General features: G+C 38.0%; 3 protein-coding genes across 3 annotated transcripts; all 3 read right to left on the bottom strand.

Moving 5' to 3' along the window:
• Nucleotides 1-4,778: 4,778 nt before the first annotated feature.
• LOC139118165 (adenosine receptor A1-like) lies at nt 4,779-5,894 on the bottom strand. The gene has a single exon (XM_070681459.1). It carries the CDS (start codon nt 5,892-5,894, stop codon nt 4,779-4,781), a length of 1,116 nt encoding a protein of 371 aa, XP_070537560.1.
• Nucleotides 5,895-24,226: 18,332 nt separating this feature from the next.
• On the bottom strand, nt 24,227-24,883 carry LOC139118164 (alpha-1D adrenergic receptor-like). Its single transcript, XM_070681458.1, has one exon. The coding sequence runs from the start codon at nt 24,881-24,883 to the stop codon at nt 24,227-24,229; it is 657 nt and encodes a 218-aa protein (XP_070537559.1).
• A 26,712-nt stretch (nt 24,884-51,595) lies between these two features.
• On the bottom strand, nt 51,596-52,651 carry LOC139118163 (adenosine receptor A1-like). Its single transcript, XM_070681456.1, has one exon. It carries the CDS (start codon nt 52,649-52,651, stop codon nt 51,596-51,598), a length of 1,056 nt encoding a protein of 351 aa, XP_070537557.1.
• Nucleotides 52,652-65,320: the final 12,669 nt, after the last annotated feature.

Here is a 65,320-nt window from a genome sequence, read left to right as displayed (position 1 = left end):
GCGATATCCAAAACTTTCATTTGGGACAAAGTTTGAAATCCTTTTTTATATAAATGTTAGAGTTGAAAGGTCCATGCGTATGATAGAATTAGCATCAGCCTTCGTGATAGACTACAAAAGGATTATAATGTTAAGATCCATCTGGGAACACGAGATATAGAAATTACACGATATTAAAATAGTATATGGTAAGGAACAAGTCTAATATATCTCTAAGTTGAGAATAGTTGACATAATCTTCAGGAGTTCAATAACCCGGAGGGCATTTGAAAAGATGTTCTATTCAGAAAGTGAAGATGTAGACGATATTTTGGGTCCTGTATAAAGATCGTAATCACGCGTGCTGGGGAAAGCGCAGAGTTGCTATGAAAATATAAACATAAAAGAAAATTGGTTTTAAGAGTTGCAAAATTCAACATGGAAGACTGAGTGACCTCGAAGGCGCACTTATCTTTCGAGTTTTTTGAGATACGACAATGGTGTAGAAAAATCGCCTTTGGGCAGATTTTGGAGAACAGCGTATACCTTGTTATTCGCGATTCAATTTGCTCTATGTGACTATACCTTTATCCGATTACAATTTTCTGTTTCCATATAACACACTTTAAAAAATACATAAAATCGCGTGACAAAAGTACCAACGGCGTGATTCCGAAGACTAAGATCAACGCCGTTTCTGCTAGTAGTGTTGAATGTCATATGTGAAAGTGATTACGAACAGAATGGAGGTTTTAGAAATGTGTCGTACAGGGAACGGTCGACGGAAAGTCCCTTGTCACGCGACGGTTGTATTGGACAGGAAACATTCACAATGTCAGGTTCTTTGAATTCGCAGTGTGGTAACTCGCTGATGGCACATCATCAAGGGCGTCAGTACCAACAGAAAGGCTTTGGATATACGTTGCATTTCCGAATTGGAAATACAGTAACAGGAAAGCGAAATTTCTGAAAGATTATTGAAAGGCAACACGCTTTGAGAACGTGAAAAGTAATCTTAAGGTAAAATGCGCCTTTGGGACAATTACTCGAGCTCTCTAATTTTTTCAGTATTTTTCCGATCTACCACTTATTGGGGTTCATTTTAAAGCTCTTTAAATAAGAAAAACTTTCACCATCTTAGTTTTTCGGAAATCGAAAATTTCATTTTTTCTCCATAGAGTTAACAAAAGGATGACAGCCAAGTTGGATTTCAAATGACGGTAAACGTTGTAACTTTGCACGTTGACCCCAGATTTTTATTCTTGATTTGGTAAGAGAATGTCAGATTGAACGTTTCATTGATGAAAGTGTGAACAAGAGATTAAGTCTTTCAGTTTCGAGGCGCATACTGCCTTAAATGTAACGCAAACAACAGTGGATGAGCCCTGTGGTTGAAGATAATAATTCGGGAAGTCAGCAAATTATTCAACACTCTCGCCTTGTTAATGTTAAATATAATAGCTGTAGTTGTGTTGTAATATTTCTGTGAACACCCATTGATATGATATACTTTCTTCACTGTTGACACTCCAGGAGAAAATTGCCGATGGAAAAGACAGCCCACCGCGATGACAAATAACTGCACTTATTGTTTGTCTCAAATCTAAGCTGGTTCAGTACACCCATTATTTGTAACCATAGCTACTGTGCAGTTCAAAAGAATGTGTGGGTGACAAGAGGAATGTGGAAGTCTCTTAAATATGCTAAATATACAGCATGGCAAATGGTTTATTGTCAGAATACAAGAATTTCACACTACAAGAAAGCAAAATGAATCAACATATAGAACGTTCTTTGAAAGTTGCTACCTATGACAAAAATACTGGAAAATATGTCTACAAAAGGAGTAAAGGTTTGTTGTTGCTAGGCGTATACTACACACGTGAGCTTTTTGGAAGTTGCCAATGTATAGGAAACGGTCTGTAGGAACCAGATGATATGTGTTTTCTTCCATCAATGGGGACAGGGGGTCGTCGGAACAAAGCAATGGAAAATACAAGAAAATAATCTAAATATAACACAAATTTTGAAATAAATCAACATTTGTGATTTGTTTGTAGAAACCGTCTTGTTTGGCTGCAAGCAGAGTCAACTTGAAGATTGTGTGCAGTTGATCAGCATTTCGCATGTTTCTAGAAGTTAAACAACACGATTGCTTTTAACTCAAACAAAATTCATGAAAAAATGCTTAAAAACAACTTTTTCCTTTCAAAACAAACACACATCAACATCGATTTCACTGCTGTTCTCATCGTAGTACATTGGTGTTATTGGACGTAAAGGTCCTGGACTCTTAAATGTTTTTTAAAGCCCCATTAGCTGTATCTTTTTGCAGTTTACATAGCATACCATCCAATCTTCGGACAGATCCTTTTGATTCCTGTAATCAAGCCATATTGTCTTTACAAATGCCTCTATTTTAATCCTTAGTGCTGGATTTGGTCCGTCGAATTCAGACGCTTACGCATGTTTGCCGCGACCATATTTGAGTTTCAACTCGGAAATTTATTATTTGTGAAAATCTGAGTAGTGCGTACGTCACAATGTTTGAATAAAAAAAACCCTTCTGTGGTCACACTTTGGTAACCACTTTCACATAAGTTGCATCTGATTTCAAACTACCCCATCGAAAAAAGATACAGTTAATGGTTCTTTAAAGTCTTTATATAGTTACATATAGACAGGCGGGGTACCATATGACAGAGCAGTCTTGTAGAGACTTTAGCATTTAAACAATTTCTTCAGCCGATTACAGTTCACACAAAAGTTAAGGTAGTATGCGCCTCGAAAGTCAAAGACTTAAACTTTTGCTTAAGTTCCTCGATGAAAATGTCAATAATTCTATTACCATATCAGAAGAAAATCAAGGGTAACCGTGCATAGTTTAGTGCTAGAGAAACAAATTACCTAGTAACATTTATCGATATTTGAAATTCAAAACGGCCACCATTCCTGTGTTAAATCTATGAGGGAAAATGAAATTATAGATTTTCAAAAAGACTAAGACGGCGAAATGTTTTGCTTCTCCGAGAGCTCAAAAATGAGCCTCCACAAGTGTAGACCAGCAAAGAATTTTAAAATTTTGAGAGTCCGAATATTTGTGCCCGAGGCGCCTTCAACCGTAACTCTGTGCATTTTTACGTGTCGTTTTACATTTTGTTCTCAACAGATGTGCGTACATTAAAAACAGTCAAAATCTCTGTCCAAGGCATAAAGTCTCATAAATGATGAAAAACGTACAATTCTAAATAAAGAAATTGTACTAAGTTTCTGTCTTACTTTAACTCTTGAGTAACTTTCTTCACAAATAAGGTTACAAATAAAGGGGAACAATTCGACATACTGATAGAAAATACATTAAGTATCAAGTACAGGTATGTACATTGCCAAGCATTCAAGCTTGCAAATCGGCGCGGCTTACACAGAACAAACAATAAGACAGCGGAACAAGATCTGTAAGAGATAAATATACAGTTTTTTTGCCGTAACACCGAAATACATAAATTGTTTCGAATGAAGATGGCACATCTTGGCTGCATACGACTGCTCTCTGTTGTTCACAACGATTCTCCCGCTAAATAAGTATTATACTTAAGATATCATAAAGTATACATATATCTAAATATGTAACTAAATGTAAAATTTGTGCCCTTTATCATTAACAATTTCAGTTAGTGAGAAAATTGGAATACTTTTATTTTCTGTGGTAAGCAAGAGACGCGGAGATGGATTGTATGGGGAATCTTATCATCATAACAGCGTGTCAGTTGTGCCAATGCGTCGTTCTGATTGATTGAGATATCCTGCCGGCGATTGCGAAAAATCGTTTTACCATAGCTAAAACTGATCCCACAAATAGCGTAATTAATGCAGAGACAGAAAGCGAAAAGATAAATGAAAATCACCATGAGGAGAAATTAAATGATAATGGGAATAATTACAAGAGTATAGGTTAAAAGTTTAGCATATTGCTTTTAGAACTGCTTTCTTAGAGCATCTAGCCTGCGTTTCGCCAAATCAGAGTTGTCACTTTTTGTCGTCTGCTTCGCTTCAAAGTTTCTCCACCAAATTTTAGCGGAGGAACTGTGTAGCTGTCACTGCCATGGTCTACTATGCACAGGAGCTACATGTTTCCGTCAACAATATTCACTCCCGAAAGCTGCATTTCCATTCGACAACGATCGCACAATATTCGATTCTGTTTTCTCCTCTTAAGGGTGCTAATACTAGGGAGACAAGAAACTCTAAACGCCATAAACACTCATGTCATCATAATGCAATAGCAATAATCCCCTTCGCAGGCGATAAACACTCGATTTGCGAACAATCCGCAATACTCGCCTAGCGGCTCGTACTATATTTTGCACATTGTACTCAAATCTTGTTTATATCCGCCTTCGGTCGGGGTTTTGCTTGAGCATAGGAGTTATTTGTTCAACTCTGATTTTTTAAAGCAGCTTCCCCTCGGAATAACATAATCACTGGAAAAGCCAAAGGATGATTTTTTTCGTACATGATCAAGATTATTCATTTCTATCTTTCACCACTTGTCGGAAGAATTGTGTGATTTCCAAGCATAACGCCTGATACACAATGTCACTCTCGTAGACAACTGTGTAGCAGATATCTGCAAGCCGAAAAGCGATATTTTGTTATGTTAACTAAACATGGGTCCGGACTTAAAACAGGGGGGAAAGCTTACTTATTTGACCATTCATTGCCAAGTAGAATAAGAAATTGAAGTTGTATGCAACGCCTTGGTATAATACCTGTAAAGGTTAAATTAACGTTGAGTATGCTTATACTCTTTGACACTTGATAATTTTCTTCAAGGTCTTTCTCAGAGGAACGTCTCTAAGAGCATATAATATCGGATTGATCGTCGAGTTTAACATGCTAAATGAAAATGCAACGTCGTTCAGGGTGCTGTCATAAAAACCAGGTAGCATATATTCGACGATTAACATGAATGCAAATGGTATCCAACTTAGGGTGAATGCTCCTAGGATCATAAGCAGCGTCTTCGTTGTCCTCATCTCTCTCTTGAATATCTTCAAACGACTCTGTTGCGATTGCGAGGACAGGGCGACACCGCTCTCGCTACTCTGGTTCCCGGATGCAGGGGTGTGAATCGGTTGAGCGTTCCCACTGACGGCCATGGGCACTTCAACAGCTGCTGGGGCGTTCAGATTGACGTGAAGGGCTTGAATCTTCCTTCGCTGTTGGACGGCAACGTGGGCCAGTCGTCCGTACAGTACGCACATGACGAACAGAGGCAAGAAAAACACGCCAAAGCAGACAAACATGAGATACTCTCCGGTCATGACAAATGAGGGTCCATCACAATTAATCACGGCTGGCAAGGGGGGTCGCCAACCCATTAGCGGTAGGAGACCAACAAATATACCTCCCAACCAGGCGCCGGCTATGAGGCAGGCACATCGAAACCGCGTCATGATTGTCTCATAGGTAAACGGCTTGGTGATCACCAAGTAGCGGTCGATGGCGATGAGAACCATGTGGAATATGCTGATGGCCCAGAACCCAAACAGAAAGCAGTAAATTGTAAAGCAGTGCATCGGATGTTCATTCAGCAGTCCCGGGGAGCTGTTGTAAACGGCACCCGATACGATGAAGAAGCCGGTCAGTTTGTCGACCGTTGCCATACTCGTAATGAAAGCGTATCTCGTTTCTCTGAGATCCCTGTTCAATAATACTGACAAAATGACCAAAACGTTGCCAAATATGGTCAAGGCGCCGATGATGGCAATACGTGCAGCGGACCCGTAGTCAGTTGCCCTGCCCGATTCGGTAGCCGTGTCGTTTCGAAACGAGAACGTATCATTACAGTACCTTGTGATGTTACATAAATAAGGTGTGGTGACAGGAGCAGGCGACAGATCTTCCTCATCCATGTTTGAATATCACAACTCCAGTTCCCTATCAACTGCCGTGTAACGATTGTTACTCTTTACCAAGCGTTCCTGACCTATTTGCGAGACTGATTTTGTGTTTTCAGGTTATGGCAGCTCAGTATCTCTGCAGTTCTTTTAAAGTTCGAAGAAAGTCTTCGCAAAGCTCCCGGAAGGCGACAGCTTAACATACGAGTACAAGCTCAGGTGACGAACGACTGTAGATACTGACAAGACGGCAAGTTGATCGGAATGTTTTACCTGAAATGCACAACTCTAAGCAGCTTAGGAAATTGACATGTTGTCCTTCAGTCATCTTATGTATTTGCCTTTCCGCATCCTGATTGGTTGAGAAGTCCATCCCGAAAAGGATCTTTATAATACAGGTAACCTATATTTCATGATTTCGATGTATGACTCGTGGAAATGAAATATTAAAATGAAGTAGTTATGTGATTGGCTATTTTTAAGATGGAAATGCCCGGAATCGAAATTTAAGGTACTATGCGTTTCGAAAGTGACCACAAGGACAGTGGTATCTCAAAGAACTCGGGATCTTACAAACAGACGTAACGATAAAGTTTATGCAACTACACCACCAACGGCAGATTTTGCAGTCCCAGCATTATTCTTTGAAGCTGACAGACCTATTTTTCAGTATCTTGATCGATGTCACGGTAAGAACTGTAAATAGTTGTCACTTAGCGCCTGGAAATTGAAAGACTTAAACTTTTGTTCAAAATTTCCTAAAGGAAACTTTCAACCTATCTCTTTCATAACCAAGAATAAGACTCTGAGCCACTGTGCGAATTTCGGTACAGTAACTATGGAAACAAATTACCTTAAACTTACCCATATTTGAAATTCAAAATACCGCCATTCCTGCCTTACCCCCCTGGGGTACTCCCAATATTTTCAGGCGGGGAATATTGTGCCGCCCAAGTTGAAAATATCTACCTGACTATTCCAAAATACAAATATGGGTCATTGTTAAGGATTTCCTCGGCGAATTAGGGGGTGAGGTACCATTATTCTACTTCATGTTAAGGTTTTCCTGAAGTATGCGGATATTTCCTTCTTTTCTGATCATATGCAATGTTTTTATGAAAAGTGACCCTTGTTTAGGGACTTATTTGGTGAAGGAAAATGACCCTTTCGGGCGGCACATACCATAGGCTTGAATCTTTCTATGGGAGTACCCCGAGGTCCAAACTCACAGTGCCTACCCAAAGGACCTTGATTAACTCAGTGGGAAAAAATAAGTTTTCGTCTTTTACAAAACTGAGGTGGTGAAACGTATTCAAAGAGCTTCAAAATGAGCCCAAACAAACGGTAAAACAAATATAATTATTCGAAAATTTTCAGAGTCCCGCATACTTCTTTCCCCTGGCCGAGGTGCATTCTACCATAAGCAAGCGGGGTACTACACCTGTTTTAGAGAGTACGGAGGGTACGGTGGAGTTTTCTGTTCTGTAGACGATCTGTGTACCATGTAAAATCTCACAGTATTGTGTGCCAAGTGACCATCCTGAAGAGGTGACCACTCGCTAAGAAGTGACCATGAAAACAAGCTTCATTTATTGTTATTTCTACAAAAATACCTAAATTAGACCTTTTAGACAATCTTACCCACTACATCTCCCTATACCAATATTTCCATGTTCCGAATTGCAATCTATATTTGGTATGGTATAAACACACGAAGCATACCGTGACAGTTTAATGCTACTGGAACGTAAAATTAGCCATCTACACTTGGCAATGGTTACTAGTAAATGGCATATGTATAGAAGAAAGGGCTTGTTCTCGCTTCTACTGTCTATGGTTATACACTTGCTGGTGCATTCGCTGTTGATTTGGTCAAAGTTAATCCGGTGATGATCTGGTGACAGTGGATCTGGCTTTGGGACATTTAATAGGCGATCAAACACATCAGATAATAGACCAAACACAGTGATGAAACTTCGCGTAAGATTGTCAAAGGACAAACCTTTCTGTGTGCAAATACATAACAAAGTGAAGGAGCAAAATAAATCTTTACAAAACCAGTACTGAGATAAGACGAAGTATAAATCTTGATTGGCAACATCTATTATAGTCAAATGTATTAAAAAAATAAACAATAGCAACAAGAAACCTGTGCTGAAACCAAGGCACCCCTACCCCTACCTCCGCCGCCGGGGCGACAGGTACGCTTTTCCCTATGTATGAACTTCAAACATTTTTTGTGCAAGGGAATTCGCTACGCACCCCTCAGTCACAGGTTTGAACTTTTGCTCATACATGTATTTTGCCCGAAACACAATGCCTTTATAGTCAAGAATAATAATTTTGGAGTCCCTTTAAAATCTTTGACAACCTCAAAGTTGCCTGTATTTAAAACTAAAATGGCTGCCATACCCTGTGGTATGGTCCTATACGTCACATTGTCAACGTGAACTTTTAAAACATGTGAAACTTAACTTCCATTTCATACTTCAAAATGTGTTCAAGTGAACTCTCAACAGAAAAAGAGTGCCCCCGAGGTGAGTTCTTCTTTAAGGTAGAATGCGCCTCGGGGACAGATATTCGCGCTCTCAAACTCTTCCAATGCTTTTCTGAGCTACCACTTGTGGGGGATAATTTTGAAGCTCTCATTGTAAGAAAACTTATAATCGTCTTAGTTTTTCGAAAATCGCTTTTTTCCCGATACAATTAACACAGGGATGGCGGCCATGTTGAATTTCAAATATCGGTAAATCTTGGGTAATTTGTTTCTCTATTACCAAAATTTGCACGGTGACCCTCGATTATCATTCTTGATTTTGAAGAGAACGGTTGAAAGATTCCTTGAGGAAAGTTTGAGCAAAAGTTTAAGTGTTTCACTTTCGAGGCGTATACTACCTTAAGAAGTGGTAGTTGATTTGTTGTCTGTCGTTACAGTTGTGACCTTGATGGAAAGAAAAGAAACGGGATAATGGAAATGAGCCATAATTTGCCTTGCTGATTCTCAATGACAAGTCTCAAGGTCTTCTGGAGGAAAGTGGTGCATTGCTAATGATCAAGGTATGGTCATTGTAAAGGTACTGGCGATGGGTAATCTTTCAAATTACACCCGGATTAAACCGTCCTCGAGAAATGAAGTTTTCTGACTCGACTGACAAGCTTAAGCAACGAAATGTTGACAAAGACATGTGCAAGGTTCGAAAGTAGAAATAGAATCATCCCTCAAAATCAGCTCTTTTGTGCAAAAACTAACAATCTGTATCAAATAGTCGTCATGGAAATTTCTTTAGGATGCCTATATTTGCCATATCCTTCCTCTTCGGGGCATATTGTGCTTTCCGTTTTACATTTCATGAAGAATGCGATTATTGAGTTTCGTGAACTTATATCGAGGCAATGCTTCATTTTCTCGAGAGAAGTCGACTCTGCGCAAAGTTGGTCATGGAAAGCGAAGCCAATTACTTTGCGAGCTCAGCGCTATTCGCCCCCTTTTCGCGTTGAATTTACCCTTTTGTCATATTCGGTATATACCTGGTATTTTCTACTTCTGAACTGTTTGTACATTGGAGGCCATCTTTTGCCGACAGCACAAGATTCCGTTTTTGATTTTTAATGTAACAATACGTAAGTCTGTCGCATCTTCGGGCATAAACATTTCATATTGAAGGAAAAAAAAGATAATATGCAGCAGTGTACGTTAGGTTTTTCACAAATTTTGAGATGGTATAAAAATTGGCTTTACTGCGAACGGTAAATTCTATCCACGCCGTCTAGTTGGTATAAGGTCATGCGAACTTTAGGTAAATGGGAAAATACTAGCGTTGTGACTGCACGGAATGCCAATCTTTTCGAACTCTGACCTACAAGATAACTTCTTCACTATTACTTTACTTGAACTTGCAAAACGCGGGAGTTTGTTATCACAAAGTGTGACATCATTATTGTAGCAAACGAGTGGTAAAATGTCACTAAATGACTTAGTGAAGGGTTATTCGGTTAGAAGATTGAGGTCATAAAAGGGACATGACATAATATACCGCGAGCCAGGCTCCTCCGTAACGGTATGGAATAAAGCGCCCTCACAATAATCACGCTTTACACTATTTTTTTCATAATCTGGTCCCCTGACCCATTTCTACCGCTGGCTGCGCTGCTAAAATAGGGTCAGATATGGGTAATATTTCAGTCAGAATTTTGATGCATATTAATGAGCACAGTCACCTGACAAGATCTTGTGATCAGCACATCTGTACAGTGGCAAGTTGGGAAATTAGATGACGAAGCATCGAAAGCTGTAGTTGTTTGCACGGCTTCACTTTTCAGTCTCCGACTCTGTTCTTCTATGATGATATTTATCGGTGAAATGATGATTATGATCCATGATCTTTTTCTCAGACGTGACCCGGTGACCATGGCGATACCTTTGTCAAGTACGGTAATGATTCAAACTAAATGATTTTTCGTTTTTCATTCAATACCGACATAGGATGCTTGGTTCGGGAAAATACATGTATGGAAGTAAAATGACTCCATGGGCAAAGGAAATCTTAATTCGAAGGTAGCTCCAAGCTGGAAATACATTTAACGCAATCACTGCATTTGTACTATTGACCAATGACAGCCGTGCTTACAATAGCCCATACCTGACCCTATTTTCATTAGCAGCGCAGCCAGCGGTAGAAATGGGCCAGGGAGCCAGACTATTTTTTCCAAAGTATGTACAATCGCACAACCTCATTCTGATTCTGGTTCACTACGTGTGTTTTCACCCGCAAACATTCCCTTCGTGAAAGACAGCGGGAGATTTGAAAATAATTTTTTCCTCGCCCCGATCGTTGTGGCGACGGTATAGCTAGCGACATCAGGTGACATTTCTATAGAAATCCACTGTGAGTGTGAATTAAGCGCGTTACTGATGACAGCTCTACGTTTTTGAAAGACGAGAAATGAAAGGAAAGAATATAATCAAATCGATGCCACATCAGCAATGCCGCCACCTGTCGTTGAGCAACTGAATATTTCCCCTCTGGCCCAAAGGCATATTTCTTTCAGCTGAACTTTTTTCTGTTGATCGGACCTCGCGGTATGTTCAATGTAATTAACGATAATTTACATCACACCGTTATTCCCCTCCGCTGTTCTTCTCAATGTCAACAACTTGCGTCATAATGCATATCAATCCGCGACAGGATGCGGCCATGGTGGCTCCGAGTCCCCCTTTTCAAATAGCGATGAATGTTTTTTACATCGCACGCACTTTTATCCGCAAAACTTTAAAGAATATTATTTTAACTACATATTTATCATTTCTTGAGACAAATAATGAACGCTTTACCGCCCTGGTACTGGTTTTGTGGACCTCGGTTGTACAGGTAAGGGCTCTAGTTGGCCTGTATGCCCACACAACCGAGGTCCGCAAGACCGATACAATGAGATCAGGGCCGTAAAGGTTATTACATTATATCATGCTACCATGCGCCATTCTGATTGGACGAGAGCTCATTCCACTGATGCTTAAATGCTGTATTAGCACTGATAGCGGTGCTAACGGGTCCCTAAACCAGCATATTAGAAAATTGCCCAGTCGGTGCGTTTGAACTTACCGATCTGAATTTAATCCAAAGTCCAAATTCCGAATTTCGATACACAGATAAAGTATTGATCTGTAACTTACCTCTTGGTGAAAATGAGTTGAGGTCGATGGTGAAAGAAATCTCCGAAGCAGCATATTTGGGTATGGTGTACACAAATCATTTCATTACTAGTGTAACAGCGCACCGTGCACTTTGCTTGATTCGGTGGAAGTCGAGACGCAACACACACTGTACATTTATAATACCGCTCTTTAAAATGAAGCTTATATCATCAGTTTCAATCTCTGTAATGATGAGTGGCTAATTAGCATGAAAGTTCTTAGAACTCCTGCCATATTCAAATTTCCCACCGTCGATTGTTTTTTGCTGATTTGCATGATCAGATATTGTCAGACAGCTTGAGTTCAGCATGTAATAATGTAAATTTTCCTCATTTACTATGGAGGTACCACAAGACTGCCCATGCAAACTTCCCATGCCCGAATCTCAACGACAAGAGACTTTGTCTAAATTTAAATAATATTTAAAGGGACAAAGTCGCCCATTTTTTATGAGTTTTGTTTGATACGAGATACTATTTATATTGTTTGACATGTTGAAAGATACGGAATAAATGGGTGACCATGCATATATTCGACCCCGGTTTTAGACACGACACATGAAATCATCGCGAGAATGAATTTGTGGTCATGACTATTAATTCATTCTCGCGATGGTTTCCTTTAATTTGCCTAAAACCGGGGTCGAATATATGCATGATCACCAATTTATTCCGTATCTTTCAACATGTCAAACAATATAAATAGCATCTCGTATCAAACAAAAGTCATGAAAAATGGGCGACTTTGTTCCTTTAAGCTTGTAAAGTCACTGAGATTCAGCCTCCTTCGTAATTAATTTTTTTCCAAAAATAATTTGACTTAAATATTATTAAACTTTTTACAATCAATATTTGTAGCAAATTTCATTAAAGTAACGTCACCATTATCATGATTGTCTTATACTTATTCAGTAATTAGTGATTGCATATACTATGGTACATTAGAGATATATATGCAAGCCGCATCGAACTCAAAATAAACAAAATTAATGGCACAGTTCCGCGTGCCTGCCTTGAACTGAATACGACGAGGTTCCTTCCCGCTTTCGGCAATCACGAGAACATTTCTTCAGCCGCACACTGGGAGAAGTGGCGACTGTATCTAGATTACCATCTGTGACACAAGCTGCCTGGAGTGAATATTTTATCGTCATTTTCGGCTACAGTGTCGCCGTTAGACAGGATGGACTAGATGAACATTCAATAGCCCCACCAATTGAGGCTAATTCCGATGTAAGTCAGAAACTTGAAATGTTCTTCGATTCATTTTTTCAACTAAAAGTTTTGTAGGTTTGCTAAGAAAAACGTTAAACTTTCAAATCCACACGTGACAAATGTATCGACAAAAGAGTTACTCAGCGTGGGTTTATCTGTAAGTGGATTGTTCACCTTTTCTTGCCAAATAATCCAGTACCAAAAGTTTTCTTCATTTTAATTCGACAGGTCTAAGCCCTGAAAGTATAGTGAACAAATTATAGGCCATTTCTGTTTTGCAAATTACATACATAGCCGGCGATCAAATTGTCGAAAATCACGCACACTGTACGTTTTCAGTAGTTTGTGCTTTCCAACCAACACATGACTCGAAGCAAATTTTTCATTTGGAACAATGCCCTTGTTGCGGTCACTGGCTCCTTACGAATCTCTTATTCGAGATCGAGGTCCTTATATGGGTCTTTTTCGCTTCAGACGATTCTCCAACTCGACACTCAAGTTCTCAAATCCCCTCCGTTTGTCGACCTCTCCCTATTTTTCAAGCGCATCCTCAAATTACATCTGCTAATACAGTTGTAGGATATCGAAGACAAATCTAGCGAACCTTAAGATAAAAATTAGAGAGGACTTACCATGTATTCGTGACGTACGCATTGCCGTGTCTCTTTATACAGGTGGGGGAAAATGTATTTGTTTTATATTTTGATCCAGTAGATATGGCAGATGCGTTCAAAGAAATCCTTCTGTCAATCCTGTTAATCTTTCTCAGATTATATACATACATACATACATACATACATACATACATACATACATACATACATACATACATACATACATACATATATATATAATTTTATTCAATATCTTAGGCCACCGGCCTTTCATACAATAGGTTGAAAAATAAATATACAGACAAGTATAGTGGGGCTTAATGTGAAAGAACTACAATGGAAATTGTACAGAGATAAACGTGAAGAAAGTCAAGTTTTCTCTAAAAGGCTACCCCTTAGTTTGAAACTATAATAAATAAACTTTGCCAGGTTTACTATGGTATGAGTATTTTCCGAGTTTAAAAGACTAGAGTATTTCGTCAGTGATGGTTGATCATAAAAGAATGGCAAGAGGAATCTCTTTCTTATTTCCTTGTAAATTGGACAAACTAAACAGAAGTGAAATTCTGTTTCAACTTGTTGCAAATCACACAACTGACATATTCTGTTTTCTCTTGGCAAACCTTCAAAACGTCCACTCTCAGTCAGTAGGTTATGATTTGAAATTCTAAATTTACAAAGAAATAATCTAAATATCTCGATATTTATACATCTCGAATACTTTTCACATGACAAATTATTTTTAAATAAACGATATGAATTAATAAATGAACAAAAGCTGAAAAGGAGCACGCTGACACTCTGGTTATTTCGTCTAGACTTAGATGTATTTCTTGCTTACAAAGTCCTTCAGCTACATCTAAAGAGAGTGATGAAATGTACAGATCTCAGTATACTTGTAAATCGAAAGACAACTGAAATTTGTTCGACTGAGCGTACACCAAGATCAGTCCCATAGCCTATTATGTACGTTCTTTTCTATATGTTAGACATTTCTTTCCGATCCAGATTGCAATGTAATGTTTTTCTGGTCAAGTCCGCTTCTTTCCTGTATCAATCACAACATTTCAAAGTCCTCTGAACAAGCAATATCATTTCAAAGTCTTCTACATAAGCGTTGTACTTTTTAAAGGTTTCAAAAACATTCATCAAACTTCTGTGTCCATCTGCCTAAAGTTCTTGGAATGTACTTGTATAGGTATCATTAGCCAACATATTTGCCATCTTCTTCTTGGCCTTGCCCTTGCCTCTGAAAGCACTTAGGCTACACTGTCAAAAGCTGAGAACACATGAAGACCAACAAGAGCTTGTGCAGTTACATTCTGTCTCCCAAGGCCAATGAGTTGTGCATTTATTTGTGTTATTTGACCTTGACTGCCTAGAAGACGATGCCAGTGATAAGTATATAGTTCATGATGTACAATCTGACGTTGGAGGGCCGTGTCGTGGTCTGCCATGGTATTCAATGATATCAGTGGCCGGAACTGGAAGCGTCCTTTGCTTTGACTCGGTGATATCGAGGAGTTGCTGTCAATGTCATCGCCAGGATTCTCTGAACTATAATTCCATTTGCGCTGTGAGTTGTTTCTTTCCCTAGAACAGACATTGTTCAAAGGATAGTAAAGATAACACCAACAGTAACATATTGCGAATTACATGAACAAAAGCAGAACTATTGTGATATTTGAGACATAAGTAATGAGCTTTACTTACTACTGAGCGTCTCTTCACCAAAATCATTATTATCCCACACCAATGTTGTAAATAGTTCTCGACAAAAGCCTGGGGGCAAGCCATCGCCATGGAGTTGCTTGGTAGCTAGTGCTGTGAGTGTGAAACGCAGTGTCCTAAACCATTCTGTAATCCTATCAGTGATGAAGATCAAGTCAGATGACGAAATGTCATACCGACAGACATATGTTTAGGGATGAGATTTCATTCTTGAAAAGACAAGCACATCATGTCCTAACAAACTGAAGGTCGAACATATTTTAAAACATCTGGATACAAACAAAGCTAGCGGGCCTGATGAATTGCCAGCCCGAATTCTCAAAGAGTGCTCACATGAATTAGCACCTTCATTGTGTTCACTATACAACAAATCGATAGAAACAGGTGCACTACCCGATGAATGGCTGTCAGCTAATGTTATTCCGGTGCACAAAAAGTCTGACAAATCAAACGTCATTAACTACAGGCCTGTTTCCTTATTGTGTATTTGTAGCAAAGTTTTCGAGAGATGTATTTTTAACTCCATTTATCCACATATTGAACCATTTCTCCATCATATGCAACATGGTTTTACTAAAAGACGTTCCACGACAAATTGTACAAATATTTCATCATGTAGGGAAAATCCTCGATCGGTCAGGGCAAGTCAATATAATATATCTCGACTTTTCAAAGGCCTTCGATTCCGTTCCACATGACCTTCTTATCCACAAAATCAAATCTTTCGGCTTTCATGGCACTTTACTGCGGTGGTTCACTGCATATTTGTCAAACAGAAAACAAAGAGTTGTTGTAGAGGGCTCAAGTTCACAGTGGTGTAATGTATCGTCCGGAGTACCCCAGGGATCAATACTGGGGCCTATGTTGTTCCTGTTATATATTACCATAGAGAAAGATAGATAGAGTGGCAACAGGTATTGTTTAAGGCGTGAAGCGGTTACGTAACCCATCCATGTTCGCCTCGCCTCAGATTGCTCTCGCCTCTCTTTTCCGAAGAGTGCCGACCATGAATCCTTCGGTAATTTTCGGATTTTCGCCAATTGTTAAGCGAAAGTATGTTCGGCAAAGTTTGTGTTGTTGTTGTCGTGTGGTGCTGAGCAGAATTGACGTGCTGGCGAAAACGGGAGTGTTTTGAGCTTCAGGAAAATGAGTTTTACCGTTTTAAAAATTCCTCTCATATTTTTATGAATATATAATGAGTGTGTTTGAACCAAATTTGAAAGTCTTTTATCGATACTGTCTGGTTTTACTCAATGGTTTACGGTCAGTCGTACCCTCTTTTACACGTGCGTCAAGGAAGGACATGTTTATGAAACTGCTGGCGTGTTATGTTTTGATTGGCGTGAAGCAGTGTTTCTGGCCTGAGAGCTCACGAAGTAACTATGGTTGCTACGCGACTGGCAGTACGATGCCATCTCGTCGTATTTTTCGCATAATCTCGTGTAATTATCAACCACAAACAAAGCCTCCAAAAAGTTTAACACCTTTGGAGCTCATTTTAATATGAAAAGCCAATAGTCTACCGAGACGACCATGGAACAAAAGGCATGCAAGTGTTGCGACTCTGTCTATATGTTACTCTGTGATATTAACGATTTACCAGACCATGTTAGTTCAAACACAATGGTTGCACTTTTGCAGACGACTCCAAATGTATCAATGAAATCAACGACATTTCTGATTGTCTAAAACTGCAAAGTGATATCAACAATTTAGTATCATGGAGTGAGAAATGGAGCATGCTTTTCAATGCTGAAAAATGCAAGCTCCTTACCATTAGTAGAAAACGCAACCCCATTACCTATACTTATTCAATGCGTGGTGTTTCCCTAGAAAAAGTTGACAGCATCCGTGATCTTGGAGTCGAAGTTTCTTCAAATATGTCTTTGGATAAGCATATCAATATATCTGTTACAAAAGCAAACCGCATGCTGGGACTGATTAAACGTACATGTGGCCACACCTGTTCCACTAAAATGAAACTCCAACTGTATTTATCCCTTGTCCGTAGTATTCTTGATTATTCATCCCAGTCATGGGCTGTCACGACTAAGCAATCAATGCTTCATCTTGAAGGTGTCCAAAGGAGAGTCACAAAATACATTCTTGGATATCCCCAGGAGATGGATTACAAAGAGCGTATGATTAAATTGAATTTGCTCCCATTGAGCTACAGGAGAGAATTAAATGACTGTGTCTTTTTAGCTAAATGTTTTACTGGTATGTATGACTTAAATTTAAGCCAGTTTGTCACATTTAAATCTCCTGATGACACTTCCATGAAGATGCCATTTTTTAAAACTGAATGTGTTTTCGTTGCTCGTTTTTTAACAGAGCTTTTTACTCGAGTAGTGTTATGCCCTTTCATGGCAAATCTTCAACAAGTGTTAGGTCATACAAGTCTATTTTATTAAAACATTACACGGGTTTGTAAACAATAATTTTTATCTGATAACACTTGTACTTGGGTGGGAAAGTGCCACTGTAAAAATTGCCGTCTCTGTTAATTTCTCTGTTTTGTTTTGTTCTGTTTTGAAATTTCTTGTATTTTTTATGACTGTTTTATTCTGCGTTTGTCTTTTCTGTTTTTAATTTTGTATGTGTAACTTGTTACATGTGTGTTTTTGTGGAGGGTTGCTTTTGTATAGGTGTTAGTCACCTGTGCGACTCATCCTGACTTTATGTCAAAGCTGAATAAATAAATAAATAAATAAATTACTGTTATCAACATCAGCTGTGGGCGTCATAACACAATAAAGTCGCGCTGTACGAGCAAAATGTTCAGCATAAAATACTCCGTTTAGCGAGCCGTCATTATTTACGGCCTGGGGGGAGGTCAGAGGAATGTAAAGGGGTCACTCAAAAATCTGAAAGCTACAAGGGAGGTTGCTCAAATGTGGAGAGAAAGAAGGGGGTTACTCAATTATTAGTGCAAAACGAATTGGAACACCTCTCAGAGTGCACCATTTCACGCGTCAATTTCTCAAAATTTTCGGTGCGGGGGGGGGGGGACACCCCTCTCTCGTGCTCTCCCCTTAGGTGTTCCAACAGTTTTACTAAGTAAAAATACAAATTGAAAACACCTCTAAGATTAAACCAGACTGCAGCATTGCACACATCAATTTCTCAACATTTTCCATGCAAGATAGGGACAGCCCCTCTGACACTTTCCCCTTCAGCTTCCCGCGTGTTCTCACCCTGTACTTTAAATTTCTGCTCTTAGTGAAAACCCTGTCATGATACCATCCAAAGTAAACAATACTTAATGGTCGGATACTTTTTATAGCATGAGCTTTTATATCTACATTTTCTTACAACTTTGAATTAAATGTTCATTTTGTTGGTTTCACCTTTTTCAACTATCATGAGATAACCGATGATAATCTAGCAGGTTACACCAGGATTTGAAAGGCAGAAAACGCAACCCTGGGTCTATGACGTCATCCAAATAAACACTGAACGTTGATTGCACCATAGGGAGCTCAGGCTCCTTGTTTGTTGCTCGCTTGTTTGTTTATGTGTGTTTGTTTATTTGTTTCTTATGATTATTTCCATATACTATAAAGAACGAATAAGAAGTTGTATTTGTCTTCAAATTAGAACGGTTTTGTTTGTTGTGTTTGTAAAACACAGGGACTCAAATTTTGGTACCATGGAAACAAATTACCCAAAATTAAGCAGTAATTGAAATTCAAAATAGCCGCCATTTCTCTCTTCACCCCCGGCGGCACTCCCACTGTTTTCATGCAGGGGGCGCTAGATTGCCGCCCAAGTTGAAAATATCTACCCGACTATTCCAAAATAAGAATATGACCCACTGTTAGGGATTTTCTCGACAGATTAGGGGGATTCTTACCGTTATTTTACTGCATGTTAAGGTTTTTCTGAAATGACTTTATGTGGATATTTCCTTTGTTATCGACCGTATGTTTTTTTCTTCCATAAAAAGTGACCCATGTATATGGACTTGTTACTTGATTATTGCAGAAAAATGACATATGTGGGTGACACATTCCCCTACACCTTTTTATTGGAGTACCCCTGGTCCTGACTCATGGTCCCTCAACAAAGGGCTGTTGGCATCTCTATGGAAAAAAAAAGTTTTCGATTTTTACAAAACTTAGGCGGTGAAAACTTATTTCAAGAGCTTTAAAATGAGCCCAAACAAGTGGTAAAACAACAACGAAAATTATTTGACAACTTTGAGAGTCCGAAATCTGTCCTGTTGGAGGTGCTACACCTGTTTTAGAGCGTATGGAGGGCACGGTTGAGATTGGTGGAGTTTATCTACTCCGTAAACAGTCTGAGTACCGTTTATATAGTTTCAAAAACTTGCCCCTGCGGTGAATTCTCCTTTATGAAGGAGTTGTTGATTTGTTGCCTGTCCTTACACATATCAATGTCAAGTTAATAAACAGCTCATTTGCATATTATATGAAATTTTGTAATTAGGGATTGAACTCCGATAGTACTGTGAGAAAATTGATGAAACCTGCTACAGATATTGATCAGACAAATATATGATTGTTCTGTGAAGCAGTAGGCAGTGTCAAGTTCATTAATGGCTCTTTGTATATTATGAACTATGTACTTCCGCAATTACAGCATCAGATTTAATGAAACTTGCTACAGATATTGACTGCTCTGTGAAGCATTTAGCAGTGTCAACTTATTTCATGTTTTTTATTTGCATATATTATAATAGTAATATACCTACGAAATTATAACACCAAAGTTGATGAAAGTTGCTACAGATATTGATCTGGTAGATGTCTGATTGTACTATGAAGCATTGAGCTGTGTCACATTGAGAAATGTCTCATTTGCATATGTCATGACTGTTTTACCAAACTCGACGGAAGCTGCTACAGATATTGATCTGACAGATATCTTACTCTTCTGTGAAGCGTTTAGCCGTGTCAATTAATGGCTTATTTGCATATTTAATGACCTTTTGTGATTAGTAATATAAGTGAAAATCACTGTACCAGATCTGATTACACTTGCTACATATATGAAGGTGACAGATATTTTGCCTATAAGCTTACCGAGAAATATTAACAAGTGTCCTGTCAATGAATTGCTAAACTACGGTGATTTTATGGGAAATTTCTGAAGATTTTTGCACCCGATTTAAAATGTGGTTAATGTGTCTGTCCTGCTTGAAATCAAAATGACAGCAGTCAAATAAATTAAGCATCTTTATTTCAGCTAATTACATATGTTTAATGACATTTGGAATTAATTTGTGGTGAATGTCGTTCATGATATTGATCATAACTCGTTCATGTTGTAAACATGTTACAAAAGTTTAACTTTACAAAAAAATGCAATATCTACTGAAACACATGAGCGTTTTAAGTTCATATCTGGTTTCAACTTACATGTGCAGTATTATAGATTTGCGAAGAAAAACATTGTTAATCTTTTCAAATCAACATGTAATAAGTATATCGGCAAAAGGCTCACTAAGCGTGGGTGTATCTGTACGTGAATTGTTTACCATTTCTTGCCAAATAATGCAGTGCCAAGATTTTCTGCAACTTATTCCGATAGATCAAAGCGCTGAAAAAATAATGAGCAATTATAGGCAATTTGTCTTTTGCCAATTAAATATTGCGGCAATAATACTGTCGAAAATCACGCTCACTGTAGGTTGTACGTTCCGAGTCTGATAGGCGTCTCAGCAAGACACGCTTTCAGTAGTGATTGTGCTTTCCAACCAACACATGACTCGAAGCAAATTTTTCATTGGGAACAATGCCCTTGTTGCGGTCACTGGCTTCTCAAGAATCACTCATTCAAAAGTCTTATATTATACATATGGGTCTTATATATGGGTCTTATATTACATTATATTATATTATATATATAATATATATAATATATATATATATATATATATATATATATATATATATATATATATATATATTTTAAATTCTTGGGGGCTACTGACAAAAACAGATGGTGGTATTTGCACAAAATCAGGGCCCTCAGTTTATGTTCGAGAAGAATTAATATTTAATTTTCACTTCAGTGAGGGGATAAGAAATCTTTCAGCGCAGTTGCCACATCCGCTAGACCAAATACATTTTCCCCCACCTGTATAAAGAGACGCGGCAATGCATCCGTCACGAATACAAGGTAAGTCCTCTCTAATCTTCATCTTTAGGTTCGTTCAATTTGTCTTCGATGTCCTACAACTGTATTAGCAGACGTAATTGGAGGATGCGCTCACAAAAAATGGGTGAGGTCGACAAACAGAAGGGATTTGACAACTAGAGTGTCGAATCGTCTGAAGCGAAGCAGACCCATTTGATCACGTGCTTTTAAATATGAATGGTTACAGAATATATTTACCTTTTTCGTAACTTTCGGTCAAAATTAGAGTGTCCTCTAATTATTTTGACCACTTTTATTTCTGTAAAATTTTGTTCGGTGATGCCGGACTCCCATGGGGTCGTCAAAGATTCTTATTCATCGTGCCAAGGAGACTTCCTCATTTTTCCACTTGGAAAATTGTTTTCACTGATTTTGTTTTCAGCCATTTTTGTTATTATCTCATGCATCAAAATGATGAATGAGCTAATATTAATATCTTGAAATGTTAAAAAATTAAACGATCACTTGAACTTTGAGAGAGAATGAAATACAGTCTTCGGTAAGTAATTTAGTAAAAGTTATGCTATGCTATAGAATAATGCGATTTTACGAGACTTGATGATCAACTCTGATGCGATACAGGTTCAAGCTTTAAAAATGAGTAGACAAAAAAATAAACAACAAACAAATAATTAAATACCTAAGCAAATAAATAAATAAGATAAATGAATAAATAAAGACATTTATACTTAGATAGATAGATAGATAGATAGATAGATAGATAGATAGATAGATAGATAGATAGATAGATAAGCGAAAATGCTATGAGAAGTGAGATACATCACAGAGAAACATAGCCAGAGTCGCAACGCTTGCATGCCTTTTGTTCCATGGTCGTCTCGGTAGACTATTGGCTTTTCATATTAAAATGAGCTTCAAAGGTGTTAAACTTTTTGGAGGCTTTGTTTGTGGTTGATAATTACACGAGATTATGCGAAAAATACGACGAGATGGCATCGTACTGCCAGTCGCGTAGCAACCATAGTTACTTTGTGAGCTCTCAGGCCAGAAACACTGCTTCACGCCAATCAAAACATAACACGCCAGCAGTTTCATAAACATGTCCTTCCTCGACGCACGTGTAAAAGACGGTATGACTGACCGTAAACCATTGAGTAAAACCAGACAGTATCGATAAAAGACTTTCAAATTTGGTTCAAAACACTCATTATATATTCATAAAAATATGAGAGGAATTTTTAAAACGGTAAAACTCACTTTCCTGAAGCTCAAAACACTCCCGTTTTCGCCAGCACGTCAATTCCGCTCAGCACCACACGACAACAACACAAACTTTGCCGAACATACTTTCGCTTAACAATTGGCGAAAATCCGAAAATTACCGAAGGATGCATGGTCGGCACTCTTCGGAAAAGAGAGGCGAGAGCAACCTGAGGCGAGGCGAACATGGATGGGTTACGTAACCGCTTCACGCCTTAAACAATACCCGTTGCCACTCTATCTATGTTTTTCTGTGGATACATCAAGTAGAAAGGACGTTGATTCACGGCAAATATAACATTGAAACTGACACCTAAATATGCGATGTACTTATTGAATGAAACTAGGTATAACGCACGCCAAATATTTGATACACGAGTTGAGAATCCCTTTGACTGCTGAAAAATTACAATCGATTTGATATTTTGTGACGAGAGGCCATTCGACTAAGTGAACTATAGAATGAATTATAATTGAAACACTAGTATAGTGGTTACTGTAAGTGAAACGACGCTTTATGGGGTGTACCGTGTTTTAATTATTTTCATACTACAGAAATTGAAAGATTTTACAAGGAAATGAATGTATGTTACAATTCCAAAAATGCATAAAACGGTTTGTCCAGCGTAAAAATTAAAACGCAAAAGGACATTCATTGTAGTTTTAGAAGAAAATTACTTGACTTAAAAAACGGTTAATCAATTATTCATTTTACCCTTATTGATAGCCCCGATCTCAATGTCGGGCTTTTCCTCGCATGGCGGGCTAATGCCCGAAAATAGTTTTAAGGGTAGTTTTTGCAAACATAATAGCAGTTCTGTCCATACAATATTTCAGTATATGACTTTAACTTTCTTTCCTCTACAAGCGTTGCTTCCACTAGCAACAAAACGTGCTTTCGACACTGCTTGACAGTAGTCTACATCGAGGAATGCAATCCCTGCAGTTCAGAAAAGACAAACTGTCCGCAGTTTGCAAAGGCGACAACTTTGTCTTCCGGATGTTGAGGGCGCTGATGCTACTCAATGATCGTATACTCGGACCAGTACCCACTTTCGGGAGAGATGCACGTGAATTTAACTGATTTTTTTATCCATGAGATATTAACATCCAATGGTAGTTCTACAATTTTCATATCGGGGGTTTCATCCAAGTCGTCAAATTTCAAGTAATGCTATGCTTATGTCAAAGCTCTCCGAGCCGGATTAGGAATTATAAGATAAATACTAAAATTTCATATTACATCTTGAATTTCAGATTTCTGAACTAAAACCAGACTTTTATGTTTCATTTTCACCCTATTAGTCGCATTTTATAATACACACATGAGAACCATAACCTAGGCCAAATCTTGTCTCTTTTGTCATTCATTTTGTATTGGCCTGAAAAATATTGAGCCCGCGTTGAGATAGCAGCGAGACTGGCGCAGCTCTAATTTCGGAATATAAGCTTATATTTTACATATGTACTTTAAATTTAACTTCCAACAATGTCAGGAAGGGTGCGTGAGTTTACAACAAAGTATCTAACGTAGGGCAGTTAAATGAGACAGTAGCTTCTAACCAGACTGTTACAAACACATGTCACTCAAAAAAATGAAAACATGAAATCTGGATTGAAAATACGACGCCCTGTGAAAACACAGTAGCTCGACAACACACCATGGCAAAGGCGACAATTATGAAATTTAGGAGTGGCGCAATTCGAGGTTTACACTTTTTGGCACTTGAGAATTTTCTTAAATGTCTTTCTTAGAGGTATGTCTCTGAGGGCATACAAAAGCGGATTGATCGTCGAGTTTAACATGCTTAAGGAAAATGCAACGTCGTTCAGCGTGCTGTTGAAAAAACCATACTGGGTGCATTCCGTTATTAACATGTAAGCAAATGGCATCCAGCATAAAGTGAAAGCACCCAGAATCATGAAGAGAGTCCGCGTTGTTCTCATCTCTCTCTTGAATATCTTCAAGCGACTCTGTTGCGATTGCGAGGACTGGGCGACACCGCTATCGCTGATCTGGTTCCCGGACGAAGAAGTTTGAATCGGCGGAGCGTCCCCACTGACGGCCATAGACACTCCAGCAACCGGTGGGGCGTTCAGATTGACGTGAAGGGCTTGTATCTTCCTGCGCTGTTGGACGGCAACGTGGGCCAGTCGTCCATACAGGACGCACATGATGAACAGAGGCAAGAAAAAGACACCAAAGCAGACAAACATGAGATACTCTCCGCTCATCAAGGACGAAATGGTGCTGCAGTCACCGACGGCTGGTGAGAGCGGTTTCCATCCCATCAGAGGCAGGACAGCGACAAGGATGCCTCCAAACCAGGCACTGGAGATGAAACAGGCGCATCGGAATCGCGTCATTATTACATCATAAGCGAAGGGCTTTGTGATTATCAAATAACGGTCGATGGCGATAAGAACCATGTGGAATACACTAATGGCCCAGAACCCAAATAGAATGCTGTAAATCGTGAAACAAGGAGAAAAATTTTTATGATTCAAGAGTTGCGGTGAGCTATTGTATACGGCACCAACCATGATATAGCAACCAGTCAGCGTGTCCACAGTCGACAAACTCATTATAAACGCGTATCTCGTTTCTCGAAGATCTCTGTTCAACGCGATCGACAAGACGACTAAAATGTTGCCTAAGATTGTCAAGGCGCCGAAGATGGCGATGCGAACTGCAGAAGCAATGTAAGTTCCGCCGCCTGGTAGGATAGCTGTGTCGTTACGAGAAAGCAGCGGGTCGGTACAGTAACTTGTGTTGTTACACCAAGTAGTCTCAGACAATGTACTTTCCTGAACCATTTTCGCGTCGCAAGTGCGGCTCAGGCAACTCCCCTTTTCTGTAACTCCTGTCAATGAATATTATTTCTTCACTTAAATCTCTTGCTGTTGTGAACGAAAGCTCTCTGAGTCTGAGTGCTAGATCGACGTAGTCTGATAGAATGGTGTGCCGTTGTTGCACAACTCGTAGCAAGGGACGAGTTTACAGGTAGGCAGCGGCTGAACAGACGGTGAATACCGCACGTTCACAAGATTTCGAATTGGGCGTGGTTTTGACAAAGCTCAAGATACTGAAATATGCAGTTTAAAGCTTAATTTCTGCCCTGCAATCTCCATCTCATTTTGACAGAAAAAACCAACTCTTTTTCTTCGCTCGTGTCACTCGCGGCGATAAAGTGCACTGCAATTTATTTTTCAAGCCCTTGGTGGCGTTCAATATAAAATACCCGGATGTTGTAGTCAGGTGGCCACAAAGTACAATACCATTTTTAGACTGCCGAATATCAAATCATACAATCACAAAATAATAATTAAGTTCATCCAACTCCAACTATAAAATAACTAATGCTCGTCCAAAGAATGAATTTCACCGTTTAATTTATTATAATTCACGCTAGCTCACTATGTTCTATTTGGAAACGAGTGATAAAAGTGATTTTTCAAGGCACGTTCGTCTTTTTGGCAACTGCATTTCCAGTTTTCATCAAATGTCAACCCAAATGTTTTGTTGTCATATGAGAGTAACCTTGCAACGTTTGATAAAAAGGTACTTCTGAAACCATTTAGCCAATTATGGATATTGCGCTGCAAAGATGTTTCTTTGAGAATTAACTTTTTTTTTTATCTTTGTTATGATCATCACAGCCTGCATGAACCAGTACATAGAAAATCACTGCCTGCATACACCAGTACATAGAAAATCGAATAGATAATGTTTCTGACATTGGAAATCAAATTTACAAAGCCTCAAACTCCTAAGGGGAACTTTTACCATGGATGAAGGTTCGACTGTGAAGACAAAATCTCTCCATGTATCAAGGAGTCACAATAATAGACAGATTAACTTGAGAGTTATGACGCACGTCACCGACTGTTTAGAAAGTTAAAGCTTGAAAAGGGCCGATCTCTACATCATCTCTCTTTAAACGATATCCAGTGGTCGTCATGGAAATGAATATCTTTAAAATCTATGATTTAACAATATAACCGCCCTTCCCCGCCCTACCTACTTTTGACAAATAACGGATATTTTGCTGTTCTGAACCCGCGGCACATGAAGAGCTCTTAAGCTTCTTTATCTTTTTCTCCCGCCGTTGAGAAGGCACGATCTTTATTGAAGTGAAGCAAGTCATACCAAATGATCAATATTTGCCATTCGATGAAATAATAATTCACTTTAATCACATTCATGTGAATAAGAATGAACTCACGACATTTGTTCCGATCAATTGCACTATTAATGTGAAGATAAGTCCCTGCTCGTGTATAAATAAAGTTTATACATAAGCCCTGAGGATTTTTGAAAAGCAGCAGATCTGTGTGCGAGTCCTTGCCCTAGTTTAGATCAAATATGGAATTCAAATATCGACGGTAGTATGGCTGCATCGATCAGATATGTAAAGTTGCGGCTGACTGGCCCAGTATGGGTTTGAAAGATGTCTTCACTGACCCAATCTCAATAAGGCGATGTCACTAGAGCGACACAGCAATCGCAGCAGTACTAGTGTGTGTGAACGGATAAAGAGATTTTAGGGGATTTAATGAAGGGTTCGCAAGGGAGAGGAAAGTGTTATATATCATTATAGACGGTGAAATCATTTTTTAGACGAAAGAAACTGATAAAAGGTGTTTAGAATATTACAACAGTGAAGCTAGTATCTATAATTTTCAAAGTTTATTACCACCACATACATGTGTGGTCATAAGCATGTATGTATTACCCTATTTGTAACAATCAACCCTATTTGTAACAAAACCTAATTTTCAAAAACACTTTGCCGTATGTGTTGAAATCTTAATGAAATATGCATATTTGTATTTTTGGGGCAATTTTCTTTTTTTCCTTGTCGAAATTCATTTTTCTGAAACTGCTTTTGTTACAAATTGGGTTGATTATTACAAATAGGGGTGACATGTCAACCCTATTTGTAACCAACAACCCTATTTGTAACAAAACCTACTTTTCAAAAAAAAAACTTTTCCGTATTTGTTGAAATCTTGATGAAATATGCATATTTGTATTTTTGGGAACGATTTTCATTTTTTTCCTTGTTGAAACTCATTTTTTCTGTAACTGCTCGTTAGATTAAATATCGTTGTGTAGGTTCCTTGGGATAATAGGTCAACTCGTAAAAGATAATCAAGTTGTGCAGATACATGCCATACGTTTGTCCCCGGGGAAATTTTAACCAATTTCGGTCAAAAATGTCAAAAAATCTTGTTTTCTGACAGAAATCATACTAACCTATATAGGGTTAACTTTTGTTACAAATAGGGTTGATTGTTACAAATAGGGTTGTCATAAAATGTCAAAAATCTTGTTTTCTGACAGAAATCATACTAACCTATATAGGGTTAACTTTTGTTACAAATAGGGTTGATTGTTACAAATAGGGTTGTCATATCACACACAACGAAATTTAATCTAACGAGCAGAAAGCGACCAATGATTTTTTCATCCCCGTGATCGTATCTTGCTGAATGAAATCGATGAAACGTTATTGATATCGCTGGCTCCCATGTTGCTTGTTTGTAGCCGGCTACAATGAATAAATTTTACTTAAGTTCTCCTGGTGTTGTATTTCCACTCAAACTTAACATGTTATTGTGATTTTCTTTTCATTTCTGCGTTTACGTAATATTGCTTTAAAAAGTTCAAGTCAGCAGGTAAAAATAAGGGTAGGTCTGGTAACCGGAACTACACGATTTTTTTTTTATCTTGACCCGATAAAAATATCAATTTCTTTAACTTTCGCACATTGTCAGAAATAATTCTGGAATTATTTCATTTTATGTTTCCGAAAACAGCAACTGCAAAACTTGCTCCACTGAAATATAGGGGAGTTAGCACATGAAGTTTGCTCGCTTGGGTAGTGAATTCATTCACAATCCGTACAATTTTTGACCATCACTCACCCCTGTCATATTAGATTAGATTAGATTAGATTAGATTAGATTAGATTATACTTTATTGTCCTTTAGCGGAAATTTTTCTTTCGCTTCACCTACATATATACGATAAGACACACAAATAAAATCACATAGAAAACACAATAAAAGCTTACAAACGTAAACGTTAAAAATTGATACAGACTTATAAAATAAAGACATCACGTAATGTGTAATCTAAAATGGGTGGAAGATTACAAATTACAGACTGGAATTAAGTATGCTTATTGCACTTGGTATAAAAGATTTCTTTAAAATTTTCTTGCGAGTTATGGGCACTCGATAGCGTCTCCCTGAAGGCAACAGATCAAACTGAGAATACAATGGATGTGAGGCATCGCTTACAATAGCCTTGGCTTTCCTATATACAGATTGTCTATACAAATTACAGAGCTGGCATTGTTTCTTGCCAATTATTTTTCCGGCCATATTCACTACTCTTTCCAACTTATTCCTGTTGATAACACTCAAGTTACCATACCACACTGTAATATTGAAAGTTATCACACTTTCTATGAGACTCTTGTATACCTTCTCTAAAACATCTTGACTGACGTTAAAACCTCGAAGCCGTCTCAGTAAAAACATGCGCTGCATGGCCTTTTTGACAATACAGTTGGTGTTTTCATTAAAATTCAGCTTCTGATCTAACAGCAAACCTAGATATTTAAAACACTTGACAATCTCAACAGATTCAATATTCAGTGTAACAGGCTCAACAGTGTCGGCACATCTATAGCTATCTATCACAAGTTCCTTGGTTTTGGCAACATTCATTTCCAGAAAACTGCGTTTACACCAGTCTTGTAAGTTTGCAACATGATCAAAATAAATGCGTTCATTCAAGCATTTTTCTTTCACCAGGAGGCCGACAAGTGCCATATCGTCGGCATATTTAAACAAACTTGCAGCTGGATTATTAATTCTCATTTCATCAGTATAAATTGAGAACAAAACTGGTGCTAAAACGCAGCCCTGTGGTGCGCCCGTGTTCAATATAAGCTCATTTGAAAAAGTTCCATTCATCCTTACTCTCTGGGGTCTATTTGAAAGAAAATCTCGAATCCAGTGAATGATATATCCGTTCACATTTAAATCAAAAAGTCGTTGTAATAGAATGTGAGTTTGCATCGTATTGAAAGCTGAACTAAAATCAATGAACAAAATGCGTGCATATGTTTTTGGATGCTGGATGTGATTCAGTATGGTATTGAGTAGGCCTAATGTAAGCATCTTCGGTTCCCCTACGTGATTTACATGCAAACTGAAAGGGATCTAAATGCTCAGCCACTGAGGCGACTAGGCGTTTGCTAATTACCCTTTCCATACATTTAGCCATCACAGAGGTGAGTGCTACAGGCCTAAAATCATTAAATAATTGCGCACCTGGTCTTTTGGGTACAGGTATGATGGTTGATTCTTTCCAAGAGTTTGGAACAATACTGTTATTCAGCAACAATTGAAACAGCGTGGTCAACACATATTTCAGCTGATTGGCGCAAGCTTTTGGGCCGACTGGCAGCGATTTCGAAGCTGTTATCCAATTGGTTGGCAGAATCGTACCGTTATAATGAAATAATACAAATAAACTCCCTAAGTTGCTGTGAATAGTGACAATCGACCAATCAGATATAACCTTGCAAACACGCTGCGAGTCAGCCGAAGCTTTTAACACCTTTCCACCTAGACCATCAGGTCCAGGTGCTTTGTTTGGCTGGACATATGTGAGGCATTTGACAACCTCATCCTCTGTCAGCTGTATAGTTTGACCCAATGAAATGTTTTCACACACCCTGTGACACTGACTACTATAATCGTGGGTATCAAACATGCCATAGAACTTATTCAAATCATTTACAAATAATACATTGTTATCTGGGTTGTCATGTTGTTTACGTTTTCCCCTCCCCATCATGACATTAAGCCCATCCCATGCCTGCTTTGCATTCCCCGTATAAAATTTCTGTTCTACTTTATCTTTGAATTCAAGTTTAGCTCTGTCCAATTTCTGTTTAAATTCCTTTCTTTTTTCCCTGAAAGCAATCAAGTCACCTTTAAGAAAAGCAAACTTTTTGTCGTTCAGACACATTTTCAAATCTTTGGTAAGCCAGGGCTTGTTGTTCGGGAATACTTTAAATGACTTTGACTTAATGATGTTGCTTTCACAAAACTGAATATATGAAGTTATAGTATCTGTCAACTCGTGAAAATCTTGACATGAATCAAAGAATGTTTGCCAGTCCGTGATTTCAAAACAGTATCTTAGTTCCTCTATACTTTCTTCAGTCCACAATGGTATTGTCTTCACTACAGGTTTTTCACGTTTGACTTTTTGTCTGTACTCTGGTAAAAGATGTATAACATTATGGTCAGACCTTCCCAGTGGTGGTCTACAAATTGCTTTATAAGCATCATTGATGTTACCAAAACACTGGTCAAGAATCTTAGTCGAACGGGTAGGACAAGTGACGTATTGTTGTAGGGTTGGAAGGTGTCCAGATATGTCACAGGTATTGAAGTCACCTAAAATAAGAACTGGTTGATCTGCTGAACGAGAAAGAGCGTTGTTATAAGTCTCTAAAATCTTGTCTGCTGCTTTGTTATTATCTGGACCGGGAATGTACACTAATATGATGGTTATCTGTCCAAATTCCCGTGGCAAATAAAAAGGCCGGAATGACACGGACAAAAGTTCGTAATCACGAGTGCATACTTGATCATGTATCCGGAATTGCGTGGCCCAGTTATTGTCAACATAGATGCACAAACCTCCACCAATCGATTTCTGGGACTGCGCTTTGTCTCTATCCGCCCTAATGACCGTGTAACCCTTTCAATCAATGTCAATCGTGTTCTCATTTAGCCATGTCTCAGTGAAACATATCAAGTTGCTACTCCTGAAGTCTGAATCAAAAACTGACCTTGTCGATATTTCATCCATTTTGTTATTAATGGACCTTACATTTGACAAAGTGATCACTGGTAAAGGATGTCTGCGTCCACGTCTCTTCAGTCTATTTCGAAGTCCACCCTTGAACCTCTCCGTTTCACTTTCCGTTTGTTGCAACGCGACTCAATGAATACAGTGTCCACGTCGACAGCAGGTGTTGCATGTCGGAGTGAAAGTAGGCATTCGCGGGAGTACGTCACAATGGCGGCCAAGTCTCTCCGATGTTCACCAACTCCAGAAATTGCTGGCACAACAATAGATAGGAGGCAGAGAGCCACAAAAATCACAGAGTAGTTTCCTGTCATATTTACACACCTTATTTAAGGATGTTTGCAGACGAGGAGCGTCATAAAACAATAAAAATGGAAACAATTCGACGAGACGAAGGTGAAGCGTGGGTCAGCAACAGAGTCGCGCCCCGACTTGGCGTTTCCATTCATACATCTATGTACTCCTCAATTCATATAGATAGAGATAGATAGATGTAAACAAATGTGCAAATGTAGATGTGTAAAAGCTAAATACATATCCATCCATCTAATTGTCCTCAATCCCCTCATCCAGACACACCCATATACATAGATAGATACATGGATACATACATACACAGCGAGAAAAAAACAGGCAGATTTCAGTACATGCCTGTAACAGGGTCTGATCAGTACCTGTAACAGTCTCTAATAAACAACCTTTGTTACGGGATCTGTAAAATTGTTCAGATATCAGGGGTGTATGAACAGGTCTGCATCGGGCTTGATATTAAAGGAATGTATAGTGATGTAATTTCTGAGTGTATCCAGTGCTGTGACCACATGGTGTACAAACAGTGGTGTGTCAGTGTTGAATTTACAGGGCCTGTTACAGGATCCGAAAATTTGTCAGATTTCACGGTTGTACATTTTCAGAAAAATGGGTCAATTTTGCTGATAGAAATGAATACAGGCATAATTGTGTGCAAATTGAAAAAAGTTATTGACCCTGTTACAGATCTTTATTCACATTTCTTTGTACAGTCCTATAAATACTGTAATAGGATAGGCAGAAATTTCAGAGCCTGTCACATCACTGTGTCTACAGCACTGTATATAGCCATGTCATCACAGCACTGGCCACAGACCTGTACATCAGCCCCTGTCACAGCAATGGGACATCTTTACTGACATAGACTTGTACCACAGGGTTATGTCAGGGTCTGTACAGGGCTTGTCACAGCGGCAAATGTTTTTTGCTGTGTAGATAGATAGATAGATAGATAGATAGATAGATAGATAGATAGATAGATAGATAGATAGATAGATAGAGAGAGAGATAGATAGATAGATAGATAGATAGATAGATAGATAGATAGATAGATAGATAGATAGATAGATAGATAGAGAGAGAGATAGAGAGATAGAAAGATAGATAGATAGATAGATAGATAGATAGATGCACGCACACACACACAAACATATAAACATACACATACATACATATATACATACATACATACACACATACATATATACATACATACATATATACATACATACATACACACACACATACATACATACATACATACATACATACATACATACATACATACATACATACATACATACATACATACATACATACAAGCACACACACACACACACATACATACATACATACATACAATCACACACACACATACATACATACATACATACATACATACATACATACATACATACATACATACATACATACATACATACATACATACATACATACAATCACACACACACACACATACATACATACATACATACATACATACATACATACATACATACATACATACATACATACATACATACATACATACATACATACATACATACATACATATTCAACCATGATATGTACAGAGGAGACTTTCAAGCAAGGACTCACTCATAGCTATGAGAAAGAAGTCACAACAAAAAGTTACAATATACATCACAAAAATTAAACAAATAGTAAATACAGTAGAGTGGGGATGACAAAGGGCCATCTGAGACAGTGAGTTAAAATAGTTACATCGACTACTACGACTAATTATGGGTGGGATAAATACAATGGAAAAAACAGCGAACAAATGCGAGGGCTAAAGTCTACAACTTGGATTTACTCCTCCTAGATATCCGTGCCTTTTTTATCTCCGTGCCGAGGGCTTTGAATTTTCCCCTCATTTGTCCCTCCACTACACCTATATACTATGTTTATATTTATTCAAATGTACTTTATATATGTATACATACATCCACACATACATGCATACATATTGACTATGTACATATTAACTGTGTACATTACCTGTGTATTGATATAAATAATCAAATAAATTACAAAATTATAATTGATACAAAGGTATGTGTACTTCTAAATCTGTAGATAGATAATTCTATAGATATCTTTCATATATTTGCCGTTCAACATAGTTATAGATTCAGGACTCTATCAAACTGCAGTGAGAACCTACAGGTATGCTATAAAATATCACTGGCTCTGAATTCAGAAAAATAACCACAATTAATTGTCTCAGTCGGTGGTTTCAGAGTGATCAATATGCTGGTCAGATACAGAAAGCAACATCAAGTAGATTTTTCAAAATGATAACATTAATGCATTCGTGTACTTTTTCTGCGCGTTTTTGTCTTAAATTATCATGCTTGGCTCTAAGCTTTGATTCGTCACTGGGCTTGAAATTGTTACTCTGACGTAGTAGAAAGCCAAGAGAGAAATAAATCGTAGACATACGTTTCACAAACTTTCAGACTGGCAAAGCCTTAATAATTCCCTTCCGGAAATCTTGCGGCAATAATGCAATGAATGATTATCTCGGACTAGTCTTTCAAATGGCTCAGCATTGTTTTCCATGATTGAGAAAATGATGAATACAAACTGAGAGCGGGAAATGAGCCTACCCGCCAGACAATAATTAGTGCTGGCTCTTGAGGGAGCTGAAGAATACTAGAAAACTTCCTCACCAAGTGTCAGTGAGCCCTAATTCGAAAGTTTCGCATTTCGTCTCCTCTGACAAATTAAATTCTCCGATCTCATTCCCCTGCGTAGACCGAGTTGTAAAATGTATAGGTCATATGATAATTTGTGTTTCTTTTTGTAAAGTTTCTTGTACATAAAACATGCTGGCTAAGTATTGGACCCTTTCGAACGATGAGTTCTGTGCATACAACTAAATGGAGACTCGGAGAAAAAATCGCAGACAAGGATTTGAAGGGTATTACCAACGCTTACCGGAAATCGTACAGCGTGTTCGTTAAAGGGAAGGAAAACAGATTTTTGGAAGGTTCAATAAATGGCTTGTCACGTGATTTTTATGCAAATTATGACTAAGTACTGTGCACGGTCGGATTTCCCTTTATCAGGGCTTTCAGAAAATATATACTTTATGGGGTTTGGGACTTCTATAACTGAGAAAAGAATAAAAATCTGAACGTGTCGATAAATTATATAGCTACCTTAAAGTATATATTTTCTTAGAGCCTAGACATTGGCGAGTGTTTATGATATGTATTTAATCATTATGTGCATAAGTATCACATGACAGAAAATTTAAATAATCTGTCAAAAATGTGTTTTCTGCTTACTTCTTTCTGCGTGATGTAAGTTGTTTTATTAATCTTGCGAAAATGTTAGCGTCTTTTGTTTGTTGCTCCAGATTGCTATGACGGGAGAGTTTTTCTGGCTGGTAATTGACCGCTTGTGTAACATCTTAAGGAATCTGTAACACAAAACTATGGCAGACGAAAACAATCCGAGACACACCTTTCCAGTTCAATATGTTGTCTATTGATGGTGCTAATTTTGACAAGAAACACTGTCTATATAGGTAAGGTGACACCGATTTTTAGAGGTTATTTAAATTGACTGCCACATGATCCTTATGTAAACAATAATTACAAAATACAAATCAAAGCATTTTACAATATCTAGAATTTCACAAGATGTGTACTTTAATGTGATCAAAAACTCAGTTAATTTGCAGAGAATTCTTCGTTCGGAAGCCAAATAATGTCTTGGAACCTATGTGAGAAAAGTAAATCCATTCTGTAACATATTTATTTCTAATTACTACATTTTTAGCGAAGAGCTGCTTCCAGAAAAGAAAAACCGACTTCACTGGGGTGAGTCAATGCTTATTTACAGTTGCATGAAAATCACATTGCACCTCAAGCTTTGAAAATGGCCTGTTTATGAAAAGTACACACACAGAGACAAATTGCTTGTATCTAACGATGGTCCCATCCTTTGCCAGAAGACATGTAGAATATTGCTCTTCTATCTGCAATACCCATTGAATATATCTCATTGTGCATTGAGAAACATGTGAGAGCCAGGATGGGTCTTACTCTATAATTAATCTGTTCGTCAGAGCATTATACTCATAGGAGACACGTATTGCTTTGCCTATGGTAAGATTATTACTTTAGAAGTCTTTGCTCTCAATGTACTATACCAGATGTTTTCAATGAAAATTTATGTATTTAGTTGAATCGAAAGAATTGCAGCTGACTTGTACCTAACATGCATGGATGCTGGTCGTGACTTCACTCCGTTCTGAGCGAGATTTTACGAGATCTCATGTGGCTGAAGTCTGGAAAGGACATCGTACCCCAACGGCGTTAAGAACAAACGGTGCGTCGTCAGAAGTTTCAGAGTAGCACGGCAGTAACTAATTTCAGCGAAATTCAAGCGAGCTGTGATCCGTTTGGGGAGTAGGACAAGGAACTATAGTTGACATTAAAAACAAATAGAGTCAAACTAAATCAGCAAAAGTTACGGCTCCTGGCCCTTCAAACAATCAAAACTTGAAGTATTTTATCTTCAGGAATTATTTTGTATTCCTTTTTATCAATTTTGTCGATTAGATAGCTGGAATAGTAAGAGGAAGTTGAATTTTTGCGAAATATCTTTTGACTAAATAAATCATATAGTCAAGTTTGTTGACGTCATGCTGGGCAATATTGATGGCTTTGTACCATGCCTTGGCACTTTGAAGAGATATCTTCTATTTCAAGAAAGAGAAATATCGTTATAAAAATGAGCATGTAAAGGAAAGGATCTTTCCTTATCGTGATTAACTTTTACTGTAATATTTTGAACGAATTAACAGTGCTCAGTGTCTACATGCTCTCATTATTGATAATGACTCAGGCCGTTTTCACAATGTTGAAAAATCTCTTGAAATAAAGAAATTCATCATGGCAGTCTTTGATGATCATTTGAACAAAGACAAGCCTTACACGTTGGTGATCGCACCATAGCTTATTGAAAAACTAACTGCAGTATTTAGTTTGCCGACACATCGTCTATACGTATTTAATGCACAGTTACAGCTACTCTTTATGCTTGCATTTTAGTCCAGACCAGAATCCACTTGTCAACAATAAACAACCCGGCAGTCTGCACACGTAAAGGATGACTTTACAATGAACACCATCTATATCAACATGCTTCGTGGAGTAGACTAAGAAACTGTGTTTGACATCGAAAACAAAAAATAGCTGGGAAAAATCAGAAACTACTGTAACAGCTTTCGGCCCTTTAACTTGGTAAAAGTTACGACTTGGACTGCGCACATGGATCACAAAGAGCGGGCCTAATCAATCAGTTCACCCATCCTTTACGTGTCTATCAATGATTGCGGACTACAAAAGAGGTCCCACTTAAAGGGGCTGCCACCCATAGTCACCGCGCAAATTCAGTCGAAAGATTACAAAATGCAATGACAGACGGTCCATGCTTAGCTTGCTACTGTCGTTGTTTCTTGTCAAGAAGCCCTCAACGTCGAGTAAGGTGAATCTCATCGGGTCTTTTCAAGGCTTCATCCTGACTTCGGTCAAAGTGAAGATTACTGCCCTCAACTTTAGGAAAATGATACCAAAAACCGCTCAAAGCATTCACACTAACTCTCCGAAACTTCACAAATTACAAACAAAACTACTCTGGGCAATGTTCAAGAATGGTGATATCATGCCTTACCGTATAAAACTCAGATACCCGGGCCCCGGTATTGGTGGCGCTTCCTCCCTTTTGTTGCCGTACCATTTCTTGAATATTGCCCGATACGTTACATCTTGTCTGTCGAATATGAAGAGGCAATAGTCGGAAGAACTGATGATACCCGTGCCCCGTGGCTGTGATTCGAACCATCAACTGTTATCAATACATGTCAGGGTTCAACCCTTGCTTTGAAGGCAGCAACATCCATATGCAAATTAGAGCTACATGTCAGATCGACTATGGGGGCCCGTTCTGGTCAAAATTATGTTTTATTAAAGGGACATTAGCTGCAACTTTTGACTAATTTTTCACTACTCTGTTTCAATGTATCAACTACAGAATTTTACTATAATCCGATCATCATGACCAATGCCCGGTGTCTTGCTTGCCAACACAGCCTGTATATGTGAAATCACCATTGTTATTGTTGATAAATGTATTCTAGTCCGGACCTGAATACAAAATTTAAACAATAACAATGCAGATTATACTCATATAGGGTATATTTTTGAAATATTAGGAATTTCTCCATGGTTCAGGGATTCAAACCAGAAACTGCAGATGATACGCAGAACAAACAAAATAAAAAAATGACAAAAAGTTACAGCTAATGGATCTTTAATTTTAGTATGTTAGAATTAATTTTATGTAGACTGAAATTAATTTACTAGCACCTCGAATTAATTGTATGTTTCTTTTAATTAATTTTTATATGCTTTGATTAATTTTGTGTAGTCATGCCGAATTAATTTTATGTGTTCCAATAATTATTTCTGCTTATCTTTGCTGTAATTAATTTTATGTAGTCTAGAATTAATTTTGCTAACATTCCAAATTATTTATATATTTTTTATATGCCGGAATTAATTTTATGTAGTCTAGATTTAATATATTAATTCCTTCAATTGATTTTGGGTTCAAAATGTTTTCACGTGCTGCAATTGATTTAATGCGTGCTAGAATTAATTTCTACTAGTGTCTTGAATTAATTTTGTGTTCGGTCGAAGTAATTATTGTGATTGAGCGAATTAATTATATGTTTTCGCTCGAAGTAATTATATGTGTTCGCTCGCATTAATCGAACACATTGGAACACATGAAATTAATTCGGCATGACTACACAAAATTAATTAAAGCATATGAAAATTAATTAAAAGAAACATACAATTAATTCGAGGTGCTAGTAAATTAATTCCAGTCTACATAAAATTAATTCTAACATACTGAAATTAATAAAACATAATTTTGACCACAACGGGCCCCCATAGATCAACACCAGGCACCGTGATCCTTATAGCTTCATGTGAGTGGATGTCCATTTTTTGTTGTTTTTTTTTCACTGTACACGCAGACTCATAAATCTCAAGCCTCGGTAACTCTGGGTAGTCTTCCAAGCAAACTAAAGTTTAACCGATTTATAAATCCGTACTTGATATCATCTTCTATAGCATTTTATGAATATGAAACCCATAATAAACGGTGAAAATATTCTTGGAATTTTGTTTTAAAATGCAACATGAACGTGTAGTGGTGGAACTATTTTCATTTTTCCTAAAAATATTGAACTTATGGTAAAAGTCGACGGCCCAGTGAAAGAATGACATAACTGAGATTTTCCACATTTAGAGGATGATAGAAAATTGATGAGAAGAATGAAACCCGCTTACTTTTGATTTTCAGAGGAGAAAATGAATTTCAAGGGAGAAGTTTTAAGAGATATCACATTACGAGCTGCTTTACATATTATGTTTAGGCTGTGTTAATTTTCTGTGATGGCGTATTTTGAGGTAGTGAAAAAAACGAACTTTTACGTAAAATTTTGTTTTTAGTGCCATGAGTCATTTAAATGCAACATTTTAAAGATACAATGCGCCTTGAGACAGATTTTGAGCGCTCAAATGTTATCAATACTTTTCTGATATACCACTTGTGGGGGCTCATTTTAAAGCTCTCGATGTAAGAAATATTTTTACCGTCCTAGCTTTTCGAAAAATTGAAAATTTCCTTTTTTTACCCATAGAGTTAACACAGGGATGGTAGTCTTCTTGAATTTTAAGAAATTTGTCTCTTAAGTACCAAATTTTACGCGGGGACCCCTGATTTTTATTCTTGATTTGGTAAGAGAATGGTTGAAAGTTTCGTTTAGGCAGGTTTGAGAAAAAGTTTAAGTCTCTCACTTTCGAGGCGCGAACTACCTTAAAGGCACTGTTCGCGATCCCTGGGATCGCCTTTGTTTTAGTCTGTAAGAGGATTATGGAGGTGTGATAGCCTTTTGTTTTCCATTCAAATGGGTATAAATTTTCTGATGAGGCAATCTGGTGCCAACACAGGCCTTTAAGTGAGTGCAGAATCATGATACCGTTGAAAGTTAGAAAGTCATCGGAAAAGTCAAGACTCCTAATCGATGTTAGTATTTCGACACATTGATCTTGTCATAAAAGATCTGTTTCTGTTTATCACAATGATTTATATCTTATATGGCTGAGACTGAGCAGTTGATATGAGCAATAGTTCAACTATTACAATTTCAAAGGAATTGATTTCTGTTCGTAACAAGTTCATTTACACCATTTCGTCAGTTTACATGATGCACAAAGGAGTCATCAGATTTGCTTCAAAATTTCAGCGTTGTAAAATGATATTATAACAATGCTATTTTACGTCGCAATCAAAAAAAACAAAACGCCGAATACCTGTTAACGTTTACGCATGTATGCAGTCTTAAAAAAACTATCAAAGTTTCTTTAAGATATTCAAGACGGATTTTTTTTAGGCACAAAAGAGACGCCAATGAATACAAATGCTTGACGCTGGTGTGTTTTTCGCATATTCGCTTTCGCTTGTAGTTGAGTACAGCGTACTGCCCGCCTTCGAAATTATTCGTATGTGAAAATATTTAATAGTCGGCCCACGTTATTACTTGGCATGTTTTCTTTGCTTTTGATATGTAACTTACGAAAACGATTATAGACTTATTTATCTCCATCGGAAATGGATGTGAGTGCGTTCATCATGAAAGCATTGAGTGTCGTGAGTTTCTTTATTATAAGATTCTATCTTCGTGGCACGGTACAGAAGCACAACATGTAATTTTAGGTAAGCATTAGTCCACATGCTCCAATTAGTCCCTATGCCGGGGGTGAAAACACAGCAGGATGTTGACAAGACAAGACAGTCTAAGGAATACGTATACGAATGAATTCTGAAATGGCAGGAAATGTCCCTAAGGTAGATATTTGCTGTGACTTACATATTTTGCCCAGACAATGTACGATGGCGCTGTTGATATGCTTGTTACAAAGTAGTGAACTCATCCTAACCATCACACAAATCTACGCTCGAGAACCGCACGTTTCTCTAGCTCCTCTCATAGGCAAGGAAGATTAGCACACAACCGGGTAAATTGACGAAACTTTTAATCTAACTCTTCGATCAGACGTAAGTATGAGCACAGGAATGCACAGTGAGTAAAGCAGTCAGGCCGACAGACAGAACGTACGGAAACAATACTATCTATGACAGTGTTGTTTTATAAATTATTGTTGACATTTGACAGGGCGGTCATGTCACAGTTTGGCTTATTTTGCGAATTTTGAAATACTTTTCTGTTAGAGAACATTTACTATTTAGACGTGATGTCTCACTTGATATTGAGATACCAGCTATCCCATTCACACTTTGAATACTGTGCACCTTATGTTTCTCACAATTGTGTCGGGTGAATGAACTCTGAGCACCTCTACATGTTGGCGCGTGGCACCAACCAGCAGCAGGTTTGCAAACACGACATCATTGAGTCTATCATGTACGTACACGTTTATATCAAGGCACGAGCAATAATACTCTAAGTAACTACATGTAAGACAGATTTGCTTTTCTGTCTCTGCTATTGCTGCTGCCAATGCTATGATACACTCTCTCAGTCGCCACTGCTGATACAGTATTCCGTGAGTATGTCACTGCTGAACTGATAATGCCTTTGTTGTTAAAATGTTCTGTGCCGTGGTCACCAGTTTGCGGTAAGATTAAGTGTGGCCAGACTCAAATCAACCAAGCTCAGTTTAACAGCCATTGATCAAGTTTACTAACAGTGTATGTGCAACATCAGATGTTGAGTTAGCTGAATTTTAATCTTGACTAGAATGTCAAAAATAACGTTGCATATTGTAAACAAGAAATGATTTGACAATACGTAAAACTCATGAAGTAATCAGATATTCAAGTTTGTATCTTAATACGTTTTAACAATCCATGCAAATCGGGAAGACATTTAAATTTTACTCTCAGATTACAATGATATTTTCCTTCAAAAATATCTGTATGCTAAAGTATTCATTGGTATTTATGGAACACGGATTGAAACGTCTCTTTCAAAATGAACGTCGCCAGTAAGTGGACAAACACGAATGAACGGTAGGAACGACAATATAGCGGAGAGAAACGGCTTAGGTACAAATGATGCAATTCTAAGTAGAAAGGGTACAAACGACCTAATGGCGAGTGGTATATTTTTGTTCATGGTGATCCAAATCTGTAGATGGCGCACTTTCGGGATTAGTACTCGAACGGTGAAGCCGGGCTTCACCTTCGAAGTCGTAAACCAGTTTACTCTTCGATGTTGTAAACAACTCACAGAGTAACGAAAACAGTGTCAGAAGGCCCCCTGGGGGCGAAATCAAGAAAGGAAGGAAGGAAACTGAGTGAAAGAAATACTACCGCCAATTCTCTGTTATCATCTTTCCACAGGCCAGTCAGGCGTGACTCGAATATTGAATATGGTTGGTGTATTGTATTCCGAAAAATTATCTACACGCCTTTCAGTCACCTTGCGTCTTTAAATAACCTATGGTAAAGTCATAATTATACCCGCGGTTCCGGGATTTTCTCTGACGACTCTGACGATTCGCGGGAATAGCTGAAAGAAGTGGATTGACGCGGCTTTGTCAACGACGTTGTCAAATTCTGTGCAACCAGCACTCAAGTCTAGCACACTTCCGTTCACCTCAGGGTATACATCGACTCTAGATTTGTACGACAGATACGTCAACAACACGAATTTTAAAAGATCTGGAGATCTAAAGGGTCGAGTTTACAGCCAGAAACACAAAAACGTACACTGCTTCCTAATCTATTTTGGTTTGCCATTACTGGGATTCAGGGTCTCACCAAATTACACGCTAGGGGAAAATGCTAGTGCAAAACAGAAAAAACGAAAATGCATCTAAAATTGTTTTTTATAACAATATTCTAGCGTCTTTATTAAATACATTTTCAGGTTTCTTTTTTAGCACGCGCCTCGAAAGTGAAAGACTTAAAACTTTTGCTCAAACTGTCCTTAGAGAAACTTTCAACCTTTCTCTTTCCGAATCAAGAATAATCAGGGGTCACGAGTGCGCAGTTGGTTCCAGAGCAACGAAGTGTCTTCAAAATGGCCGCCATTCCTGTGTTAACTCTACGGAGGGAATATAATTTTTGATATTCGGAAAAATAAGATAGCGAAATTTTTTCTACTCCAAGAGCTTTAAAATGAGCCCCCACAAGTAGTAAGTAGATCAGAATGAGAATCCGAATATTCTGTCCTCACAGTGCATTAAAGGTATACTCTCACCTGTTCCAATTTTGCCTGATACTATGGAAAGAGAAAATCTAACTAATCACAGATTTTAAGCGGATGGCCGCTTTTTAAAAACAGCGCCCTCACATGGGCATTTTGAATACCATGGAACGCCCCTTTGACCATATATGGGCATATTTAGATTACAGGTGACTGTATACCTTTAACTACATGAATGGCGAAATCTCATAACGCCTGACCACTTGCTATTAGATGGACGCTTCAAATGAAAGTCCTGTACCCTCGCTACGTCTGATTTACCGTATTTACTGTCCCGAGAAATAGAGTTGCGCTGATCAAAGTCAATCCACAAAAGGATATGTCATGTTTCGCTCATCAATTTGCAGAAAAAGGCAATCAATGATATGAGTCGCATTTGATTAAATGCTGTCGGTTTAATAAATGCGTTTTCTTTGTACGAAAGATTCTGAAAACGCTGGATCCGTCTCATTCTTCCCAAGTCACGGTTAACGACTTCCGCGCCAGTCACTTCACTTACACTACGATCTCAATTTAGCGAAAATCATCTTAAGTAGGTGTTAGGAACTTAGGTATTTAGGAACAGCTAAAGTAGATGTCATGATATACTGTGGCTTTTTTATCTTTCAGGGCCAATGTTAGGGTAATTGCCCGTTTCGCTTTCCGCAACGGAAAAGTCGTGTTCTCGAATTCAGTCTTTCACTACATGCCTATTTGCGTTAAATTGAATCACCCATCCATTGCACACCTCTAATCATGAGAACTTATACGTGTGAGAATATTCCAGACGTGTCTGAACAACTGACATTGAACTTGTCATCGTAAAACATGGAAATATATGATTTGAAATGTGGAATAAGTCTCCGAAACAGATGTGCAGACGATCAATACCCCTGTGGACTGGAGTGAAAAAATTTTCATCGTATTTATATGAAACAAAAAAATTCGATTTTCCAAATGGAGCTAAGAACATAAGTATAGCGGTAATTTTGAATTTTGAATGTGGGTATACTAAATGAGTGTCTCTAGTACCAAAAATAACGCTATGACCCCAATAATTGTTCTTTATTTTTGAAAAGCGATGTTTAAGAATTTCCCTTTACGAAAGTGTTATAAAAAGTTTACATTTAAGCCTTTATTTTCGAGACGCATATTACCTTAAATCGATTTGTCGAACAGAAACTTGTCCTGCACCACCTTCTAACTGAGGGGACTGAGTATATTTTTACACCTTGAGCTTCGAAAGCGCCCCTATCCAGAGACTGCAAGGGACCATAAATGATAGAGAGATGTAATCTAGAAACGACGGTAAGTGAGAGGGAGATAAGCGGTCGAACTGACTGAGTGAAAAGTCGAGCACAAATTGTCCAGGTATGTTGGTTTCATATGGTACAACTGAGATCGGGCATTTTTCTTCAGCATGCCAACAAATTTATACCTGACCGTCACGTCATAATCCCGGGGTCACCATAGTTACCATGCAATAAGTCCCACAGCATGGTTTTTTAGGGTGCGCTTATAAATGAATATTTCTGAGCCTACAAAAATTTCCAATTTGAGATGGCGTCTACTGTAGCTCACGTTAGCCATAACACTCTGGAATCGGAGTATGACAGCCTATTTCTTCCTTTCCTTGAAGCGAGATTCATGCATCTCGCCATTTTACGATGATACAGAGATAGCTAATTTGAATGATGACATTTAGAGGAAATGTCAAGCTTGATATTCCCCCAACAAAAGCAAATCCGGGGCGGGATTTAGGATCTAACTGCCACGTTGACGATGTAATAGCAATTTTACTGAACTTCCCCTTCGTGTGGTTCTTTCATGCTTTCTTGTTAGGAAACCTTGAATGTTGTGTCATTTACGTCTATTGGTAACCATGGTGAAGGTACGATAAGCTAGTCTGACAGCCTTCCTATCCCATAATCTGACCCCCTCATTTTGATATAAATGCGTGTAGACATGGTTTATGTGATACACAACAGAAATAGCTATCATCGACTTTCAATGAAGATTGATAGAACTTTATTCTCAAATTGTCTTTACAAAAGACTTGGCAAAGGAAAGAATGGTGAGAATTGACCGCATTCCTTCTTACAGAGAGTATGGTCCGCTAGTAACATCCTGACAAGGCATATTGTTCAGAGCAAAGCAAGTCCGTGATGAACTGAAGGAGAGGAAAATAACAGACATGTCGTCTCCATAAGGAAGCGAGCTCTTGCGTCACGGGTTTCCGTCGCCGTGGAATTGAGATCTTGTGAATTTGACGCCGTCACGTGGTGTCATTTAAAGACAGCACGTAGAAATTGGTTTCAAGTCATTAAAGCGAGTCCATTCGGGCATCTGTTGCTGACGCATCCAAGCGTTGTATGTAATTGACGTTTCGTGTTTCAGTCTTCACAGAAAAAACCCGAAATTCAAATTGCCGAAAAGTAGACTAGATGACATTTAAGTTGAAATAACTTTCTCTAACACGTTCGTTTGGTTTGAAAATTTCTATGATAATTTTCAAGACGAATGCACGGTAACATTTTGAAAGACTGCAAAATTCACACAGAAAATAAAAACACCATGCTGTTGCATTCAAACATTTAGCAATTTTCCTGAAACAAAAATGTTCAAAAATGACAATTGTTGCCACAGTGTAGGATTAGATGGGGGCCACAGTGGCTAGATATGCCCACAGACTGACAATGTCAGTAGCTGGACACATCTAGACACAAAACAAGTGTGCGATGCTCAAGCCTTCAGGCGGTTTCTCAAGACTGCTGATGTGTCCTTAAAAGGCGTTATTACGCTTTGGGCGTTTCAAAATTTCTTAGATACAGCATATCTAAGATTTTAATGACTAAATTGTCTTTAGAATACCAAACAATCGATGCTTGTGTATCTAAAATATAAGGTCGTATCCATAGACTAGTGGTCCCGATTCTTTCTGAGCGTGTCTTACGTAATAAATGAACTAGGACTTATCAATCAGGACAATCTCCGGGTTGTCGAGTTGGGCTTATTTGGAGTCTAAACTCCTGTTTTGTCTATTTATGTACGTCACAGAAAACGTGACAACAGCATTTGAAGCAGAGCCACGATCCACTTTTTATACATTCTATCGACAACAGTGTCATATTGGCAATGTACGAGTAATGTTACACAAAACGTAGAGACATCAAACCGTGTTGATTAGAAAAAAATTGACATTAGGTTTCTCAGAAAAAAAGGAAAGCCGCATGCTCACGGTAAATCAAAGCGTTATTTTAGAAAACACAAAACAAGATTAAAAGGCTGGAAGCTCTTACTTTAGATGAATGTTTTCTCTATTTTTTGTTTTGTATGTCAATTGCAAGTCTTGTTTTACTCAAAAAGCATGTTGAAACACAAACAATCAAACCATACGTGAAAAGTGCAGTTATTGTTTATATAGGAATTCTAGTCCGGACCAGAATTCACTTGTCAACAAGGACAGTGCAGTCTATACATGCATAGGGTGAGTAGATAAGCTGTATACAGTTGTATCTCAACTCTTGGTGAGTGGATCAAGAAACTGTAGTTGAAATCAATAACAAAAATCGAGAAAAATCATCAAATGTTACAGCTAGGTAGCCCTTTAAAACCAGTTAGTTCAAATTGCAACTTATACTTGTCGGACACACGTTCACACATACTTCGTTTTCCCCACTAAAGAAGAACAGAAGATCTAAAATAGTTTAGATAAATGATGCATGACGACCATACCTTGAAGTAAATTGTAGATTTATGACTTTATGACAACGCAAGTGTAAACATTTTTCGTAGAATCTTTAAATCTCCACATCATAGATCTCAATCCTAGATGATGTTTACAATTGAAAAAAAAACCAAGCAAATTCACTCAGAAAATGGTGGACAAAGGAAATTTAATTCCACTGGCTGTCTCAAGGGAATATAATCAGTCTCTTCTCAGTAGTATTAATAAGTTTTATTCAAAACAGATAGTATCCTGGTTGTTTTCTTTCAAATAATAAAACATGTCGACAGTCCATTCAAGACTGCGAAATATGAAATTTGTACATTAACGACAATAAAACATTCCAGTTTCTATAGCGTGTAACATGTTCTACTTTCTCAAGAATGAGCAGATAATTTTGAGAAATTCATTTTTCTTTGAAGTATACTTATACAAGATATTTTATGAACATGTGAATACGTGCATTGAAAACATGTGCAGACGTGTCATTTCTTCTGTGCAGCGAGAAAATGTCTTTCAAAGCCCTTATCCACACAAATCTCATACAGTATAGAATCGCTACTCGCGGAAACTAATGTATTACAACATTGCCCTAGAACACGCAAAGATAACACCATTGAGGATATTCGAGTTTGTAAAATCTCAAGGGACAAAGTCGCTATCTTTTAATATTATTTCGGTTACTTTTATTTCAAGTAAGCAACTATTCATGTCGTCCTGCTGAATGGAACATGCTAAACTGTCAGTCATCATATCTCTACCCCCTCCCTGCTGGTAGAGAGAAGGATAAATATTTCGATGATATAATTTCTGGCACATACAAGAAATTATGTCATGTGCATATTTTACATTTTTATGTATACGCAAGGTGTGAGGAGACATCTGATGACTGATAATTCAATATGTTTCAGTGAGCAGAACAATATGTATGTGTATAAAGGAGCTTTCAGTTGTTATGGGGGGAATGGGGGGGGGGGTAAGTTTTTACAAACCGGCCCCTGGCGAAGGATCAGACTTTGCAAACTTATCCTGGCGGATGCACATGCTATATTTTGCAGTTAATGCAATTTTTCAAATTATTGTTTACGGAATTTAAAACTTTTCACACTTATCCTATAATCATTGAAATAACTGTTGTAACTATCCCATTCATCTCGTAGGTTTCCTACCTTAATGTGTTCACTGTAAATTGCATAGATGACACTGGCATATCATTGTGTCTATCTATCTCTGTTTGATTGAACGGCAAAATGAGGGGGTTGAACGAAGGAGTGTGAACATAGGGTAAACACAGACGTCTATGAAGTGAAGTGGTTCCGGTAACGGGGCCCATACTCGTGTGTCAAGCTTCAAAATTTGGAATGGGACGGGTCATGTTTTACAAAATGGAAAAGGCGGAGGGTCACATTTTAGATAGGAGTATTTGGGAGGATCACATTTTACGAGATGGAACACCCCTTATATCAAACGGCCCATCCCTTGCAATAACTGAAAGCTTTCTTACCCAGCACATGAAAAATAACTAACTGAAATGATTTGGAAATATAGCGACTTTGTCCCTCTGCAAATGAGAATCACTGTTACTTTCATCCGTACGCTGTTATCTTGTCTAATCCCTGAAATTGATTTTCATCATGTTTCATCTTATCTGCGTTCCCGTCATAAAGCTACTTGTCACAGTCCAAGCTAATACAACAATGATCAAGGAATAAAACGTGAACAACAATTGGTTCCAAGGTATTTTGAAAGCCAACAGACTTTTCTCAAATCTCAACAGTTATGATTTATGGTACTCCATGTATTCGAGTTGTTTACGACTGACAGCTACATCATAAACCCTGTACTACTCAAAACTTGAATACTTCTAGTCTCTGCGCTCGTTTTCCATCAGTTTTCTTTGCTGGTACTTGTCTCACGAGCATATGAACTCAAGAAATCACTCGCTGTATATTTATATTTCACCCGACTACTTTGTCACGAAAATAAAAAAAGCAATTTCGCATTACGAATCTGGATTTTGGATTACGTGCGCGTATCGCGTTAAAGAAGACTGTTCAAATTCATGCAAGACTCATTCATACATTCACTCCTTCGAAATGATTTTGTCATGCATGATTGGAAATTACTTTATCATCTTTTACCGCCATCTTCAAGTTGGTTAGTATAACGTGCACAACGTCAAATCTCCGCAGTGGTCGTGATGCACAAACGCTACTAGATTTGTATATACCTGTAATACTTGAAACATAGACGTGAAAAAATAATTCTGCTCTCTGCAAGAAATCCACACACCACTGCGCATGAACCGACCCTCATACGAAGGACAGGCCGTATTTTTATCTCATGCAACTCAAATTCTTCACAAAGATCTGGTTTGTTCGCGCTCAACAATAAAATCATATTTTTCATGGTGAACGGGTATGACATTTATTACCGACCTTCAAATCGATGATTGGGCCATGCATCTGATTTATATGATCTTTGCTCCAACCTACGATCGGCAGTGACAGAAATTAGGTTGAGACAGTCATCATCCACCTTGAAGGATAATCCAGTTTTTCTCTGCAGAGAATTATAACTGCACAAAGATAGGATATGTGAGCGTAAAGGTGAAATACAGAAAAAATGTATGAGCTTCCATTTTCCTTAACAATGTTCTTCACCACTGGAAGCGTATTGTCGCTTTAAGACATATTGATAATGAAAACTTCAATATAGATGGGACAGTTGAAAAGCGAAATATAAGCTGCCTAATAAGTCAAACGTATTCAATCGGAAAGTGTGATTTCCAATGGTGACTGTTGCACGAATGACTTTTCTCGAGAATTGTCGGTTTCAATCGCAAACCAGTCGTCTTTTCCTTGGTGTACTAGTAGAATACACGAACAACCAATGTCTTCAACGTATCCACACTTTGCTTATCAGTCAACCCTCTCAATCGGAGAACACTATCTTCTCATATTGTCCCAAACTGCTATCTCAATAGAGTAAAAATCAATTGATAATCCATAGATCCTCGAGAAAAATTTTCTCGAGGGTCTATGGATAAACAAAACATCTCCCTTGCTATTTGCACACACCTAATCTCTCCAGCTCAATATCAATTCATCTGAGACCCGCTGGAATAAAATAAAAGGGAAAAATCCAAACTGCGGACCCCGTACAAAATTCCTACTCACAAATCAGTAGGAAACTGAAAGAAAGAAGCGTACAAAATCTCCCTTGCTGAAGGGTAAATTTAACAATCTGAACACGCTTAGGGCAATGATCATAATTTGTGCCACGCTGCAAAGAATATCCAGGCATCCTTTTTCAATAGGCCGTTTTGCTTGGTGTTGTTTTTTCTCTCTTGTTCCGCGTCTTCTCTCAGGTGTGCATTCATCGTTTTAGACGCAGTCAACACTTGTGCTTGTGTGGAGCTATGTAATCCCTTCCGGATTTGAAAGATGATATTTTAACGCCGCCTGATATTTCACTCGTATCGACATCCTCATTCACACTATACTTTCAAGATATCGTCGTCTGATTTTCAGTTCCCTTGCACCGTACTCCTGACAGGAAGTGTAAAGATTGTCATGACACCAAAATCGTGTCACTGCCTAAAAAATTCAACACTTTACTACACGTCAACACCAGTAAACCAACTCATAATGACAAGGGTTTTAACAGTTTGCGAATTTTTCATTTCTCAACCTTTTGTGACATCAGTATTCCATGAATTGTTTAACTCTCAATCAAATTTTGTGAATTTGTCAAATATGTAAGTTAACGTATCGCTATGGTAGGTTTTCATGGTCGGTTCGATGACATCTCTGCTTATGTTTTTCCATAATCCCGTTTTGATCATTCGCTGGGTTTATCAGACTGAGTCTATTCATTCATTACCTTTGGATATTTTACTTCAATTTTCTGTATACAGCTAACTATATTTCTGTATCCTTGTAAAACTACCGTGTACAAAATACCATGTTCACAATAATACATAAATATTCAACTTGGAATCAACGTTACGATATAAATTACTTCTGCCACATATGCCATTCAAAAGGCACGCAACCTAAGTACGGCAATGGGGCAAGTTGCTCTACAGCTTTATCTGAAAGCAAATCAACCAACTTGATAAAGCTTTCGATGAAAAAACAAAGGACTAACATCGACGTTAATACTGAATTTGAACAAGAACTAGTGCTAGAGCTAGAAGATGTGGTTAAGCCACGCTAAAACAACATATTCCTAGTGTCACATTACGAATAGAATTTAAAATTTCAGAAGTCTTGTAAAGGCGAAATAGAAAGCTTTAAACTGTAAATTGCTAAAAGTGTCCCCGAGGATATTGTACGCACTTCTTTTTAATGGACAAGAATCAAAAGCAGGGATCATTAAGCAAAGTTACGAATTAGCGAAACAAGTAACCGAAACGCTACCGGTATTGGAAATCCAACACCCTTTTTTTAACGTCTTGTTTCTGTGAAAATAAAAAAATGACATTCTTCGTAGAGTTAACATCTCTTTGAAGAATATCACATTTTTGATTTTCACAGAAAAATGACGGAAAAAGCTTGTTTCACTCAATGTGCTTCAGAATTAGTAAGAAATACTGAAGAGAAATATTAGGCACTGTAACTCCCTGCAAGATATGGGTTTCAATTTCTGATTTAGTGTCTACCTATGTTATAATGCCGAACAGTCAGGGACTGATGGCTGGTATTTGAAACACAGCGTTTTTTATACCAAAACCTAATGTGGCTAACATTTCTGACTTCGAGCGTTACCAGGTTCCAAACGACACCGAAACGAGTCCAATGTCTTAGATCACACTCTCTGGCATTTGAGAATTGCCTTTAATGTTTTTCTCAAAGGAACGTCTCTCAGAGCGTACAGGACTGGATTGAGGGCCGAGTTTCCCATTCCCATCGAAAATGCGATAGCGTCAAGGTCAGCGCTTTGGAATGTGGGATAGATATACTCCAGGACTAACATGAGCGAGAAAGGTAGCCAGCAAATAGCGAACGCGCCAAGGATCATCACCAGTGTCTTGGTCGTTCTCATCTCCTTCTTGAATATCTTCAATCGATTTTGTTGGACAGGGGATGAGTGCGTGGCCTGGCTTGACGAAGCTGCCGCTGCTGTTGATGCCGAGACGGTCACGAGGTCGTTCCGCGTGGTGTTCGAAATGTTGTGAAGGGCGTGGATTTTTCTCCGCTGCTGGAAGGCAATGTGAGCAAGTTTACCGTAGAGCGCGCACATGACGACGAGAGGAAGGAGAAACACCCCGACACAGAAAAACATTAGATACTCGCCGCTCATTACAAAGGACGGAGTGCAAATGATGCCTTCTTGAAGTGACAAGGCACTCTGCCAACCGAGTAGTGGCAGGCTAGCGACCGATCCACCGCTAAACCAGGCACCAGCGATGAGCCCTGCGCATCGAAATCGAGTCATAGTTTCGTTATACTTGAAAGGGTTTGTGATTATTAAGTACCGATCAACAGCTATTAGGACCATATGAAATATACTTGTGGACCAGAGCAAGAACAGTACACATAAAAGATAGACACAGTTGTGTCCATCATTACCCGCTATCTCCGGCGCGGCATTTAACAACGCCCCTGCTGTAAAGTAGAAACCAGACAACATGTCCACACAAGCTAAGCTAGCCATGAAGGCGTACCTTGTGGCCCGCAGTTCCTTGTTCACGATGACCGAAGCCACGACGAGAGTGTTGCCGAACACAGTCAAGGCTCCTAAGATTGAAATGCGTATAGCCGCAGCAATGTCGTTTGAGAAAATGACGGTACCGTTGTTGTTTGTGACATTCAAGATCTCCGTTTGATTGAACGCCAAAAGCCTGTTGCCTCCGCCGTCCATTTTTCTGAATATCCTATCCAAGAGCGATAACTTTCTCGGCTGAAACCAAGTCCTGTTGTATATTCATCCCTACGTCAAGGCATCTTTGTAAGTGGTTATTTTCTCAGTGCTTTGTGCGTCTAATGTCCGTATATGGCATTATTGATGTACAAGTTAAATTTTCTTGCCTCGCAAGTACAGCCGTCTTCGGTATGTTCTCTCTTCGGTACAGCGACGACTGATGATGTCTCTCTCACAAGTAGCATACGGCATTTGCTGTAGAAGAATGGCAGGAAAAGGACAGGCTATCGACGCAGCCGATGTTATGCCAAAGTTTGTACGCGCTCTTATTGCCTTGACGGTCATTTTCAAGGGGTACCCTCTCACGAATATATCATTATGAAAATCACGTGACCAAAGGCAGAGCTGATTTTCACAGTGTTGACGTAAAATGTCGATATGGTAAAAGTAAAGAGATTTCTCATGACGTCATGAGCCTCAAGCAGAGCTAACCGTCCTAGTGTGCCGCATCTTCCAAGCTCTCTCCAAGTACGGCGAAGTACCTGAAATACGCCCTCGGCGTGGCATACGAAAGACGTGTCGCTCATGACCATCAGTGGCGTAATAAGCCGTGTCTATCGTGCTCATGTGTAAGCTTAATACAAGTAAGTGAGGAAAGAGTATTATATTATGTTAAAGCATATTGTGAAACTCAGTAGGTAATATCGAGTGTTTGGTCAATAATTTGAAAGTTGGGTAAAATACGTCTTTGGAATACACAAGTCATGGTTAATAGCTGTGTCTGAATCGATTTCAGTTGCCATCATTACCTGTATGATAACATTTTCATAATTTTTCACATTTCAGCGAGTTTCACGTCATCGGACTTTACCTACAAACGTATCATCAAGGAAAACTTCTAAGTCTTTACAAATCCATACTGCAATTCATTCTAATTCAAACCCCACGTGCACCATTATCAGTAGAAAACTGGAAACGATGCTCGCAGCAGATTGAACAATATAGCCGTTTCGTCGTGTAATTCAAATTTGTGCAGAGAGAGAGAGAGAGAGAGAGAGAGAGAGAGAGAGTCTGTGTGTGTATGTGTGTGTGTTAGTGTGTTAGTGTGTTAGTTTTGGTTGATCAACGTCCAGACGAGGATGTCAGTAGCCTAACTACAGTTGACAAATAATCGCATCGTGGAACTGTCGTTTATTCGATCGCAGACTTTCTTCGGTATTTTAATTTCAAAATGCAAACAAGCGACCTAGCGGCGATATAGCTCCGCTGTGTTTATGTACAGAATAACTATTTTTGACACATGTTGATGAAGAAGGTGGAAATCTTTGATAACTCAATGCAGTGGCCAGAAAAATGTGGCTAAAATAAGCTGCAAAAATACAAAATTGAAGATTTCATCATACTTTGAATATATCACATCCGATCATCCCTAAGAACATGTCAACCAAAGCTATCTGATGAGTAGTTTTTTGAGAATAAAATATTCTGACCAAAAATGGCAACAATTGCCCCCAAAAATAAAAATTGCAGATTTCATCATAATTTCAAAATATCACACTTAGTTATACCAAATTTCAAAGCTGTTAGACCAGTACTTTTTGAGAAACGCATTTTTTGACCAAAAATGGGAAAAATTGCCCCAAAAATTCAAATTGCAGATGTCATCATTATTTCAATAAATATCATTTAGTTCATCTATGGAAACTTGTATACCAAATTTCAAAGCTATCAGATAAGTAGTTTTGGAAATACACATTTTTTGACCAAAAATGGCAAAAATTGCCCAAAAATACAAAATTACAGATTTCATCAGAAATTCAATATATATTACTAAGCTTATCTGTAGAAACCTGTATACAAATTTCAAAGCTATCAGACCAGTACTTTTTGAGAAACACATTTTTTGACCAAAAATGGCAAAAATTGCCCCAAAATTACAAAATTGCAGATTTCATCATTATTTCCATAAATATCATTTGGCTCATCTGTAGAAACCTCTATACCAAATTTCAAAGCTAGAAGATGAGTAGTTTTGGAAATACACATTTTTGACCAAAAATGGCAAAAATTGCCCCAAAAATACAAAATTACAGATTTCATCAGAAATTCAATATATTACTTAGTTCATCTATAGAAACCTGTATACCAAATTTCAAAACTATCAGACCAGTACTTTTTGAGAAATACATTTTTGACCAAAAATGGCAAAAATTGCCTTAAAAATGCAAATTTGCATATTTCTGCACAATTTGAACAAATCTGAAATAGATCATCCCTAGGGACATATGTACCAAATATAAACGCTATCTGACCAGTAGTTTTGAAGAAGAAGATTTTTAAAGATTTTTTTACCAAAAATGACAAAAATTGCCTTAAAAATACAAATATGCAAATTTCACCACCATTTGAACAAATCTGATTTAAGTCACCCTAAGCAAACTGCATATCAAATTTCAAAGCAATCGAACGAGCGGTTTCAGAGAAGAAGATTTTTTTACCAAAAACACAAAAAATGCCCCAAAAATACAAATATGCAAATATCACCATGATTTGAACAAACTGAAGTAAGGTCACCCCAAGTGAACTGCATATAAAATTTCAAAGCAATTGGACTTGTGGTTTCAGAGGAGAAGGCAATTGTTGACGGACGACGGACGACGGACGACGGACGCCGGACGCCGGACGACGACGGACGACGACGGATAATCAACCTATTTGATAAGCTCCGCGTCGCTGACAGCGGAGCTAAAAATTCGGTAATTGTTTATAATAGTTGCTAAAGCAGTGCTATGAAAACTATTTAAGTTTTCTCATCCAAGAAGAAAATTTTACCTTAAAACGCGCGGACTCTGATTTTACAAGTATTGTTATACCTTTCGTGAAGCCCTTGGAGTGAGGAAAATTGTCACCGTCTTAGTTTTGTAAAAATCGACAATTTATTTTTTCCATACAGTTTAGACAGTGGACATTTAGTATTTCATATATCGGTAAATGTTTGGAAATTTATTTCTCTAGTTGTAAAATTGCACGCTGACCCCTGATTGTCATTCTTGATTTGGAAGAGCATGACTGGAAGAAAATGGGGAAAGTTTGAGAACAAGTAAATTAGTTTTACTGTTGTTGTGGCGCGTACTACTTAAAGTGCACTTGGTTTGTCATATTATGAAATATCGTTACACAGATTGGTTTTTTTTTCCTGGAAAGTAGAGACAATCAATTCCATTAAGATGCTTCCTGTGAGCGCAGCATAGCCGGCGGCAGACTGCAGAGAATAGAACCAAATCAGGAATGACCGTGACCAAATGACTGATGAAGCTTGAAAGAAGACAAGCATTCGCGATTTCTCGGAAATCACAGTACGAACGGATTAATGCTAATATTAAATACCCATAGGATATTACAGTAAAAGTAGATAAGCAAAGAAGCGTTCATAGAAAGTGTCAGAGGATGGGTAGAAGTTCGTTTATATTACTGTTAATTTGACGTTAATGAAGATTATTATGCAAATATGCACGTAATACGATTGGAACTAATTTGGGAAAACAGGATCTCCTAAGTGTTCAAATTCATCAAAAGTGTTAGGTGCCCTGTAGCTGAAAGTTACGGTGCAATACTACAAATTACCCACAAAGACAAAGGAATGGCAAAAAAGAATAGTACATGAGCTTAAATTTGCTGATTAAATTAACATTAATACAATATCCAATTAACCGTAGTATTAGTTCCGATCGTGTTGGTTATAGTATGCTAAATAACACACTTAAACAGACTTGCTTAAACGTACATAAAATTTCCAGTGTGCTGATATCCAATAACGTGTTCCGCCATAGTGTTCCCTTTTTGACCACACGGTAGAGTCATACTCGATAATAGATCTCAGATAACGAGCAACAAAGAAATACCTACAGGTACTATGTTCTTGAAGGCGAACAAAGATTAAATGTAAACCATGATAATTGACAGTCTCTAGAAACGATATTGTAAGCATCGAATATGTAACCAAGGTGGAACAGATAATCTCCGATGATCTTGATGATGCGGGAATATGTTTATGAGATCATGCGTCATTAATATAACCATTTATACTTTACATATTGCCTCAAAATGAGCAATACTGATAAATTTTTAAAATCGTAAGTTCAATTGCAAATGCAGGATTTTACACCTAAGAATAAGCAGATTAGTGCCGTTGTACAGCATTCATAGGTTCGAGGTGATGATTCTGTACAGATAAGTGTCCTCTACACACCCGGTGAGAGATATTTGAATAATACTTTAACTGATCGTGGAAAGCTCGCAAATGACCCAACTCAGAATCAATTAAGTCCAACAAAATTGAATGCTTCTTTAATTCGTTTGTTTTCAATTTCTGATGATGCTTTGTGATAACATAGGGATGCAGATTTTGTATTGCGTAATATTTCGTGAATTAGCTAGGAACTTGTCCAAAACGGGTAAGGCTTTGGCACAATGACATGAGGGTGAATAAGTAGAGTTATAGGCCTGCTGATTTCAACGACTATGTATCCCATGCAATCCATGGTATCGCTTTGTTTTAACAAATTGAATCATCGGTTCATTTTTCTCTTGTGGAACTGATATTAATATTTGGAAGCTGCCGACAGCAACGATTACTGTACCCGGGCAGATTACGATCCCTGAATTCAATCTAAATGGAAAGCAGATAGGATAATAGGGATTTATAGTTTGGAAGCTCCGTAATTTCATGAGGTAGATCTTTTTCCTCAGGTTGGAACACGCTGAGTTCGAAATTAGTTTACGACTGTTATAATAATCAACACGTTTATTATTATCAAGAATGAGAAATAAAGGTTGTTCTTTCATAAGAGGGCAATCAACATTTTGCATGTGACCTTAATGGTCGTAAAAATGTATTTTCAAAGTGCCGAAATAAAATGGTTATATTCGCCTTCAAGACAAATACGTCGAATGACATTTTTGCCGTTCAATAACATTTTCCCGACGAAAATGCTGTTACAGCTGGCCACCAATGGAAACACTAGTTAATCCCTAGACTCTCCCACGTAGAGTTCATCGATTTTTCTATGAAATTCCAAAATCAAAGTTGTTTTACACATAAACTAATGCACTTCCAACCACCCTTCTCTAATCAAAGGTATTTATATCAAATTTTAGACCGCTACAAAAGTACAGGTAGAGCTATAGTTTTGAATGGGAAAGAAACTGAAAACAGATTTCCCCACAGACGCTTGTGAATACGAGTTCATATTTTTGTTGAAATTCCAAAATCGAATGCTTTACACGTATGCAGTTTGAATCATCCTACTCTAGTTAAGTAAGTTTATATTTGAAATAATGAAAAATAAATCAAAACGTTATCGTTACAGCTTATTATTTGCATCAACAACTGTAGCTGTCCGTTTTTAGCTCCCTGCCATGTTCAAGGCGGACTGTGGTCGTACAACATGCAGTACGGAACGTAAAAGCTAACGTAAGTAACACGGCGTCTGAATGAACTTAGTCTTTATCGGTATGTACCACATTGTAAATTCATTGTCACGTGTCTCTCTCCGGGCAGGAAGCTGAAAACGCGGTGACGATTGCGCAACCAAAAGAGAGGAAAACACAATGTCATCGGATTTGGCATGCAAAATCACATAATTTGTACGAAGTATATACGCAGCCAGCCATTTCTTCGCTTGATAATCAAATTTTAATTTGTACACCACAGTGCACAGTTAATACAGTAGTTTGTATTTAGCAAGAAGATTATTCCCAGATTTAGCTCGGAACATGGAGGTAGTAGCCCTCCATGCTCGGAATGACAGTTGTGTAAATAAAGTCTAACGCTTACGCCGCGAGCTGGCCGTTTCATTGTTCATTTTCTTCCAATTTTCACGTCATGTATCATTTCATTCATACCATAAATTCAGACAATTATGTAAAAGTCCTGTACTTCATTATGGGCTGGGAATTTCCACCGAAAATGTGAGCGAACCGGAATTTTAGCTGACTTTGTGCGACTCCAAGGGTCGCATACACATTTCTTCGATTTACTCCGTTCCGTTTTTGGCAATGTATCGCAACTTCTGGAGAGTGTAACTTGGCGCCACGTTGACGGATTAGCCTTATCTTTGCACAGATTGTAGTTAGTGACTGTTTCTACAAAAGATTGTCTCAGAATTCCGATAATGTTCCAAAAACAAAAGATATCGTGACAAACATGGACAAAAGCCGCTAATTTATTCAGAATCCACCTCTTCTCACTTTCAAGGCTAATTGTGCAAAAACAAAGCGGAGTATCAAACATCCAAGAGACGGTTTTTACACACCTTACCCTGCTATTGATTGTAGTAAACGGTTCACCAATGGCCATCACCCTCTCGTACTTACACTTTTTAAGTGAAAAAACTCAAAAACACATATTTTTGAGCAAAACAAACACACGCAAACAGGTGTTGAAATATTCTTACAATTTTTATAATCTTCAATTATCGAGCTACCCAAATATACACTACATGTCGGGTTAAAGATTCATTTCAATGGTTAAAAATCAGGTTAAAGATAAGTGTCTGCGAATGTGGGTCTCCCCCTTAAATCACTTTCTGAGACGAATCTCAGTGTTGTAACTGGGCATCAACTTGTAAGATTTGTTTAAGCATTTATAATCATTGTACTAACTTGTATTATTTCACTTTGTCTATATGCTATTAATATATGTCTCGGACCAGAGTATAGCACTCTTTTCTCTGTTCTCGATATTTCTCATAATATCCCAATACCATTGCTCAAATGTTTTCATTCACAATACCACAATACATGCATGGCTTTATGGCACGAGAGCATGTGGCCATTTGCCTGACGTCAGGACTGCGAATGATCTCCTGCCGCGAGAGCCCATAACCCATGTTTTGAGTGACGTTAGCAAACATTTTTAAATTTTGATCAAAAAATTTGGATGGTGCAGAATATGAACCCTTGTCACCTGCAAACATAAAGTGCGGCTGAGAGAGAGAGAGAGAGAGAGAGAGAGAGAGAGAGAGAGAGAGAGAGAGAGAGAGAGAGAGAGAGAGAGAGAGAGAGAGAGAGAGACAGACAGACAGGGGCAAAGAGGCAGAGAGAGATAGCTGCGCAGTAATACAGGATTATAGTTTTGTAAGTTTGATCGATCGTGCATTCCGTAAAACACGTTTCTTTTACTTTATCTGGTAAACATTTTGAAAGGAACGAACATCGCCAACTGAAGTTTTGGGTCATGATCTTAACATGCAGTGATAACCAAAGGACAGATTATTTAGCATTTTAACTTCAGAGTCGCACTAAAACCCGATGGTGCGATAATTTTCTCCTAAAATGTTAGCTACCCAAGAAACCTAGGCGAAATTCCGTAGCACTCTATAGAGAGTGGATTTTACTGCTGTGGCTATGCACTCTATGGAGCGTACGTTGGATTTTGCTGTGGCCATGCGATAAAGTAATGAAATATGACTTCGAAGAATTCCAGGTTTCGTAAGTTAAATGTAATCTTTTCCATATTTTCGCATCATTTTTCAAGTATTTACTGTTTTTGGTGACGGGAGAATGAAAGCTCACGACGCCGCAAGGTCTTGTGATATCCCCATTCAATTTAATTGAATGTCCACAACGAGGCATGCAATAATTGACATTTTCTGAACTTTTCGATTGGCTTGTAACAACCTTGATATTTCGGCGACTTGAAATGAAACCAACTTGTAAAATCGGAACCCGCTACATGGCAGAATGGCATTATCAGTGAACAAACTGGATGACTTTCGCAATTGATATCGTTGTCCATAATATCAAACATCTAAGGGGGGCAGATAAAATGTTCGATTTTCACCGATTAATCACCAAGAACCATTTTTCTCTAAAGGTTCAAAATAATTGCCCTCCGACAGTAAACCAATTATTAATCGAAATATTTCGTCAGGACGCTTGAGGCGAATTTTGCCGTGACGAAGTCCTGGCTTATGCTCCCAGGATGCACATTCGCACTACAAACGTGAAAAAGGTATCGTAATGGATTGTCCGTGGCTTACTATACTGGGAAAGCACATGCCGAGTTAGAGGGAAGTAATCACTAAAATGTACATAATCAGATGCCTAAATAAGTAATGAACTGACGAAGTTCAAATGAAATTTTGCCAGGGCTTTTCGGCAAAGAAATTGAATTTATGCCAATTCCGTTTCATTTCATCAGCATGAAAAGTTTGACTGGAAAATTTAGAAATCAAATTAGTTGATAATATCTTGATTGGTCTGATTTTCCCACTTGAGTATAGTTTAAACTGATCTGTTGGGTTGGTGATATACAGTGTCGTTTCGTTCAAATTCTGATTGGTGCGGCGAGCCCTGGGTGGTTTGGATGTGTTTTGTGAGTCGCCAATTCATCAGAACAGTTCAGAAATAAAGTCGAGTGATTACTTTACCTCCGATGTGCGATACCATCGCATAGAAAAAGCCCGACGGGTTGTTGTGTTAGATCTTCATATTTTAGAATGTTAGATCATCTTTCATAAATCACACACACACACACACACACCCACACACACACACACACACACACACACACACACACCACACACACACATATATATATATTATATATATTGTTCATTGCATACTTGATGAATATCTATCTATCTATCTATCTCTATCTATCTATCTATATCTATCTATATCTATATATATCTATATATCTATATCTATATCTATATATATATATATATATATATATATATATATATATATATATATATATATATATATATATATATATATATATATATATATATATATATATATATATATATATATAAGTGTACAGATGTCCTCGTTGGAAGTTACAAACAGAATGGTACGTCCCGAAGATGTAAATGAGAGTGTGGGGGTAAGGATTCTTTCACATCATCTGTTTGATGATTGCAGGATTCATGAAACTTAAGTAACTAATATTATTACTTTGTGCTTGCAGTAATATGTATATGTATATATATATATATATATATATATATATATATATATATATATATATATGTATATGTATATATACACTTATGGGAGTTTTTCGAGTAAAATAGATTTCACGTATAGTATGAATTGTTGCCTTTATTTACGCACACGGGATGAGGCGGTTGTGTCTTTTTGACGCGTACAAACATACAACCAGTTGTATACGACAACATGGGTTCTTAGGAATGTACAATACAATTGTCAATACAATATATGTTTTAGTTACTTTTTATGTATCTCCTGCGATGCATTCTTAATAATGGTCTTTGCATGAGTGTCACATATAAATCGACAAATCTATGTTTACTCACAGAGAAACATATAGACAGAGTGGCAACACTTGCATGCCTTTTGTTCCATGGTCGTCTCGGTAGACTATTGGCTTTTCATATTAAAATGAGCTTCAAAGGTGTTAAACTTTTTGGAGGCTTTGTTTGTGGTTGATAATTACACGAGATTATGCGAAAAATACGACGAGATGGCATCGTACTGCCAGTCGCGTAGCAACCATAGTTACTTTGTGAGCTCTCAGGCCAGAAACACTGCTTCACGCCAATCAAAACATAACACGCCAGCAGTTTCATAAACATGTCCTTCCTTGACGCACGTGTAAAAGACGGTATGACTAACCGTAAACCATTGAGTAAAACCAGACAGTATCGATAAAAGACTTTCAAATTTGGTTCAAATACACTCATTATATATTCATAAAAATATGAGAGGAATTTTTAAAACGGTAAAACTCATTTTCCTGAAGCTCAAAACACTCCCGTTTTCGCCAGCACGTCAATTCTGCTCAGCACCACACGACAACAACAACACAAACTTTGCCGAACATACTTTCGCTTAACAATTGGCGAAAATCCGAAAATTACCGAAGGATTCATGGTCGGCACTCTTCGGAAAAGAGAGGCGAGAGCAACCTGAGGCGAGGCGAACATGGATGGGTTACGTAACCGCTTCACGCCTTAAACAATACCCGTTGCCACTCTATCTATCTTTCTCTATGGTTTACTCTTTAGGTTCATATCTTGACCTCCCAGTTTCATCTCTTGACCTTCAACTGGGATATACAGTATCAAAAAATTTAATCCTATCACCGCCCTGATTTTTTGTTCATTGCATACGGGCACAGTATAGGCGATGAAAAATTAAAAACATCAATCCTTGGAGACCCTATCAGTGTTTAGTAGAAAAGTCCCATTGCTTGAATATCATTCTATTGTCCAAGATTAGGAACAGTCAAAGATTCATTTCCGCGACTTATGTATCCTTATGATTCGTTTCTAAAGGTTGAATCCACCTCTGAGATGCTTTTTTCTGACATTCTTATTTTACTAATACTTTCTGAACTACTATTTACAGAGCGTTCCAATTCAGTGCCACAACTCTGTTTGCACGTTGTGACAGGCACATCGTATAAACAATATAAACGATTAGTTTTGGTATCACCAGCTGCACCAAGCATTTCAAAGTCACCGACTCATTTAGTTACAGTTAACCGGCATGGGGTAACTCTGTTTAGATCAATATTCTGAACAGTTGATTGCACTTGATCTACAATGTAGTTGTTTTAGTAACAATGACATCTGAACGTAAGAAAATGTTTTCTCAGCTAAACTGTCTCACACACAAAGTTATGGCACTGAATTTAAACCCACTCAGCCCGCATGAAGAGTCGAGAGCGGCCGTTTTAAATTTCACATGTCGGCATAATTTAGGAAATCTGTGACTCTAGTTCAAACGTTTACACAATGACCCTGGTTATTATTCTCCGATATTAAAGAGAGAGTGTTAAACTTGAGCACAGTTTGATTTGCATACTACCTTAGCTGACAATTCGATCGGATATGTACTGAGTATACAAGTATGGTATGAAGTTGAAAGGTGAAAGAAATCTGTACGTTGCATCTGAAATGATTAATAAGTGTTCATTTTAACTTTTTTGGCCTAAAGTAATCCTAACTATTGTAATCTCACGCATTATTCCAGAAGCACAATCGCGTGGAAGTGTTTATGTGGTGTTTGATAATCTATTTGTTGAGAACAGTTCTAATATTAGCTTGAAACTTATGTCATCACTATTATGTCATTATTTGCGCATTCGGCCGTATTATTTCCTTATTTTAATCATTAGTGTATCATTAAATTAATTTGCTGGTTTTTATGATGTCCGGTTTCTCTGTAAAGGAATCATCGTCATTTGACCTCTGTTTAGACATGTTTGATGAAAAGGTTTGATAAAAGGTTTGATAAACCGTTTCAGATGTAATATCGCCGAGAAGAAATGATTGAATGTATGGCAATTGACTTGCAAATGTACCTATCTACAAGTATGGCAGGATGGTGCGATGAAGTTTCCAAAATGATAAAGACGGAATAGCCGACATGCCAATGGTCTGCACCGAGTCGCAGATATTTATATTTTCCCACAGACAAATAGAGAAACAGACTAGCAACGGGTATTGTTCAAACCGTGAAGCGGTTACGTAACCCATACATGTTCGTCTCGCCTCAGGTAGCTCTCGTCTCTCTTTTCCGAAGAGTGCCGACCATGCATCCTTCGGTAATTTTCGGATTTTCGCGAATTGTTAAGCGAAAGTATGTTCAGTATGTTCGGCAAAGTTTGTGTTGTTGTTGTCGTGTGGTGGCTGAGCGGAATTGGCGTGCTGGCGAAAACGGAAAAGTTTTGAGCTTCAGGAAAGTGAGTTTTACCATTTTTAAAATTCCTCTCATATTTTTATGAATATATAATGAGTGTGTTTGAACAAAATTTTGAAAGTCTTTTATCGATACTATCTGTTTTACTCAATGGTTTTGCGGTCAGTCATACCGTCTTTTACACGTTCGTCAAGACCGACATGTTATGAAAGTGCTGGCGTGTTATGTTTTGATTTGCGTGAAGCAGTGTTTCTGGCCTGAGAGCTCACAAAGTAACTATGGTTGCTACGCGACTGGCAGCACGATGCCATCTCGTCGTATTTTTCGCATAATCTCGTGTAATTGTCAACCACAAACAAAGCCTCCAAAAAGTTTAACACCTTTGAAGCTCATTTTACTGAGACGACCATGGAACAAAAGGCTTGCCGTGTTGCTAGTCTGTTTCTCTACTTGTCTGTGATTTTCCTATACGCTCTCTGTAACCCAGTATCATATTGGAGGAAATATACTTTACACACAAACATTTTCTTGGCAATCGTCGATGTTTGTCTCAAACTTTGCACGTGAAAGCATAGAATTAGACGAGACAGGTAATACACTCAAGAACGATTGGAAGAGATGCCCTCACTGATTAATTTAAGGTAAGTTGAACCCAAAGTGCCGTGAGGTGTTACCCCTGTTGTAGCTTACAGGTGCTCATTCGTATCATGAAGATGAAACTGAATTTTATCAATAATTGAGTGTATGTCAGATTTCTGTCTCAGCCTGCACATATCATATGCACACAGCAGATATATTTAACTCTTAGACTTTCGTTTCAATTTTCAGTTGCAATGTGGCCTTCAACTGAGGTCATTTGTAAAGTAAACCTTCGAGCATTTCTGGGAAATTTGAAAAACACAGCACTTAATCGTCATAACAGTAAGCCCCTGGTCCTATGGTGCTTTCGATAATAAATTATGAAATATATATAACCCATAGATAATATTTGAA

The sequence above is a fragment of the Ptychodera flava genome, chromosome 19 (genome assembly GCF_041260155.1).
Source record: "Ptychodera flava strain L36383 chromosome 19, AS_Pfla_20210202, whole genome shotgun sequence".
NCBI classification, from domain to species: domain Eukaryota; kingdom Metazoa; phylum Hemichordata; class Enteropneusta; family Ptychoderidae; genus Ptychodera; species Ptychodera flava.
Note: the sequence above shows the minus strand (reverse complement) of the source record. Positions and strands in the feature narration are given on the sequence as shown.

What these genes read in the sequence shown, in the direction of transcription:
- LOC139118165 (XM_070681459.1), bottom strand. Translation starts at nt 5,894, where the DNA reads ATGGATGAGGAAGATCTGTCGCCTGCTCCTGTCACCACACCTTATTTA.
- LOC139118164 (XM_070681458.1), bottom strand. Translation starts at nt 24,883, where the DNA reads ATGACGCGATTCCGATGCGCCTGTTTCATCTCCAGTGCCTGGTTTGGA.
- LOC139118163 (XM_070681456.1), bottom strand. Translation starts at nt 52,651, where the DNA reads ATGGACGGCGGAGGCAACAGGCTTTTGGCGTTCAATCAAACGGAGATC.